The sequence below is a fragment of the Diospyros lotus genome, chromosome 7 (assembly GCF_014633365.1).
Source record: "Diospyros lotus cultivar Yz01 chromosome 7, ASM1463336v1, whole genome shotgun sequence".
Classification (NCBI taxonomy): Eukaryota; Viridiplantae; Streptophyta; class Magnoliopsida; order Ericales; family Ebenaceae; genus Diospyros; species Diospyros lotus.
The window spans coordinates 36,180,420-36,233,633 of NC_068344.1; the positions used below are offsets into that span (position 1 = coordinate 36,180,420).

General features: G+C 35.3%; 6 protein-coding genes across 9 annotated transcripts; 3 read left to right on the top strand and 3 right to left on the bottom strand.

The window, feature by feature from the left end:
- Positions 1-328: 328 nt before the first annotated feature.
- Positions 329-4,156, top strand: LOC127806780 (auxin-responsive protein IAA27). The gene is made up of 5 exons (XM_052344294.1): positions 329-1,134; positions 1,943-2,172; positions 2,743-2,884; positions 3,352-3,413; positions 3,789-4,156. Exons 1-5 carry the CDS (start codon positions 635-637, stop codon positions 3,824-3,826), a joined length of 972 nt encoding a protein of 323 aa, XP_052200254.1. The 5' UTR covers positions 329-634; the 3' UTR covers positions 3,827-4,156.
- A 3,075-nt stretch (positions 4,157-7,231) lies between these two features.
- Positions 7,232-11,457, top strand: LOC127805495 (DNA-directed RNA polymerases II and IV subunit 5A). Its single transcript, XM_052342255.1, has 5 exons — positions 7,232-7,473; positions 8,144-8,363; positions 9,628-9,807; positions 10,363-10,476; positions 11,072-11,457. Exons 2-5 carry the CDS (start codon positions 8,163-8,165, stop codon positions 11,195-11,197), a joined length of 621 nt encoding a protein of 206 aa, XP_052198215.1. The 5' UTR covers positions 7,232-7,473; positions 8,144-8,162; the 3' UTR covers positions 11,198-11,457.
- Positions 11,458-12,390: 933 nt separating this feature from the next.
- Positions 12,391-16,377, top strand: LOC127807016 (uncharacterized). 3 transcript variants are annotated; one of them, XR_008024560.1, is made up of 11 exons: positions 12,391-12,639; positions 12,770-12,826; positions 12,969-13,066; positions 13,275-13,344; positions 13,568-13,616; positions 15,027-15,115; positions 15,208-15,255; positions 15,349-15,477; positions 15,587-15,669; positions 15,879-15,935; positions 16,085-16,140. XR_008024560.1 is itself a non-coding variant. In XM_052344679.1 (9 exons), exons 1-9 carry the CDS (start codon positions 12,580-12,582, stop codon positions 16,193-16,195), a joined length of 639 nt encoding a protein of 212 aa, XP_052200639.1. In that variant the 5' UTR covers positions 12,401-12,579; the 3' UTR covers positions 16,196-16,377. The 3 variants fall into 3 exon arrangements, 2 of the variants coding, with proteins under 2 accessions (XP_052200640.1, XP_052200639.1); XM_052344679.1 differs by lacking the exons at positions 15,349-15,477; positions 15,587-15,669 and having other exon boundaries at positions 12,401-12,639; positions 16,085-16,377; XM_052344680.1 differs by lacking the exons at positions 15,587-15,669; positions 15,879-15,935; positions 16,085-16,140 and having other exon boundaries at positions 15,349-15,478.
- Positions 16,378-17,025: 648 nt separating this feature from the next.
- LOC127806301 (polyprotein of EF-Ts, chloroplastic) lies at positions 17,026-24,589 on the bottom strand. The gene is made up of 4 exons (XM_052343506.1): positions 24,359-24,589; positions 19,915-22,479; positions 18,343-19,054; positions 17,026-17,945 (listed from the first exon to the last, which is right to left on the bottom strand). The coding sequence occupies exons 2-4, from the start codon at positions 22,409-22,411 to the stop codon at positions 17,309-17,311; spliced, it is 3,846 nt and encodes a 1,281-aa protein (XP_052199466.1). The 5' UTR covers positions 22,412-22,479; positions 24,359-24,589; the 3' UTR covers positions 17,026-17,308.
- Positions 24,590-26,053: 1,464 nt separating this feature from the next.
- LOC127805721 (aldehyde oxidase GLOX1-like) lies at positions 26,054-28,017 on the bottom strand. Its single transcript, XM_052342472.1, has 3 exons — positions 27,613-28,017; positions 27,364-27,524; positions 26,054-27,209 (listed from the first exon to the last, which is right to left on the bottom strand). Exons 1-3 carry the CDS (start codon positions 28,015-28,017, stop codon positions 26,054-26,056), a joined length of 1,722 nt encoding a protein of 573 aa, XP_052198432.1.
- Positions 28,018-43,465: 15,448 nt separating this feature from the next.
- Positions 43,466-45,487, bottom strand: LOC127806717 (protein SPEAR3-like). 2 transcript variants are annotated; one of them, XM_052344181.1, is made up of 5 exons: positions 45,056-45,487; positions 44,688-44,798; positions 44,220-44,287; positions 44,058-44,142; positions 43,466-43,812 (listed from the first exon to the last, which is right to left on the bottom strand). In XM_052344181.1, exons 1-5 carry the CDS (start codon positions 45,251-45,253, stop codon positions 43,696-43,698), a joined length of 579 nt encoding a protein of 192 aa, XP_052200141.1. In that variant the 5' UTR covers positions 45,254-45,487; the 3' UTR covers positions 43,466-43,695. The 2 variants fall into 2 exon arrangements, with proteins under 2 accessions (XP_052200141.1, XP_052200142.1); XM_052344182.1 differs by lacking the exon at positions 44,058-44,142.
- Positions 45,488-53,214: the final 7,727 nt, after the last annotated feature.

Below are 53,214 nucleotides of genomic sequence, written 5' to 3' on the forward strand. Positions count from 1 at the left end.
ATTGGATAAAAATTAAATTTTTAAATTGAACAAGAGAACACCCAATTCCATTCTTGCATCATCCAATTCCATTAACGTTACTAAATGCTCTTCCAAACATTTAATTCAGATTTAAGATCACAAATTCTATTTAGCTTTAAACTGGGTTTTTGTTTTTTTGGGTTGAGTTTTATTTTCCATTTGACATATTTGTGGCAATGACAGCTCTCCAAGAATATCATTTGTCTTCTTCCTGGTAACACAGACAATGCTGTTTTCATAGCCATTAATTTTCCTTGAGATTTTCTTTTTTCTCATTCTTCATATTTTCGTAGTTGCTCATCACTTCATCACGTTGGATTTTACCAAACAAAGGCCGTATCTTTCCAAATGCCACAGTTGTTCATTTGCTTGGCTATTTTCTTCAATTTTTTTAACCGTTTAGTAATTCCATTAAAACTAAATTATTCTCACCACGTTCTTCTCTACAGTGGACTGAAAAGATGGGGAAACAGATTGTGAAAGGATGATTTTATAGAACACAAGAAGAGGCTACAGAAAGGCCAGAGCAACTCTCTTCTCTTCTCTTCTCATCTCCTCATTCAGAAACAAACCAGCTTGTTTTCGGTGTATTTCTGTGTTTTGCTTCCATTTAATGTCTATGCCCTTAGAAGAACATGATTACATAGGCTTGTCAGAGGTTTCCTCAATGGAAAACTCTGAGAAACTGACTCTTTCCTTGGGAAATAATGAGAGGAAGAAAGGCCTGAACTTGAAGGCCACAGAACTGAGGCTTGGCTTGCCGGGTTCTTCTTCGCCGGAGAGGGACGCCGGAGATGGGCCGGAGAGCTTGTACCCAACAAAGGGTTTGGTTTCTGGGGCCAAGAGGGGCTTTTCTGATACCATTGGTGGGGGATCCGGCAAGTGGATTTTCTCGGGGAACTGTGGATCCGAGCCAGATTTGGCCAGGAATGGTGGTTTGTTGTCTCCCAGAGGTGTCAATGGCGGAGGAAAAATTGTTTCTGTGCCCGAGAATGGCTCTCAGCAGACTCACATGACTTCCAAAGAGGCTGTGCCACAGTCACCAAAGCCTGTGCTTGAGAAGAAGCCTCAGGTTTCTACTGCGAATGGCCGTGGCAGTTCTCCATCTTCAAAGTAATTTTCTATGACTTTTTTCTCTCTCTCTCTTTCCTGGGAAAGCGGGTGCAACTAAATTAGTTCTAGTCCTTTTATTTTTCTCGGTGGCTTCTCTAAATTTTCCTCCTCAAGCTGTTGGGGTAATTGATTGATTTGCAGTACAGTTGTACTAGTTTACATGGTTTTTCTTTCAATTTTTGCTATATTGTTGCGGATTGTTAGTCTTTGTAGCACTGGTAAAAATCTTGTTGCATAAAAAGTAAGAAAATGATTGTATATAAATACAACCCTTTCCTGACCGTCATATCCTGGGAAGGCCCTTTGGTGTGGATGATTACCCTTTCAATTTGGATTTCCCAATTTGTGTTATTTTTAGACAATGGTTAGTGTTTTGGATGAGTTGTCCTTGAGGTGCTCTTTGAAGAGCTTTGTGTTCTGTTGCTCTCAAGGTTTCTTCAGATAATAAAGGGTTAGCTGGGATGTATCTATACATGATTATTGTACTTTCTCTGTGCTCCTTTGATCTGTAGAAATTGTGAGGTTTCTCTTTATGATTTCAAGGTCACGGGTTTTAGTTATGAGAGAGCCTCTTTGCAGAAGAGCAAGGGAAAGGCCCATCCCCCGCCCTCAAAACCGACGAGCCTCCTTTACTAGAGACACCTTTTATCACCTCCCACCCCTCCCTTATTTTCCCCATATTCTCTTTGCTGTTGTTCTGTTTATCAGGTTTCTTTATTTGGTATAGGATTTTTAACAGTTTGAGAATTTCAGATAGTTCAGCCTTTAAACACAATAATGAATCTCCTCTTGTGTGTTTGTGAGACAGGGCGCAGGTTGTAGGATGGCCTCCAATTCGATCTTTTCGGAGGAATTCAATGGCTAGTAATCATCCGAAGAATGAGGATGATGCCGATGCCAAGTTGGGATCTGGTTGTATCTATGTCAAGGTCAGCATGGATGGTGCTCCATACCTGAGGAAGGTCGATCTAAAAACCTACAAAGGCTACAAAGAAATGTCTTCGGCACTTGAGAAGATGTTCAGCTGTTTTACTATTGGTAACATCTCTGTGAATCTCTCCCCTTGCGACAACATGTTGATGCTTGAAATCCTATGTTTCTCTGCTATGAATTACATTAAATAAAAGAGCAAAGATGAAGTCATTTCATGTCAATTCTTGTAACTTGGCGATTATCTGATCACGAAAGAAGGCAGCAACCCAGAGTCTTCTAATGACGTGAAACTTACTGCAACACAAAAATTGGAACTGCTTTTACAGATTTTAAAGCTACGGTTGTTAAGTGTTAAAAGTTTTGCATTGTGCTTTATACTAAAGTTAGAGTTGCAATGCCAATTTTATCATCCGTCTATCTTGTGAGAAGACTGATTCCTTTCCTGTAGGATCTTTAAGTTTGTTTGTTGTTTATAAGAAGGACTTCTATTATATAGCTCTAATTCCACTTGTTAGGAATTCATCAAACACAAAGATAAATTCTGTAAACACCCTACACAACTTTTATTTCAGCTTAACTTTTTTTCATAATGTTACAAAAGCATATGCTTATTCTGTTCTATCTCCTTATCCCTCTCCTATTTTTCTCCTTTTGGTTTTGTGATGATTGGATCAGGTCAATGTGGATCTCATGGAGTTTCAAGCCGTGATGGACTGAGCGCTAGCAGATTGATGGATCTTCTCCACGGTTCCGAATATGTTCTTACCTACGAAGACAAGGATGGCGACTGGATGCTTGTTGGGGATGTTCCATGGGAGTAAGTGACTGCATCTTTGGAAGTATACTGTTTACATTAACTCCCATTGATCTAAAGTTGAACCGATGCCATAAATGATTCCACAGAGGGCTGAATAGAAAATTTACCTATAGTAGTAATATCCACCACTTTGTCTATACTCCAATCCAGATTCTGCTTAAAATTTAGCACTTGGTTGGAGCAATAATGCAGTTTTTAGCTTTCTAACCTCTTTGGCTTCTAGTTTATGGGCAAGAATCAATATGGCCAGTAATGCCATCAATAACAAGACATTGGCTTCCTCCTGTTTGAGATATCTGTCTGTACTTTCTTAGCAGATTATGTTCCTCGAATAATTTCCTTTTATATGTAAATGGTGTCGCTTTCATAGCTATTCCATTGCCTCGGCTTCTGCGCAATACAGTTTCTATTCTCCACAAAAGAGGGACGCATTTTGTATCCTCATCTATTTTTGTTATTTGTTGCAGGATGTTTGCAGACTCTTGCAAGAGGCTGAGGATCATGAAAAGCTCTGATGCAATTGGTCTAGGTACGAACTTCATTTGCCGATTGCTCCATTGCTGAAACTCCGATAACATGAATTGCATACAGCTTATGCGAATGGACTATTCCAAATATGCATCTAATACGTACCATACAGTGTAGAATTTCTCTAAAGGCCATAACCTTCATTTTCAAAATGGTACAACATCTTTAACCTTGACCTTTGCGACCAAAAGCACGGGGAAGGCTGCTTACAAAAATACAACCTCTCCCGACCCTTGAAAAACAGGGAGTCTCCTGCCCTGAGGACACTCTTGTTGATCGTTCCCCTGAACTTCAGCCTTTCCGCCTTTGACTACTTGGCGGCAATCTGTATCTAATAACATTTCTTCATAAATGTTTCTGCATCTGGCTCTTGCAGCCCCTCGAGCTGTTGAGAAGTGCAGAGTTCGCAATTAGTGCCTAATCTTGCTGCAAAAGGGATCGATTTCGGCTCAGGAAGGAAGAAATTGGAGACTGCTGCAACCTGAAAACTGGAAAGCTTGAGGTTTTAGTGTTGCACATCGTGTTTATTATGTGTTCTATAAGTAGTTGGTATACTGAAACTCTCTAGTAGCAATAGATATATTCCTATTGACAGTGTTTCTAGGTTTTCTGGATGTGTCCTGGTGTCCTTGCCTCTTGCATTCTCTGTATTCTGACTGCTTGCTGCTGAGAGGTTAGAAGATTACATATGTAAATGGTTTGTTGTTGCAATAAATGGTAGTATCTTTTCCGATGATCCTTAAAGCAAGAAGTCTCGTACACTAAAACACCCTTTCTTGAGATGCCCTTCCTTGCGGAGGTATTCGTCGCTCGATCTCACGATTTTCGGTAGAGAAGGTAAATCTGAGTTTGATTCACAATAATTACATAAGAAATAGATTTAAACTTGAGAATTTAACTCGCTCACCGCTCTCTGCTGATTACCAATCCGGCCTAAAACACCCTTTTTTTTTTTTTTATCACATATGTAAATGGTTTGTCGTTACAATATATGGCACACGATACTTTTACCCATACTGACAAAGCAATAAATCTCGTGTACTGGAGACTTCTTTCTTCTTTTACCTTTTGACTTATTGAATACATGACTTCTAGTGTCTGCCATTGGTGTGTCGGGAAATATTAGTTAAGGACATACATTAGGGAAGTGTGGTAACTTCAATAACTAAACATATTAGGGTTTATTTATTTATTTATAGTTTAAATAATAGTATATTTGTTTTTATATACAGGTAAATTATAATAATCACTCTTCGAATTTAACCTAATTGCAAAAACACCTCTTGCGTTTTTAAAAATACCAATAACCTCTATTATTATTAAACAAATAAATAAAATGATCATTTTATCCGATCAACCATTGACTTTGGACCCCTTACACCTGGGTATTCATCTAGATTTGCAAATCAAATGCCTTGCATCTGGGTTCAAATCAAGCCCAAATGAACTCTGTACATATAGGTTCAATTCAAATTGAATTGTAGAGAATTTACTTGAGTTTAATTGAAACCTAGAAAGGGAGAGGAAGGGAGAAAGAGGGAAAAAGTAGAATAAAACGAAGAGTTACCTCTAGTTGGATGAGAGCAAGGTGGTTGGTGGCATTGGTTGCACAAGCAACGTCGAAAGCATGTGCAATTGATTGAGTTGCAAAAGCAACTCAAAAAGAAGAAGAAAAACACACCAAAAGATAGTATAATAGGGACAATAATGATCATGATGATGGCATGACGACCATTCAATGGCATATAAATGGTAGGAAGATATAGAGCGCCCAAAAATAGTAGCGGCAACGACTTCTTAACAATTGAGATAGCGATGTCGGTGTTGAAAAATGAGTAGAGATAGAGAGAAATATTTTTTTAATATAAGTTTTTGGTTATTTAAATATGTAATTGAAGTTAATTAGTACCGTAGAAAAATTACAATATAACATTAAACTTTAAAAGTATTCACAATATTTTCTTAAATATTAAGGATATTTTCTCAACTTTTAAGAGTAGCGCATGTATTATATGTTTATATAATTAGTTGATGATATCAAATTATCAAAATAACTTGATATAATCGTAATAATAAATATTTCTATGGTTGGAGGTTGTAACGAGGGAATGTTTGGTCTTAATCATGGTAAATATCAATTTTTATTTCAAAATGTGGATGTTACCAATTATTTACTTTACTTTAGTATTGTGTTTCACATTTAATAAAAAGTTCCCTTTTTATTATATTTTAGATTATGTATCGAAATTTTAATTTTTTTAATATTAAATCTAAACTTTTAATTTGTATCAAATATGTATTGCTTTCAATTTATTGTTAAAAGAGATCGTTAATTTATTGGTGTTGAATCGTTAATTTCTATTTTTTAATGAAAAATAGACGGTGGTATAAATTTGAAACAAATTAAATATTAAATATTAATATTAAAAATTAAAATTTTAATACATAATTAAAAACATCATAAAAAGTGAATCATTCTTTAATAATTAACCTTTCATATGACAGTTAGATTTTTATTTTATATATTCTGAATCATATATTTATATTATTATATATATATATATTAACGTATACCCATACCTAAAGACATAATATAAATAATATTAATATTAAAATACAATTATAATTTATATGTATTATGTTAAAATTTGTGAAGAATTTATAATAATTTTATTTGTATTAAACGCTTTACAAAACTTAAATAAAAAACAAACATATAAGATTTATAATGTTTATTAATATTACAAATCAAAATATAAGAACAAGTAAAAAAAGAGAAATTGTAAATACTAAACAAAAAATAAAAATAAAAATTATTGTATACGTGTCAATATTTTATAATAAAAAAATATATTAAATTTATATAATAAATCATATCAATAAATACTCTACAATTTGAATAAATTAAATATCAAACAATACATATCAGCTGTTATAGCAACGGCTATCAATCAAGGGGGAGGGGGATCCCGGTTCAAGGTCGGAGAACCTTGAGTGGTTGAGAACCCCTCTGTTCCCGAACCTTGGGTTCCTCGACCATACGTGGTCGGGAATTATTTGGCTTTTATATTATTTTAATTTTTAAAAAAATTATTGTGCTTAAAATAAAAATAAAATTAAAAAATAAATAATTCTTTTTAAATATTTACATATTTAAGTAACTCAATACGATAGACTAATCAATTTCACATTTTTTTCAAGTATTAAAGACAATATTAAATTTCCTACTTTCATATTATTATTTGAATAAAATTTTACACTAAAAATAACATTTGATTATCAATAATTTAAAAAATAGATTTTTATCTTTTTTAGAATTTAATCATCCATATTAAATTCTAAATGTCAAATTCTTATACATTAAAAATTATATTGTTAGTGTTTTTTTATTTAAAAATTTCAAAAATTAATTATTAAAACTTACATAATATTTCAAAAACTTACACGGTTAATATTTAGACTACTTAAAAATTAAGTATTAAATATTTTAAAAATTAAAATTTTAAAAAATTAAAAATATCAAAGATTCAACACCTAATACTTTAATATCATTATTGAATAAAATTTTACACTAAAAATAGTATTTGATCATCAATGATTTAAAAAATAAATTTTTATTTCTTTTAAAATTGAATCATTCATGTCAAATATTAAATATTAATATTAAAAATTAAAATTTAATACATAATTTAAAACATCATAAAAAGTGAATCACTCTTTAATAATTAACTTTTCATATGATAGTTAGATTTTTTTTTTTTGTATATTCTGAATCATATTTATATTTTATATATATGTATATACAAATCCATCCAAAACCCCGCTGAAAAGAACCCGTGCCCGCCCGCCTCATTCCGTCTCCCCTTTTCTTTCGCCTTCTCAATCGCTCTGCAAATCGAAGGCGGCAAAATCATCTAGGGCTTCTGGCTTCTCTGAATCGGTGCCTTTCATTCGCGCGGCTGCTACTGTCTGTGTGATTCTAGCCTTTGATTCCTTTCCCAGAATCATCTAGGGCTCCGTTCTGAGGTCTCAAATCATCACGTCTGTACGCCTCGCCGACGGTCAGTCCCCTCTCTAGGCTTTCCAGTTTAGTCTTTCGTATCCTTTTCTTCCGGTCCTCCGTATCCTTTTCTTCCGGTCCTCCGTATCCTTTTCTTCCGGTCCTCTCCTTTGTGGACTGTTACGAGCCGTCTGAGGCGGCTTTACTCTCTTGCGTGTAACCCTATTGTTTTGGTTTGAGATTTTCTTTTTTGTTGATTTTTAGTTTTAGGTTTGTTTTTTGTGTGTGTGCTATGTGTGCACAATCTGAACTTTTTTAGGTTTCTGAAGTAGAGAGCTTCCTCTCTGCTTTTTTCTATGTGCTCAGATCGTTTACTTGTCACATGGTTAAAAATCATGATCTTTTTTGCAATCTTAAAAAGTGCAATATTATCTGCTGCAACTGGTTATGGTTAGAGAATAAAGCAAAGATAGGCTTTTAGGAATGAAGCCCCTCTTTGTTTACGATTGGATGTGCTATTCCTGAGATGGAACTTTCATGGGGAAGTTTCTCTGTACAGAAAGTCCTCTCTACAAACTATTGTTTACTCGGACCAGTTGGCGAGTTCCTCTATAATTAATCTCTGCTTGCTTGTATACGTGCAATGTACATGTTCGAACTTTTATATATCTTTTGTTGATGTTTTGGCCTTTTTGAAGTGCTGCGTGATTGATTGCCTTTGGGGTTTGCAGAATTTGATAGTGAATAGAGATGTCAGTCTCAGAGGAAGAAATTGCAAGGCTGTACCGAATCCGGGGAACAGTGATGCAGATGCTGAGGGACAGAGGGTACCTTGTTGGAGATTTTGAAATAGAGATGACAAAGCAGCAGTTCATCAACAAGTATGGCGAGCACATGAAAAGGGAAGACCTTGTTTTGAACAAAGCCAAGCGCAATGATAGTTCTGATCAGGTTCACTGTTCGTTTTCTCTTCTTTATGGATCTTTTAATTTTTTAGAGATTTGTTTTAATTTTTTTATTTGTACAATTGTATGCAACCTTAATGGTGCAGAATTTATTTTACCAAATCCATGCAGCAGAAACAATTTTTTCCCAAATTGGGTCCCTTAAATTGTTGTGCATGTGACTATAAAATACTACATATGCCAAAATGTCTTCCCCTTCAAGCTGTTCCCCAGAACAGACTTCCCAGGTATTGTGGGAAATGGTTACTATTTAGGAAATAAATTGAAAGATGTCTGAATTGCATAATAAATGACTATTTGGAGTAAAGTTTCCGTAATGCATGTAGTTGCTTTGGTATTAATCTAGGTGGGAATATGTTAGAGGTTAAGGAACTATAGTTGCACATATTGCTGAGAGTGGTATAAGCACAATATATTTTAGCTGCTTTCTCTCAAGTTACTTCTTATGGAATCAGAATATGATATATGAACTCTAGGATGTAATGTGAGATGGTAGTCCCTTTTGTGGGGCATCTATGTGCATGTATGAGACATGATGTTATTATATGGAAAAAGAGACAGTGCTAGCCATAGAGTGGGAAATAAAGGGACCAAAGGGTGCAAAGCTATCAATATACACTTAAAGGATGGTCTGGTGATTGAAATAGTATCTGTAACAACTTAAATAGTATTCTAATGTTAAACACAAAAAGAACAGAAAGAGTGTCAACATTGCAGCTGCAAATGGCTTCTTGTACTTCACTGAAAAACCAAAAAGAAAAGAAACAAACAATGAAGGAAGGGGAAAAGGAATAAGAAACAAAGAAGGGGGGCGGCGGGGGGGGGGGGGTGTGGGATTGGCTGCGGAGTCCTTTGATCATTCTGGCAAAATTCTGCCTCTTCTTGTTTGACTCACAATGACAGCAATCATAAGCATTAATCCCACTTGTCAGGTCTTGTTTGACTCACAAAAAAATAAAATGATGATGATGATAATAGGGCCAGAGTTACTGGTCAAAATGATTATAGTGAAAAAATGGGGTTTGTTTGCATTGCATATTTGTTTCAATTTGCAAGAAGCCAATTTTGTTTGAGATGGTCATTATTGCATCTCATAACCAAATGAAGTGAGAACTAAACATTTTAATTTCCGTCAATTAATTTATACGTCCTACTTGTCATGGAAATTATGTTTGGATTCATTCCTTTTTTGTTGCTTGCCTGTTGCTGCATTTTTTTATTTGTGTAATCGGTGCTATTCTATGAAGCAGATCTATGTTTTCTTTCCTGAAGAGCAAAAGGTCGGCGTCAAAACGATGAAGACATATACCAATCGCATGAAATCAGAGAATGTTTTCAGAGCGATCTTGGTTGTTCAGCAGAACCTTACCCCCTTTGCCAGAACATGTATTAATGAAATATCAACAAAATTTCATTTGGAGGTTTTTCAGGTGATTGTTGATGCTTTTCATCTTGCTTTGACCAACTTAAATGGTGCAATGATGTATTATTTTCATGATTGTGAGAAGTATTTCCCTCTTAATGCTTTGCTGGCAACAGAATGATCTTCCATATTATTAAGATGTCTCTGCCATGTGCCATACAGCAGGCGTGGGCTAGGAGCTCATGAGAGCAAAGTTGTATAAAAAACCTTCAGTTTCTTTTTTGATTTATCGTTCCAACAAACAGGGATGCTATACTGACTATTTTCCCCTCTATTGTGTATCCACATTTTCGGAACAGTTGTTGGTTGTTTAGAGGATCTGTTAAATGCCTTATTACGAGTTGGAAGTACTATTCCATTTTATAGTGGTGGAAATGCCTTATTAACACTGTTCAATATTTTTCATCTTTATTTTTTAAGATTCCCACTTGATTCTATCCTGTGATCGGGTTTGAGATGCAGAAGTACCCATTTTCATTTGTTTGATGAGATAATTGGAGCTTCATGAATCTATTTATAAATTATAATAATGTTATCATGACTATGTACTTCATTGATACAGGAGGCAGAACTGTTGGTCAACATCAAAGAACATGTCCTTGTTCCTGAGCATCAGCTCCTTACCAATGAAGAGAAGAAGACTTTACTTGAAAGATATACTGTTAAAGAAACACAGGTCGGTTATCATGAATTTTGATAATGTATTTGTTAGAGAAAATTAGTTCATTTTGATCAACAATTAAGTTGTGTTGGCTTCGTAAACTATTTTGCTTGCCGAATGCAAGAAATCTTTCATTGTCAAGTTCTGAGCTCTTGTATTTTGATAGTTACTGTGCTTCCATCTGAAAAGCAGGAAAACTAGGCTTAGTTGACAATAGGTCAACAATAGCATGAAAATAATAACTTGTATCGAATGGTATAAAAATGTCTACCGGTGACTGTAACTCTGGGAAACACTTGGTTTATTTGTTGGTGTATTGTGAAATTAGCTTGGCCTTGGTATGTACTTTGGAAAGTATAAAGTTATGGATTTGCCCTAAATTGTTTGAAGCTCCCCAAACATTAATTCTGAATTCAGTAAAGATTTTCAGGGCCTGCCTATACAGGAAATTCAATGTTAAGATACCATGCTAAGTGCAGTAAACAGTTACTAATTAGATGCATACACAATTCCCTTTACTTGGGCATGCCAATCCTCATCGACACACACCTAGTTGGATCATCTTATGCCACTTGATGCTAAACCACTTTTTATTGGGTGGACTCTGCAGCTACCTCGGATACAGGTGACCGATCCAATTGCCAGATACTATGGGATGAAGCGTGGGCAGGTTGTGAAGATCATTCGTCCCAGCGAAACTGCTGGCCGTTATGTCACATACCGCTATGTTGTTTAATTCCTTCTGCCCAGCGTCCGTTCAAGTTGAGTTCTGAAAGCGTTATGGTGCTTGGGAGATAATGAATCAGATAACTTGTGGGATTGTAGTTAGGGGTTAATCTAAGAGTGTGTTTTTGGCAGATTTTCTCGTGTATTTTATGATGAAAAATGATTCAATTTTAGACTAAAAGAGTATTTATTAGCCAGACTTGTGGCTTGTCTTGTGCTGTCTTTCCATGGATAAGAGAAGCAAATGAAGGATTTTTGAAGCCTTGAGCATGCATTGCTTGCACACTAAGACAATGTTTGTTAGTTAAGATATAAAACAAAAAATATCATATATGAGAAATATTTTGAATGATTGTCTTTTTTTAATGTGTTTATTAAATTTATTTGAAGATATTTGAAAAAGAAGTCTCATGATTTCTTATTTTAAATTTTTTAGATATGTTTATTTTTTTTTTCCCAAAATAAGTATAAGCATATTTTAATTTTTATAGATAAAAAAAAAATAATATTTGTATTTTTTAGTCTATTTTAAAAAAAATAATAAATAATTTGATAAAAATTTTAAAATATTTTTCAATCTTATTTTGATATTTTATATATTAGTATAGAAAATATTTTAATTTTATTTTAATATTCTTTTATTTTACTCATTTTAATAAATACTAATTAATCATAATATTTTTGCATTTGGTTGCATATTTTTTAGTTTTTTTTATTTTCATGCTTTTTAATAAAATTGATTTTATAATTATGAGTTATAAAACTCTGTATTTTTTAATTTATTTAAAATATTAAATTTTAAATGAATAATTGAAATGTGAGTATTTGGAATTACTAAGTTTTAAACGGGCATAAAAAAGATGAAACAAAAGAAGTAAAATAATGATATATGTCTAAATCTACTTCAAATTGACATTACATTATGGCTTTGAAAACTTATTTATTTTTTTATATTCCCTTCTTCGTTGTCATTTTAAAAATTATACTATTATCACTTGAGATTAGATTTACTTTAAATGAGTACTTTTGAAATTTTATAAAAAAAATTAGTGTAATTTTTCAAATATGAGAATATTAATTGCAGTTTATTAAAACTTCAGGGAAGTTTTGAAATTAACATTTAAAAATAATTTTATCAAATGAATTTGATTTGAGTTCATGTTCATGTTCATGTAGTGGAGAAAGAGAAACAAAAAAAGTTGCAATTTTTTCTAAATTTGTGGGTTTCTGAAATTCCATAGTGTCCATATTTGCCGTTAGAAGAAGATCCGCATCTGTTAAAAAAAAGAAGCAGCATCTATTACTTATTTAGGGTTCTACAGAGAAAGAAATTGATCACCTTTTCAATCTGAATATCTCTTTCCTTTCGCCGGACGATTCCCCCACTAGAAGATGAAGCTCAAGCAGTTGGAAAGTCTTCTTGGTACCCTTCAACAGTTCCCCAACCCAAAGGTCTCTCTCTCTCTCTCTCTCTCTCTCTCTCTCTCTCTCTCTATCTATCTATCTATCTATCTATATATATATATATATAGAATAATAAATCAGAATCAGAACTCAGTGATATGCTCTGCTACTGCTACAGATTGAGCTAGAACAGTACCCGACAGGACCCCACATCGCTTCCCGGATGCTGTACACTGTATCACTCTTTAATCCCCCTATGCTTTTCCATTTGATACATGTTCATAGATTCATGAAACTGGCTGTCACTCTTTAAACAAATTTCTTGCTTTGTATTTCATGGAAAAATTCTTAAAAAAACTTGATTTTTAACTGACCAGGCAGAGAATTCCTTTGAGGATGTGAGCAACAAGGTGGTGGCAGATTTTGGTTGTGGGTGTGGCACATTGGGTATTGCAGCTGCTCTCCTGGGTGCTGAGTGAGTTGTTTCCTTGTGTTTTGCTTAATTGGTTTCGTTTTGGAAGTTTGAAAACTGGTTTTGGTTCCTGAAGTAATTGCATATGTTTGCATTTGTGCCAAGCAGGTTATTATTGAGCTTTTTGGTGCAATTTGTTTGTCGTTAGTTTTTATATGTTAGGGTGTATGAATATATTTGGGACTTAAAGAGACATTCTTGGTTTGGACAGGCATGTTATTTGTCTCGATATTGATGCTCAGTCTCTTGAAGTTGCATCGATAAATGCAGAAGATCTCGAGGTATTTTCAGTTTTTGGTTGTTTTAGTTCTTAAGGGAATTTCTTTTGTGGATTGTTTGATGTGTGAATTAGAGTCAACTGTGTGAAGAAGTCTGATCTCTCACTATTTGCTCCTTTTGAAGCTGGGTATTTGATATGATTGTGGACTTGCTGCTTAGATTGTTCTGTGTGTTACTGGAAGTGTTCTATTTTATTGTTTTGCTATTAATTGGTCATACCTGCAGTTAGAAATGGACTTTGTTCAATGTGACGTCAGCAATTTAGGATGGAGAGGTGAGTCTCTCTCTCCACTCTTATATACTCTCTTTATTAGAAGGCCTGCTTATCCCTACTTTTTGCACTAAATTTGGCTGGGTTAGGAACCTAAGATTCACTAAGTGGCTTGCACACAAATAGAACGCATTGGATGGCAGAAGTGCTTTTTCCTCCTCTGCCCCTCTCTTTGCTTCACCCACATGCACAATACTCGTACAATAAAATACAGTGGATGCAAACCTTATTCTTGCCCCGCTGTCTGTTCACACACAGAGCAATGCTCATAAGTCATTTATGCTTCTGTTATAAGCAGTTTGATGTCAGTGGTTAACACCATTCAAGTACTAGAAAGGTACCATTTTGTGTGCCTCTGTGTGTGTTTGCCTAACTTGTATGGTATATGGAACTTCATAACCTAGCACTGAAGAGTACCTGTACTGACCACCCGATTTGTAGTCAAGTGGTAGGTGGTAGTACTAGTGAGCTTGTGGTCTCAAATTCGAGTTTCATGAGTCTCTGGTGCTCCCCACTAGGTCCTAAGTGGCATGTAATCTTACTTACCGAATAAAAGAGTTACCTGTATTGATGTAACCATGAGAAGCATTACTGTGGAATAGATTAGAGGTGTCTGTTAGAAGTTAGTGCCTTGAAAAGAAGTGTTTGGTTACTGAAGAAATGCTCAAGTTGATTAGGCTCCCCAAAAGACAGCAGACGCATTAAAAAAGGAAAAAAAAAAAAAAAGATGGGGGGGAAAAAAATCCCATTATTTTCTTCTTTCTTTCATACAAGTACTGCTTAAAGAGGGTATCTTCTTTTTTTTGAGCATAAAATGGGTATCTTCTATTTTTTGAGCATAAAATGGGTAGATTCAGGGTTGTTTTTGAATGCAATCTTACTCTTGCTTTTGCAAAGAGGCTACTTTCAAAACCTAAACCTGTGACTTTCTAGTCACAAAGAAGCAACTTTACTATTGCTCTCAAAGCTTTCTGTTTGTCACCAAAAAAAAAAAGAAGAAAGAAAAAGAAGAGAATTAGTATAAGGAATGGTTCTTTCTTCGGCTGCCTGACCATGGTTCTAGAAATAAGTTGGTATTTGACCCCATAACCCATGGTTCTTTATTTTTTACATGTTTTATTCCTTGGTTAGAGAAATAAGTTGGTACTCAACCTTAAAACCCTCTTTAAGGTGTTCTTTATTGTTTGCATGATTTATGTCCTAAAGGATCACTTATATAGCCTCTCAGGTGTGATTTGCATTCATGATATGAATAGATAAAACATGTTTCCTTATTACATATATTTACTTGGACATGTTTCTTTCGAAATTCTCCCCCACCTTCCCTAGTTGTACAGGATTTCCTAAGTTTACACTTTAGATTCTAAATGTTTACATCCAGTGAAGTAGAGAAATCTTGATTTCTTTGTGTAGGCCCAGTTGTTGATACTGTTGTTATGAATCCTCCATTTGGAACCAGAAAAAAGGGGGCAGATATGGGTTTTCTCTCTGTGGCATTGAACGTAAATATTGGACTACTTTTAACCCATTAAATGCTCTTTTCTAGTCTTCCTTTTTCTAATATGTTTTTCTTCTAAATTGCTAATTGTGTCAGATTGCATCACAAGCTGTCTATTCCTTGCACAAGACTACGACGAGAGATGTAAGTTGTTTTCTCTGAAATTTTTCCTCCAAGAGTGGAAACTTGTCCAAATAGCTGGATTTTCTTAATTTTCGAAATCAACTTTTGCAACAGGAAAGTGACGCTGCTAAGTTAGCTGTCATCCTTTCTTACCCAAAAATTTACTTAATTGCATATTCTTGAACCACTCAAGTTGACATGTGACTACTTTTGTGGGTACAAAGCTATGATGAACGGGCTTAGGTATGACCGTATGATGTCAATGCTGGAAATTTTGGATCATGTTGGTCACATGCACTATAATACTAGATCCTTATCTGTTGAAGTACTAGTTTTCAAAATTGACTTTCAGGAAAAACAAGTGTAGATTCAACGGTTTGTTCACTGCTGGCTCCAGATCTTCGTTCTTGTACTCCATTTTGAATTCAGTACATGGTGACCTCATTTTCACATAGCATGTTCTTGATCCTATTTCTTCATTATAGCATAATTATTTCCAGAGTTTTAAAAGCTTGCCTCAAGTTAGTCACTCTCAGTTGCAAATACTTCTTGTGGACCTTAAGTGCAATGATAAAATGGTTTCGAAGGCTGTTTTTCATGGCTACGGTGAGTTGATTGTTTTCTTTCATGTACTTCGATTCCAGCACGTGAAAAGGGCAGCGATGCAGTATGGTGCTAGCAGTGCTGAGGTTTTATGCGAGGTACATATGGATGACTTTTTGACACCATTCAGGATATATACTATATTTGGCATCTCGTTTTGATGCTCTTCATTTGATTTTGAATATATGTCAACTTCATTTGATTTCTTAGGTTTTCAATCTGGTTTCTTAATATTTTCTTACTCCAGCTTCGCTTCGATGTGCCCCAACTATACAAATTTCACAAGAAAAAGGAGGTGGATATTGCAGTCGACCTCTGGCGATTCGTTCCACAGATAAATGAAGGAAAGAGTTTCTAGTGCCAACTTATCAAGGGATGAATGTGCCTCAGATGTTCTGCTAAAACAACAATTCTGCAATCCTTGCTATGCATAGAAACGCAGAGCTGTTCATGTAACAGTTGTCTTAGCAAGGAACCCTTTATGACCGTATATTTTGTACAAACCTCAAGAATATCTATGTCAACCAGATATTTGAAGAACGGCTATGTTGGATTTGCTTGTTCATTACTTAAATTCTACCCATTTGAATTATATAGCTCGCATCTCCAATGTGCATTGGTGTCCCAGCACAGGATTTTATGCTGTGTGAGGGTTGTAAGAGAATCGTTTTTGTGTGTAATTTTATCCTCTTTTATAAAAAAAGTTATTTTTATGACTCTTGACAGGACTAATTTATCTTTAAGATCCTATCAGCCTCACCCTCAACTTAAATATGTATAAAAGATAAAAGGGGGTTGTTAGGTAGTCTACAGCTAGCGTAATATTTATTGAATCAAACAAGATGAATTCAAAACAATTGTTATCAATTCCACGCTTGGAAACCACACTGGAACAATAATCACAAGGCACTAGGAAAGAGAGAAAAGAAGAAAGAAAATGCAGCAGCCACTCATTACACCTTATTCCCACTTAAAGACCAAAAGGAGTTACACGAAGTTCACATGTCACACAATATAGATATTTGGCATGTAATTTAGTCTTTGACCAAATAAAAGCTAAAAATTCAATGCAGTGTCCGATATTTATTTATTTATTTATTTTTTTGTAGCATGAAATACCTGAATCTTCAGCACGACTAATCCCATGATGCAAGTATTTGGTACTTATTAGTACCTAGCTTTCTGGAATTGAAGGAATAAAACAGAGATATGATTCTTCTCCATTCATCTCAGAAGGCAAAAGACAAAAAAGTATCTTTAGTTTAGTAACATGGGACATAGTCAGTACTAATCCCATAAGTCCATTACCTTCCATCACAGCCAAAAAGAATAGACTATGTTTTAATCTAAGAATACCTTAACCTCAACAATTTTGTCATTTTCAGAATTTCAAGTGACAATCATACCACAAAGGTTCCTTCTGCCTCGATGCCTATGCATTTGCTCATGTTTCTCTTTTTTCAGCATCATCTCATGCTTCGTCCTCAGTTTTTGCAATTTCAGTTGTCTCCCCTATAGTAAATCGGATGAACCTTCTGACTTTAATGTTCTCTCCCAGAGCAGCAACAGTCTGCTTTACTAAATCCTTCACCAAAAGGCTGTCATTCTTAATGAAGGGCTGTTCCAGAAGAGCAAGCTCTCCAAGCCTCTTTGAGATTCTTCCCTCGACAATTTTCTCCCTTATGTTCTCCGGTTTGGACAAAAGGTCCTCTCTCTGCATCTCCAGTTCCTTCTCCTTGCTCACAATGCTCTCTGGAACATTGTCGATGGACACGTATTGCACCCGTGGGCAAGCCACAACCTGCATTGCAAGATCATCAACCAACTCCTTGAATTTTTCACTTCTGCCCACAAAATCAGTTTCACAGTTGACTTCAATCAATACTCCAATGCGAGAGTCATGAATGTAAGATCCAATCCTGCCTTCAGCAGCAAGCCGGCTGGATTTTTTGTCAGCGGTTGAGAGGCCTTTCTTTCTGAGGTACTCTTGAGCCTTCTCGAGGTCCCCTCCCGTTTCAGAAAGGGCTTTCTTGCAGTCCATCATGCCAGCTCCAGTCTCTTCCCGCAGCTGTTTAACCAATGCAGCTGAAATTGCTGCTTTTGGAGGTCTGCAATAGGGTTTCCCCATGTTAATTACCAGCAACTCTTCATAACAGTAGCAACAGAACTAACAGATAAGTAAATTTCTATACAGATAGTTGATCAAATTCTAAGACGATTAAAGGCTAATAAGCTGAGGATTTAGGTTTCTTTACAATAATTGGCTACTGCTATTATCCATGAGGCTGTGAGGCTCTAACAGAACACCACCATCGGCTTGAATAACTACTAAAATAAATGTCCAAGAGATTTGCGTACTATCAAGTATAAAGCTGTATTTTTGTCAATGGAAAAATCTTTACTATTAAAAGTACATATTTAAAATATCCACCATGTCATTTGCCCAATGGAGGCACAACCGTTATATTAACTGTATAATATATTCAACAGAAAGTCACCACTTACTTATCAACAGCTCCCTGGGGTTCAGCTGCAGCAGGCTGATCTTTTACAGGTGAAGGGGTAGGTTTTGCAGCAGTTTGGGCAGCGACCTCTGCAGCAAAGTCCTGGCTTTTCTTTTCCAAGCCTTCTCCAAGGTTGTAACGCAAGAATCTCTTCACTTTTATATTTTCCCCGATGGTTGCAATAGTCTGCTTCACCCAATCCTTTACCACCAGCTTATCATTTTTAATGTAAGGCTGCTCAAGCAATGCCAACTCCTCGAGTCTCTTTCTAATCCGCCCATCAACAATTTTGGATCTAATCTGCTCCGGTTTGGACAAGAGATCCTCTTTTTGCATTTCAATTTCCCTTTCCTTGTCCACTATTTCCTTGGGAACATCGTCTGTAACAAGATACTGTACTTGAGGGCATGCAGCCACTTGCATAGCTAGATCATCAACCAACTCCTTAAAAATGTCACCTCGAGACACAAAATCTGTCTCACAGTTGACCTCTATAAGGACACCAATCCTACTGTCGTGAATGTATGAACCTATTCTTCCTTCAGCTGTGACTCTGCTGGCTTTCTTGTCTGCACTTGCTAACCCTTTCTTTCTGAGAAACTCCTGAGCTTTAATTAAGTCACCTCCAGTTTCTGAGAGAGCTTTCTTGCAGTCCATCATTCCTGCTCCTGTTTCTTCACGCAGCTGCTTTACAAGAGCTGGTGATATGGTTGCTGCAAAAGAAAAGATCGGATATAATTAAAGAACAAATATAACTCAGCCAGATGATTACTAGAATTAAAAGAAGCTATCAATCAATCAAAATTATCACATAGATGAAACTTCAATTTTTTTGTGTGGCCCATCTTAGAGATGAAATTTTTTTTTCACAAGGTAACTTAAATTTTTTAAAAAATTCGCTCCTTGTTTGTGCAAAACCACGTATTCAACAATATCAGGGACATGCTTCTTTTCAGTTTATGCTGGTAGGAAACAAAATTTAGCCCATTCTAGAGCTGGAAAAATTGCACAAGGTAATTTAAATTTAAATTTAAAATCAAAATTTGGCTCTTTATTTCACAGTTATGCCAACTAGATTAAGCATAGGGCACTTAACGCAGAATTGAATTATCAAACAATGGCAGAGCCACAAACTGTATTGCACTTTGACAGTCACTACTTTTGGCATATGCAACTATGTAAGTAAAGAACAATATTATGTGAAGATTAAACATATTAAGACATGGTCATTAATCCCTTTACTCACCAAGAAAAACAATCATATAGTTTAAACATCAAGATTTCAGCCATGGACAATGCGTCTACCATATTGTTTCAGGATCAAGTTATCATATTATTTCTTTTTCTTCTGTCCACTTTTCCTCCACACCATTGTGTTAAATACTAAGCTAGATGTGAACAAACAAATTTATACGTCTGCATATAAAAGATCTACATTTTTAATCATTAGCAACCTCTTTAGCGATGCTAGAGAGTTCTCAGAGATTTTGACATGTAATCCTAGACATGAAAATGGGGTGCAGATCTCCTTGAAACATATATACAAGAAAGAGCAGCAAAGATAGACAGAAACCTTTGGTTGTGCTTTCCTTTGGCATGGGTGCACCACTTTGTCCATTTGAATTAGTAACCATGCCATTTTTCTCAGGGTCAGACCCCACCTTATCCTCTTCGACAATCACATCAGAAAGAATCTCATACTTTGCCTCAATGTTTGGAATTTGTACTTCATCTTCTAAAATGGACTGATCAGCTTCACTTTCTGCAACTTCTTTGCTAGTCGTACTTTCTGATGTGATTGGATCAGTTATTTGCCCTGATAAATTGAATTTTTCTCTATTTTCCAAATCATTTGTATGAATCTCCTCGGTAGCAGACACCTCCTCTTCAGTAGGCAATAATTCAGACCTAACCTCCACCTTTTCCACTATAATTTCAGTTTCACTATCTGAACTTTGTAATGAATCAGATTTAACTTCTGGGCTACCATTGTCTGAAATTTGAGTAAGTTCTTCACTAACCTGATCTTCTGGTGAGATTTGACCCTCTGCTTCTCCTGGTAAGTCACTCTCTCTCTCATTTTCCACCCTATTAGTTGCAGCAGTTAGCTGATCTGAAGTAGATATGCTTTCTTCAGGAGTCAGTATTTCAGTTCTCACCTCTGTTTCTTCCTCTTTTCCCTGAACCAGCCCATCTATCACTTCTAATGAATCAGAGACTTTGCTTTCTGAATCCTTATTCTCAATAGGAATTTCATGTGAGGTATCTACTGCTGTGCTGGCTTCCACATCAACTTCCTTTGGAGAAATTTGACTATCTTCTACTGTTGCAGGAGGTTCCTCAGTTAGCTGATCTGTAGTAGATACGCTTTCTTCCAGTATTTCAGTTCTCACCTTTGTTTCTTCCTCTTTTCCCTGAACCAGCCCATCTATCACTTCTGATGAATCAGAGACTTTGATTTCTGAGTCCTTATTGTCAATAGGAATTTCATGTGAGGTATCTACTGCTGTGCTTGCTTCCACATCAACTTCCTTTGGAGAAGTTTGACTATCTTCTACAGTTGCAGGAGGTTCCTCAGTTAGCTGATCTGTAGTAGATACGCTTTCTTCCAGTATTTCAGTTCTCACCTTTGTTTCTTCCTCCTTTCCCTGAACCAGCCCATCTATCACTTCTGATGAATCAGAGACTTTGCTTTCTGAGTCCTTACGGTCAATAGGAATTTCATGTGAGGTATCTACTGCTGTGCTGGCTTCCCCATCAACTTCCTTCAGAGAAGTTTGATTATCTTCTACCTTTTCATCAACTCCGGAAAGGTCATTTAGTAGTCCCTCACTGCTGCTTGCTTGTTGGCTCTGCACTTCTTCAAGCTCAGTCTCAGTTTGACTTACCTTTCCTTCTATCTGATCAGTTGTCGGTGCAGTTTCCAAACTGTTGTCAGCTGGTTCTGCCTCTTTCTCTTTCTCATCCAAAAAAGAAGCAATGTCCTTATTTTTACGGAAAGCCAACAGAAATGGGTTAGTTGCTGCATGGACAACCCCCTGGCGGAGTTTTGAGTCCAATTCTCCAGCAGCTTCTTCTTTTTTCATTGTCAAGGTTACCTGTCCTCGTGTGATTTGCAATACACGGACACTAACTTCTTGGCCAATTTGCAGTGATGAGCCCCCCATAATGTTTCCAAATCCTTCATCCAATTCCTCTGAAGCAGGTAGGAATCCTTCCTCTCCTTCAGGAAGGGTTATAAAGGAACCAGATCTAGTTAAATTTTTTACTGTGCCCTCAAGGTCCTGTCCCTTGACAAACTTTGAGACTTTCTTTACGTTATCTCTCTTTTGGTTGGACCTTGGCCCCTTTCTGGAGGGTCTTGCTTTATCGCTACTGCCAGGAGCATCATTCCTTTGCTGCAGCTTGCTAATGTCGTCACTTTCACGCATAGTTAGAGAGATACGTCCAGTCTCCATGTTCGCTTCTACTAATCTCACCTTTACCTCTTGTCCAACAGAGACAACATTTCCAACATCCTTAACAAAGCTGTCACTCAACCTGGAAACATGTACAAGGCCATCAGTAAAAGCACCAAAATCAACGAAAGCTCCAAATGGTTGGATTGACCTCACTTTTCCAGTAAACATTGCACCAGGAACCAGTTCCTCAGGCTTCACTGGTGGCATCTCACTCTTCCTAGCAGGTCTCGAACGTTTGCTTTGAGTTGGTCTATCAGAGGCATTTGATCCACCAGATGATTCTTCACTTGTTTCAACTACTTCTGACGAAATTTCAGAGCCATTATCATCTGTAGCAGGAGAGTCTACTTCTTCTACAGTTAAATCAGTTCCGGTGGCTGATACTCTATGGATTCTTGATTTATGATATAAAGCAAATCCACTTCTACACTGGGGAAATAATCTAACTGATGTTGAAACAGGTAAGATATATTTTTGCAGGGGCAATTTTTTATCAGTAGAGTTCCTAAAAAATTTGCATCTTTTTAGGCATTCATTCTTCCTCATGACAAAGGGACTTCCAGGAATAAGTGAAACATTGCATACAGAACTTGGAATCACAGGTGTCATGTTTATAATAAGTGCAGCAGTTGAAAATAGATTCAGCAGCTAGACATTAGCTTCATTACTTTTTTCACCTGCAGGATAAACATAATCATGAGGGAAGACAAAAACATATCCTGAGGTGGAAAAAAAAAAATTACAGTAACAGGAAATCTGATAAGATATGGATAAATAGTGTTCTAAAATCACACAATCCATTTGCACTACAGGAAGCAGCTAAGAAGAAACAAAAATAAAGTGATCTAAGATTAGCATTGAATTGCTTATGTGTGACCCAATTCAACTTGTTGCAATCAGGAGTCGCTTACTTCTGGATGAGTATTGCTAGTATCACTACAAGGGGAGTAGAGTGGCATTGATGTATCAGGGCTTGTAATTTCTTTGTGAAACATAGTGTGCTGCCCAAACAAATGCAGTATGAGGGCCATACTAAGGCAGTGCCTTCCACCAGACTTCTCTAGGAAATATGTAGTGATTCAACAGTCATAGAACCATGCCCACTCCATGATTAAGTTGCTCCATTAGGTATTGTGGAACGGAGGGAAAGTAAATGGTGAGTCCATGCAGAGATGACATCCAAGAATGTCAATCATGAATCCTGGCCTGAAACTTGGGTATTGGGTCTACCATGTCAGTTATGAAGGGATTGGCACTAGTAGTGGAGCAATGGAGTCAATGTCACCAGATACTGGAGATCATGTAAATTTTAGGTAAGGTGTATACCACATGGACCATGTATGCTCTTCAACTTCTTACTGATCCCCCCTCTATCTATGGACCAGTCAAGCTAAGGAGAATTCATGCCAAATAAACCCTTAACTGCATCCTCCGTTCCAGAAGCCCTAGAGGCCAGAGTGAAGTCAACACTTAAAAGTGGTTCCCAAAAGGTGAACAATTCCAGCAGTTGAAGCATGGAGATGGTGTGACTGCTCAAAACTTTGTTTAAAAGTAAGGCATTGTGTATTATACAATTGGCATGTGCCAACTTGTCACCAGAGGGAGAGTTATGGACATGAGTTGTGATAAGGTTACGTGCTCAATACCCATAGAGACAGCTCATGGAGCTACTCGCATCTGCTCATATGCTTGCACAGAGTTGTATCAGATGGTGATTAGAGAAATGCAGTCATCAGACCATGTTACATACATAGGTATACAAACTAGAAATTTGTCTGTATTGCTAGTTAATTGTAATAACAAGGTGTTGATAATCTATTCCTCCTGCATAAGTCCATAGTACATATGCTCGATCTTTTCACACATTTTAATCAAACTCCACAGACATGAGCATAACTACCGTTGACGTTGAACCATACAGATGCCTAAAATCTACATAAACTAGAGATAATGATTTTGAAGGCCGATGTAAAATATATCTTCAAAACTATAAATTTTGACAAGCCATTTTGGAAAAAAAGACTACATGCCCGTAGTCAATGGGAATTTAAGAAGAAACCATTTCTACAATAGCTTAATCCAAGATTTACCTGCTACAGTTCTTGTAAGGTAATAACAGAAAAAAAGCACAGTTTCAGAAGTTCTGTGCCGCCCCTTTGTTTTTAATCTGAAATTTTCTCATCTCGAATATTTTTCATTCTCAATTGGGTACTAAAAAAATAAATAAATAAAATGAAGTGAAGAACCATTTTCTGAAAGTGAACTTATCATCAATTCAGATGAGAAAAGAAAACCTAAATGGCCCAATACCTACTTAAAAATGTGCATTGCGAAGTAAAGCAAACATTACAGAACCTAAAAGGAACCAAAACAATGCAGGAAAAACAACAACAGAGTCCTAAACCAGAAATTCTCGGGGCAAAGAGACAGAGTAACCTCAAAGTTATCAGAAAGAATTCAGAGCAACTCGGAAATTCGAAGGAACCCACAAAGGGAAGCTGCAACTAAAGCAAAAACTCAATGAGTCTGCACAGTATTATGCAATAAAAATCAAACCTTTTCCAGGAAAACTTATTAATTGAGTTCTGGGGGTGTGACCCAGAAACGGTTGCTGTGCGCGCTCGTTTCTCTGAAGCTCTGCTATTTTGTCAATGAAAGGGTTTTGTTCTGTGACTGAACGATGAAAGAAAAAGAGGGAAATGAAAGGTGGGGCTCTAAATCCTTATCTCATCATCTATTTATCGTCACCCTGTTTGTTCTTTTGGCTGAGGGAGGGAGAGGCACATACAGTGAATGAGAGAGAGAGAGAGAGAGAGAGAGAGAGATCACTGTACTGTTAAGCCACTGGGAAGAAGTAATAAATTTTAGTCTTTTTGGATAACTTATAAATTTTATTGTTAATATATATGAAGAATAATTTTATAGTTAACTCCAGTAGGTCAGTTGGGTTGGATGATGGGGACAAAACTATAATTTCACATATTTTTATTTTTTATCCATATTAAAGTAAACAAGAATAAAAATAATGTAATATATATACATATTAAATACAAGTTTAATATAGAAGGAATAAAGAATTTTTAATTGTTGATAATTAATTTTTAATAAAAACAAATTTGAAATCACAGCCAGTGAAGGAGACCAAATGGACAAGTATGAGAGAGGGGATAGATTAATATTTAATAATGGTCAAACTCATATTTTATCTCTTTAATTTTATATAAAAAGTTTATCATTCTTTAAATTTTAAATTTTAAATTTGACATATTAAATTTTTATAATTTATATTTATTAACTATCTAATTATTTAGTTAATATTAAATTTATAATAAACATGTTATTAAACATGTAAAAACAAATTAAGAAAACATTAGATCTACTTGTTATTGGATTACAAACTAACTAATAGGTGGGTTATAGGTTATAGTTTGAAACAAAGAAGACGGAGAAGGATTGATTGATCGTGGGTCGTCGATTAGAGCAAAGAAAAAGAAGAAAGGGGGTCAATTGCATTTTGTAAGTTGCTGGTCAAAGTAAAGAGAACGAAGAAGGGTGGGTTGGTTATGGATCGCTAGTTAGAGCAAGGAAGAAGGGAAAACGTTGGTCAATCAAGGGTCGTCAATTGAAGAAAGGGAGAAGTAGGTCGATCGTTACTCGCGGATTATCAGTCAAAACAAAGAGGAAGGGTTAGAATCTGTCAAGACGACTATGGCAAACAAAAAGACTCGTTTTTTTCAGTTCGAGTTGATAAGAGACAGGAAACAGGAGAAAAAATGATGGCAGAAGGCGAAGGGGTAGAAAGAATGATTAGTTTGATTGGTTCTTATTTTTTTCTTTTTTTTTAATTCATTTTGTGTGTAACTCACATATTATTTTAAATTATGTTAGATAATCAATATGTGTAAATTATAAAAATTAAATATTCAATAGATCATATTTGAAGTTAAGGGGTGACAGACTTTTTATGTAAAGTTTAAAAAAAATATGAAATTGGTCATTTAATAATTAATATTTAATAAAAATAACATAATATATGATATTACATTCATAGATTACATTCATGAAGCCAAACTCAACTTACAAAAGAAGTAAATTATTAACAATATCTGTATTATGATTATTCAGACTATATAGTAAATATATATATATATATATATAGAGTAAGAATGTTGTTACAATGAATATTTAATTTCATGATAAAAATACATACATCAATGGATGATGGGCCGGGCCGGGCCGAGAAGCTTAAGCTCACAAAATCTGAACCCACATTCCACGGCTGGGCACGCCCCGATTGACTACGAAGAGAAGATAGTACCCCGGCGGAGCGATCCTCCCATTGCTGGGTGCCATTAGAGTGACCTTCCCTCTCGAATATCTAATCGGATCAATCACCACCAACCTCTGGTTCATCGAGTACCCATGCGTCGTGAACGGTGGCGCCAGCATCGTCACCTTGATATCATCCTCCTCAGCTTCGTTGTCGTCGAGCTTGATTTTCACCTTGAAAATCTGTCCATAGACCAACTTGCTGTCGGACGAGTCTTCAATGATTTCGGGCCTGTATTTGTCCAATTCCGGATCCAAGTACGGCGGAGCGAACCTCTCAAGCCGAAGCTCGGTTGGGAACTCAACATCCTTGTAGAGGTATCGAGGGTTGGTGTTGCTGCCGGCCACCAAGATGTTTCCGTCCGGCATCACCGCTGTGCTGGAGTGGTACATCCGGGGAATTCGGGCCTCCGCGAGCTCTGTAAATCTCTCTCCGAGATTTTTCTTGGGGCTGTAGAGTAGCGGCTTGCGGGTCGGGTTCCTGGCCAGGGTCCAACCGGAGACTCCGTCGGTGGCGCCGTTAATAATCAAGACCTCGGCGTTGGGGAGAAGAAGCATATCGGCCATGGTTCTTCTGATCGGCATCATGTCCATCTCCCACTCAGCGCCCGGCTGAGTAGCCAGTATGCGGCCGCAGTTCTGAATCGCCGGCATGAAATTTCCTTTCTCGGCTTGTTGGGTGCCATCGTGAACGCCGCCACCGCAAACCAGAACCTCGGCGTCCGTGACAAAGGGTTTGCTGGCGGAGATTTTCAACGGGAGGAGCGCTGCCGACCCGGAGCCAGGGTAGTTCCGGGAGCCTCCAGGCAAGACGGGGAGCTCCCGAACGATCTGGCCAGACCTGGGGCTGAGAATGATGGATCGGTTGTTGGCCAAAAGGAATACCGTTCCGTCAGGAAGAAGAAACGCGAATGGGTAAAGATTGTTCTCGAATGGGTCTGTGGTTTCTTTGATGAAGGGAAGGTCCACCAACTGTTTTTCGAATTGCAGTGAGCTCTGCACAATTTCATAGTTAAACTCCCGGCGACCGCCGAAGATCACGAAACTTCCATCTTCCAGTTTTTCCTGGGTTGAATACCTGTTACAGTAATTAATTAATTCATAATAACCATCATCCCGGGATTAACAAGAAGAGATTAATCGGTTGTTCTAGCCATTAATTATCACTTTATCAAACTAAATTTGGTAATAGTTTTAATTAGGGGGTGTTTGTTGTTAATTAGATGGTTTACCATCTTGGCCTAGCAAGGCCTTGGGCGTTTTCTTTCCAACGGCAATTCTCGCATAGTTTGAGGATTCTAACTGCGTTGCTACCATCCGCAAAGCCACCAAGGCTTAGCAAGAATCCTTCTGGGGTCAGGCCTCCGGCTGAGCACCACGCATCGGTCATAAACTGAAAGCAAATTGATGATCAGCCATGATACCACTTGTTAGCTAGGGTTAGGTAGATCACGAGCATCACATACAAAAATCGAACCCACCTTGAGGGGTTTGATCTCTTTCGTTTCAATGTCGTATTCCACGGCATGACCCCAGCAGTCGACCTGGTTCGGCTTGCCGGGGATCGGGCGGCAGTCTCCCTCCGGCAACGTAATGTTGGATGGGCCCAGGCTGACTGCATCGTACCAAACAAACTTGTTGTTTGGAAGCAACTGCAAGTGCATGCTAGAGACGCCGGAATTCGGATTATCCGCCTTCCAAGCACCGCGGAAGCCGGTTTCATAATCGGACTTGTCGCCGTCGTTGAGGCCGAAATTGACGGAAAACACCGCTTTCCCATTGGGGATCAGACCTCCTTTGCCCCCTCCGGGGAGCAAGGAAGGAAATGCAGCAGAGTCATAAACGAAGAAGAGAGCAAGGCAAAGAGCCTTGAGCAAAGGAGCCATTAATTAAAGCCAAATCTTATTCAAGAAGCTCCTTGCCCTTATTGGCAAGCTATACGGATCATTTTCTTCAGCTGCAGCCTGCACTGCAGCTTCCCCTTTTATACATAAGTTGGCCAAACACATATAGCCTCAAATTGAACAATTGGATCTCAAACGTCGCTAAAACATCGGCTAATGACTAGTTAATTAGATGGGTTTTCATAATATGCCCATTTATATATAATACCAATGAAACGAGGGGAATTTGGAATGCCACTGTATAATTAATAAATATATAACTTCCTAAAACAAATTTTATACATGAATATATTTTTACACTAATTATGCACCCTAGCTATAAAATGATTAATAGATCAACAATGGTATTTTTAAGTGTTCTGCATGGCCATGCATGTATTTTGGAGCTTTGGTGGTTTAGAGTAGCCAAATGTAGATATTCTTCTTCTCTTGAAGGAACACAAATTAAGAACATCTTTGATGAGTACTTTCAAATTAAAATGATTTACTTCTGGATTTGAAATTTTCATCTAAAGTGATAAAATTCTTCTTACTCCTTTCATATCACTAGAAGAAAAATTATTTTTAGAGATCAAATTTAATTTTGTCTTTTGTCTCTTATAGAGATAGATTTTAAAGATTGAAATAGATTCTATCTTTAATAAAGATGAATTTTAATACGAATAATCAAAATTTCTTTTAGAGAAAATTAGTGATGAAATTTTTTTATCTTCGAATGTTTTTCAAATTAGAGATAGAATCAAAGATGAAATTTTTTGTTTAGTCAAAGACAAATTTTTCCATCTCTGAATTTTTTTGAAATTAGAGATGAAATGTTTTTTACTTCCAAATTTTGCCCGCTCTCAAGAACAAAAAACATTCTGTCTCTGACAGGTTTTTCAGTTAGAGATGATCAGAGAGAGAAATATTTTTTTCTCTAAATTTTGATGGTTCTTTCGCCCCTAAGTTAGAGAAGAAATTTTCCATCTCTATTTGTACAAAACGGAAGAAAGAGACGCTATATATATCAAATTAAAGTCGCAGAAAGCACAAGTATTCGTTCCCACTTCGAGGCAAAATCTGGTGGGTGGAGCCTGCGTCTACGGCGACCTGGAGAAGAGCGGCTATGGCAAGGCCACGGCAGGGCTGAGCAGCTTGCTCTTCGAGCGAGGCCAGATCTGCGGCGCCTGCTTCGAGGTCAGATGCGTGGAGGACCTCCGGTGGTGTATTCCTGGCACGTCTATACACTCCTCGCCAGTCGTCGCAGAGAGTCCCTGCTCTGCCCGCCGGCCTCCTGCAACTCCTTGCCTGCCACCTGCAACTCCTTGCTGGCCGGTGACTGTCGTTGCAGCTTTTCTCGCCGGCGACTATCGCTGCAACTCCTTGCTCGCCGGTCACCGCGAACTACTTCGCCGGAGAAGAAGAAGATGAGAGTGAACGACGGCCGACGACATTTTTCTTGCCTTCTCTGTTTTCTGTTTTTTCTTTTTCTCGATTTCTGTCAAAGCTTCTCCCTCTTCTCTTATATATATATATATATATATAAATAATATAATATACCCTTTTTCGTCCAAGCTTATACATTATATATTTATTGACTTCTTTTTTTTCATCTCTATTTTGAAGTAGAGAAGAATTTTTATATATATAGAAGTAGGATTGTTGAAAAAATAAATTAATCCAAAATTTGCATTAATAATTTTTATTTAGTACTTATTTCATTAATAGTTTGTATTTAGTAATTTGCTTTAATAATTTAAAATTTTCAATTATTTTGAAATAATAAGTACTAATTATTGTAAAATTAATAATAAATTTTAAATACATAAATTTTTCAATAGATTATTATGTGAATATTAAATATTTAATTAATTCGTCAATCAATAAAAAATAAATACGATTTATGAGAAATATGAATAGACACTTAAAGTATTAATTAAGTTACAAAAAATTGTCCATTAAATAAAATCTTATCTTTATATAATATAGTAATATATAATATATTATATTAAAGTAAAATAAATAAATAAATAAATTTGTAATCTCAAATGAAAAAGTTCAGATTTTTCGTAGAAGATTTGAAGAAATTTTCTCCTCTTACCTTGTGGCTATTCGATGGATGTACAATAATATTTCGAGAGTCTCGGATTACTTGGATGTTTTGTTTGAGAACGTTTGAGAGCTTTCAGATACTTTGGATATGCAATGTAAGTACTTGGATACTCAAAAAATAAGTTTGTGGGATATTTATTGTAATACCCATGTTGCAAAGTGTCAAGTAAGTTCAAAGAACTGAAAATTAGTTTGAGAATTTAGTTAAGTAATTGCCGAATCGATGGAAGGGAGTACCCTAAAATGTAAATATTTAAGGAAAAAGGTATGTCATTGACAAGTGTCTTGAGACATAATTTATGACACTTAAAGAAATCGGAACAGAGATAATTTCTCGGTACGACTAATTTTAGCTTGAAAAATTGAATGATCGTAAGAGATGTAATACTTGAGATTTTTAGATTCAGATACTTGAAGAAATATGATATTTTAGGGGATTGTGGATGTTTAGAGACAGAAGTTTGATTTCTGAGCCAGGGGCAAAATCGTAATTTTTGAGGTTCGGGTAAAAGTGTAATTTACCTAAAAAATAGGGGTATTAGCGTAATTAATCCATTCTTCAAGAACTAAAATGCAATTAAAAATTAGCCCGGGAACCATATTGAAAAGGGTCTAAGTGCAATTACCCAAAAATTTGGGTCAAAGTGTAATTCTTGAAACTTTTTTACTAGAGGCATTTGGGAGATTGAGGAAAAGCCTCATAAATGACTTTAGAGATAAGGCTAAAGTCTCATGATGACGTTAGAGATAAGATAAAGGCTCATGATGACTTTAAGGATAAGATTTGATTGGATAAGATATAAGATTTGAAAAATATTTGATTGGATAAGATTTTGTTGGATATGATTTGATTTAGATAAAGATCTGATTTGAATAAGATTTGATTCGGATAACAATGATTGCATAAAATCTTAGAAGATTTGGAAATGATTATATAAAATCTTAGAAGATTTGGAATGATTGCAGAATATCTTAGAAGATTTAGTAATGATTATATAAAATCTTAGAAGATTTAGAATAATTGCAGAATATCTTAGAAGATTTGGTAATGATTATATAATATCTTGGAAGGTTTACAATGATTGCAGAAGATTTTAGAAGATTTGGAATGATTGGAAAATATTTTAAAAGATTTGAAATGATTGCAGAATATGTGTTTCTTAGTAGCTAAGTTTCCAAAACCTATAAATAGGGGTTCATGGCCAAAGGTTTCTCATTCGAAATTGTGATAAGTTCGTGCTAGATAATAATGTTTCGGGTTTAGTGGATAGAGGGCTTTTTAAGCTTACGTGAAGCATCACGCGCGCAGAGCACTTGGGTAACGCGTGAGGGCGTGTAAGGAGGTGGTTTGGTCAAAAGACTTGAGAAGTTACACCAAAATTGAGGTTGGACACAAGATTCGAGGTATTTTGAGTTTCGTTCGAGGTGGGTGTTCGCCCCCAAAACTTGTTTACTGTGAGTTGTTCACTACAAAAACTTGGTGTTTGTTCTATCTAAACGTGTTGTGATTTCATGCAAAATAGTTTTGATTCATGTAAACGATAACCGGTGACGGTTGGTTTTATGAGGGAGGTTCGTTCCTAAACGTTTTGAACTTGTGCATTGCATTTTATAAAATGTTGTTTATATGATGCATTGAATTGTGAAATGTGGCATTGTATTGAGTTTTGTGTGTACGTATGGAATGTCAACCTCTCGGATGTTGTCTGGATAGTGTACCCATAATTCTCCAAGGGCGTGAGGGAATAATAGGAGTATCTGATGCTGGTGTGCATGTCAAGATAGCTGCATTGGTTTTCGTGCCAAACCATTTGGTTAGGAAAGTTGCATTAGGACGACTAGGTGGTTCATACTGTGTTGTTCATGTGGGATGTCAGCCTAAAATGTTGTCTAAATAGTGTAGCCGTAATTCTCCAAGGGCGTGACTATATAATAGGGGTATCTGATGCTGGTGTGCATGTAAGGATAGCCGCCTTAGCTTCCATGCCAGGCCGTTTGGCCTAGGAAGTTGCACTAGGATGACTAGGTGGTCCATATGAAATTTTGGAGTTGGGATTATATGGTGGTTCCCGGATGCTTAAAGTGGAAGCGCGATCTGGAGAGATGCGTTGGCTTGCCCCTCTTAAGCTAGAATCGCGTCGTGTCGTCGAGTCAGTATGGTGGCATAACTTTTAGAGAAATTGCTCTTTTCCCGTGGTAGGGTTAAGCGCGTAGGATTCTCTTGGGCTAGGGCTTACCGGGTGTATTGGTTTATTTCATGTCTTGCATTCATTCATGAAAAATGTGATTTTGAACTCTTACTTAGATGACTCAGCATCTAATTTGGACTATATCCTTGAAATATTCAAACGTTCCAGGTGAAGGCAGCGGTGCGAAGGGAAAAGGAATTGCCGAGGAGTGACGGCAATTAGAGGATGTTTTATTTTATGTCATTTTCAGTTATGTTGTTAATTTTGATGACGTCATGTAATGTTGATTTGACTTTATATTATGAATAAAGTGGGTTCGATTATGGATTATCGAGGTTTCGATCTATTTTCCGCATTTGAGATGATGTATCTGTCTTAGTTTATTGATGGTTCACAGTTGATATATTGAGAAAGTGTAACGGGATCTTAGGGAAATGATTTTTGTGATGAGTTTTTATTTGGAAAAGAAATTTATATCCCTGAAATCTTACGTTACGTATCGTTTCTGGGAGAGCGGGGTGTTACATCTATAAGTATTTTAGCCATTAAAGAAAGGATTAATATGAAGTCTGAAATTTAAAAAATGTTTATGTTTTTTCAAACAATAAGAAAACATGTCTCATCTTTAATTCAAAATAAATTTATTTTTTACATAAAAAATCAAGATTTGAAAATTCAAATATACGCTTTTGAGACATAAATGATTAAAACAAGAAAACAAGTCTAAAAGCAAAAAATCAAGATTTGAAAATTCAAATATATGCTTTTAAGACATAAATGATTAAAACAAGAAAACAAGTCTAAAAGTAATCTCTTTTAACTCAAAATAAATTTACTTTTTGTATGAGTAAAAGAAAACATGTCTAAAAATAATTCTCCTTTAATTCAAAATTTAAAAATTTAAATATAAGCTTTTGAGTCATAAATGATTAAAACAAGAAAACATGTCTAAAATCAAATCTCTTTTAATTCAAAATAAATTTACTTTTTGCATGAGTAAGAGAAAATATTTATATCATAAAAATATTTTTAAAAATATTTTTGTTAATCATCAAAACTTAATTAATATGAACAAATTGGCTCAATAGTAACAATTATTCCCAAGATGTTGGGGATATGCGTTGACCTTGACCCTCTTAAGCTAGAACCACGTCATGTTGATATGTCGGTATGGTGGCATGGATTTTAGAGAAATTGCTCTCTCCTCATGGTAGGGTTGAGCGCTGTGTAGGGTTCTCTTGGGCTAGATCTTACCTGTTGTGTTGGTTTATTTCACATCTTGCATTCATTCATGAAAACGTGTTTTTGAACTCTCACTTAGATGATTTATCATTTAATATGGACTTTGTCCCTGAAATATTCATACGTTTCAAGTAAAGGTAGTGGTGTAAAGGGAAAATGAATTGTTGAGGAGTGATATCAATTAGTGGATAGTTTATAATATGTCATTTTCAGTTATGTTGTTTATTTTGATGACGTCATATAAACGTTGGTTTGACTTTATGTTATGAATAAAGTGGTTTCGGTTATAATCTATTGAGGTTTCGATCTAGCTTCCACATTTGAGGTGATTTACCTGTCTTAGTTTATTAACGATTCTAAGTTGATTATTGAGAAGGTGTAACGGGATCTTCGGAGAACGGTTTTTGTGTTGAGTTTCTGTTGGAAAAAAAAAATATATCCCCGAAATCTTACATTATCTAACACCTTGGGAAGGCGGGGTGTTACAAGTACCACGGGCAAGCATAGGGTACTCTATGAAGCCAAAAACACGCCTTTTTTACCCTATAAGTATGCATTTATTTCACTCACAAGGACTCTTTCTCCCCTACAAGGAAACTCCAAATAAGCTTGGTAACCAAGACTTGATTCCAAACATAAAGAGGCTTAAGACCCAGGCCCACTTACTTTTTCGGGCAACGAATCTCACGCCAAGCTACTTTCGCTTTATAAGGGTTCGGCTCATTGCCAATTCATAGGAAATTATGAATAAGCTACTCAATCTCTTGAACCACCATTTTTGGGAGGATAAACACACACCCAATACACATAGATGGTAGAGAGAACAGACCGAGCCAACTATAGACACCCCCAAAGAAGAGTAACCTACTACGCCAGTCACAAATCTTATTCCTCACTTTATCAATGATGGGCTAATAAACCTCGCATGACAGCTTGGTGGATAGTAGAGGCACCCCCAAATATCTCATAGGCATATCACCTCTCCAAAATCCCAAATTATTAAGAATATCCCCCCTTAAGAATTCATCCTTTCAAGAGACAAAGTAATCACTCTTCAAAGAATTGGCCTTGAGGCCAGACAAAGAAGAGAATCTCTCCAAGTATGATTTTAAAATGCTTACCGAAGCAGGGTCACCATGGGAGAACAAGAATAGATTATCCGCGAACATACGCATCACCAGCTGAGTCTATTTTCATTTTTAGTGGAACTAAAAATCCAAGGACCTCGAGTGATGGATCACAATACCATAAGGGATCTGCATCACGAGAACAAAGAGATAAAGGGATGGGATCCCTTTACCTAAAACCCCAACCCTTAAGAAAGAAGCCATTTAACTGACCATTTATCTTAACTAAATAATTGGGGGGGTCGTAATACACTCGTAGATCCAGTTACAGAATTGCAGAGGGAAATTCATCAAGTGAAGCACTATCAGGAGGAAATCCCACTCCAGTGAATCATAAGTCTTCGTTAGATCCACCTACAACGCATATTGGAGTGCCTTTATGGGGATGGTAATGAAAAACTAATTTTTGGACTAGCAAGACAGTGTCCCCAATCAAACGGTCTGACACAAAAGTTTCCTAAGAAACAACCACCAAGCCAGACATCGGCTTGACCCTATTAGCCAATATGTTAGTAATGACTTTATACAAGACATTACAATAAGAAATAGGCCTAAACTAGAACAGTACCTCAGGATGGGGAACCTTAGGAATGAGACTGATTATGGTCGCATTCATTTGCGGGTGACCAGATCAAGAAGCTATGCACTGCCTCCATTACATTTGGACCTATAAACTCCCATGCCTTTCTAAAGAACTTAATAATGAATCCATCCGGCCAGAGGCCTTATCATCTCTCATACTAAAGAGGGCGTTCTTAACTTTCTCAATTGAAACTTTACTAATGATCATATCCCACTGATCCCTTTCCAAACATTTATCAATAAAAGGGGTAACTTTCTCTAAACGCAGAGAAGCTAAAAGAGTATTTTAACCTACAAGATTTTGGAAATAGGACACCATAATGCTCATCACCTCATCCTTAGAATCTACTACTGAGCCATCCCCCTTTTAGAGGCTGATGATATGATTATTATTCCGCCGAGCCAACATGGATCGGAAGAAAAAGCGAGAACACCAATTCTCCTTCGCATACCATCGAATCCGAGTGCGAATGTAAAAATATTCAAATTCTTGAGTAAAAACCGTTGAATAATCCCTATTCAAGTCAAGCTCTCGCTAACGAAGAACAGGGTTATGAGGTTTATCATGCATCTCTTGTGGAATACTACACAATCTCACAATCTATCTCGAAGAGACGCAATGAGTGCTGAGGCATGACCGCTAGACTTATTGAGGATCTTTATAGCATCCTTAACAGCTTCGAGCTTCTAAGCTACTAAAAACATAGGAACCCTAGGAACTCACCTACTCTAGCTAGCAACCACCTTATTCAAGAATAGAGGATGATTAACTAGATGGTTCGGGAACTTGAAAGAACTCCCCTTATTCTAAATATTTATAGATAATAACACCATTGTAGGGCTATGATTAGAGATCTCTGGATGAAAGAAATGAGCCTTGCTCTCCGGATAAGTATCAAGCTATCCAACTTACGAAAAATACATTCCTCTCCAAACCATTTATTGTTCCATGTCAACTTTAGCCTACTAAAAGCCAAATCCTAAAGCGAAACAAAAGAGAGAAATCCATTAAACCTGTGCATACCCAAAGATATAGAGGCGTTTCCACCTTTCATCTCAGAGCTATTGCGATAAGGTAAAATCACCCAAGAGGAGCCAAGGGTCATTAGCTACCTACACCCCCACTTCTTTCAGAGAATTCCATAAACGAGCTTGGTCTACTTCCTCATTCCTTGCATAAATGCAAGACATGAAAAAGGGAGTGACAATATTAGGACTCATTACTCTAACATGAATGAACTGGTCCGACTTGCTCAAAACTACCAAACTAAGGGCAGACAGATCATGACCTACCCAAATACGACCCTCATCAGACATATCGTAGTTAAAATTCCACTTCCGAAAGGGCATAATAGCTCTCGAGACACCTTCAACCTGCCCTTCTCGAACTCGAGACTCTAAAATAGCCACTAGAGACAACTTACTTTGAGAAATAAATGACCAAACCTCCCATTGCTTTGGGGTTTGATTCAGCCTTCTCACATTCCATGCTACAATTTGCATCATAAATGTTCATGGGGGGTTGGGTCTGGACTCATGGACCCGTTCTGATTCTTCTCATGCTCTCGCTTCTTTCTCATTTCCCTCTTGGCTTGAGTTCTCGTCCTCGGCTTATTCGCTTCTAAACTCATAGTCGTTACCCTATCAAACTCCGAGTCTTTAGTATTTTCTCATTCTTAAATGCTAGTATCTCCCTAATTGTCCCTATCATTGGCCTATTCCTCTGACTCCATGGGAGAAGGAACGTCCTTGCCCTCTTTCACTAGAGCACAAAATTTATTCCTATTTATTATCTAGGCGTCGATATCCTTGGGGTCACAAGGAACCGTAATAGAATGAGACTCCAAACTATCTGCTGACTTCATAGGGGCATGATCAAGCTCACTGAAAGTAGTAGAAGGGCCTACTTCCTTATTCCTATCATTCATCTTATCCTTCCTCTTTTTGCCTTGCACCTTGACAAAGCCGTCATTCTGACCCATTGACTTCGAGTCTCTGCATCCTTAGAATCATGTTTAGGTTGCCTTGAGCATTACGAATCTGGGTAACCAAAAAATTGACAATGAGAACAGACCAATGGCATCCACTGATACTTAACCGGAAGCCTAAAAATACAAGGTTCTCTAAACACTTCATCTATACCCTAATAAATACCAATAAACTTGGAAATTTTAGATGGCACACTCACCTCAACACACATCTTGGCATAACCCAACCTAGTCCTATCCTTTGTCATAGGATCCGCATGTAAAGGTCTTCCTATCTCACTTGCCATCATCGAAATCCCCTTCAACGATCACCCATTTAATAGAACGTTATAAATCTTAACCCAAAGAATGATCGAGGAATGAGACTTTATAGCTAAATTCATGCTCGCTTCCCAACATTTATAATAAATTGTCATTTCGCAAAATGATAAGGATCTACATAAAAAACTTTTAACATGTTATCCTGAGAATCGAAACGAAAAAAGAAAAAGCCACAGTCATTCGAAAGAACTTCTAAAAGATCATGACGTTGCCACATACACCTAACAATATTTTTGACCATTGAAAAAAAAAGTCCATTTTCAATAAAATAACCTACAAGTGTAATACCCCAAGAGTCCAGAGAAGAGTAGTATATATCGAGGATAAGTAAGGAATAAAACAACACTAGCTGGATACATTTTGGGCTGATTGTAGGCAAAGAACTAGCGTGCTTGAGCTGGGGAAGCTTAAGGATGGGTGACTCCCTGAAAAATTCGCGTAGGCCCATCAGGGTAAGTTGTTTCGGTCATTTCTATCATTCGATGCGGGATGTTACAACAAGAGTATTCGTCCAATAATCAATGCATTCATTAATGACATCACTCGAAAGAATCACTCAAAAGTTTAACTATTGAAAATTTAGAAAACGTACCTATAAGGGAAAAATACTCTAATCTCATGGGAATTTGTTGCGTACGATCTTCAATCACGCTAGCCCATAACTTGATGGGTCTCGCATAAGTCCTCAGCTGATGATTGTTACTGGGCCTTGAGGATTATTGTTGTTGTGCCTCATCTAATTATCATAAACTTGCTGCCTCCCATGATAAAAATCAATATTATTTGTTTTGTCAGGATCACCCCTACCCCTAGGATTCCTTAAGCTACGTAAATCCACCTGCTCCATATAAGCAGGCTGGGTTCCATAATTATCATACCCATTTCTTTTTTGGGTAGCTTCCCTTAAACCATTGCGTGGGCCATTGAAATTTGGATTGGCAGACCCATAAGCAGAGCCCATCCTAGAGCTAGGAACCACATCTTTTTGGCCCGAGATAAATGAGCCTTAGTCATTTTGAAGTGGTCCCAACTTTCTACGTGGGCCATATTAAGGCCTCTTTCCTTGCCCAAGAAAAGTAACCACTCGATCCAAAAGCTCTCTCTCGACCCGATCCAACTCCTTTCATCTCCAACGATCCTCCACCATCAGCAAAACCTGATTGCTAGTGATGGTTTTCTTCATGCCCTGCAAATGGAATGCCTTACCTCTGATCACCCCTTTGATTTGCCGAAATCTCACGATTCAATTGCCCAATCTAAGCTTTTGTTACGAGCATCCCACCCTTAAATTGATCTAGAGATCCCTTTGTCACTGACACCACATCATGGCCCACTGGTGGTGCTTTGCTCTGAATCGTCCCACTCACCTAATGATGCACCACAAGGGGAGGGAACTCACTCACATCCCTAACATTGATATCTACTCTCGATGGCCTTCTCCCATGAGCATACCATCCTCATCAATCATTCTCGAACCCCAAGGAACCCTATTCTGACCCAACTGCTTTCTAGCGAAAGGGAGATGATGCTCCACTTCCTGCTCCAACGTTTGATGCTAGTGAATATCCTCCATACGCTGATTGCTCCTTCTGAAAATGCCTTCATCTTCGGCCATACCATCATGAGGATTGATTGCTTTGTCCAACAAATCATCTTCATCCAAAAGAGGTCGAAAACTTTGCTTGGATCCACTATTCATCCTCTTACCATAATCCGATTCATGTGCTCTCATTTTATCCTTTGAATGACCCATCCTCTTCTCTATCCCAGATCTACTCATTGGCATTATCTTTCATCACCGAGGCAATACCCCTATTCGACTGCCCAAAAATTATGATCTACCGGCCATTACCATCATCACACGAAACACCCTCATTGATCTAGCCATTGACATCCTCTGAATGACCACCATCAAGGAAGCTTGTCTCTAATCCACCCAAATCTACCACTAAACGGCCTTCTAACTTGTGTCCCTTCGAATATACAATGCTCGAATTTATCAATCGTGACCATTGGGCACTCTTCGAAATGCCCCCCATGTTTTGGCCAGTCCTATCTTTCTTTTCTGAAACATCCATCTTTTATTGAAAAGCATGTGCTCTAATGGTGGTTCAATAAATTTGTTCATCTTATTTTCATGGGCTTCAAGAGAACACAACAATTCATCATCCATAGTGAATATAGATAAGTCTTTAGATTTTTCTATTGTAGCAACTACATGCTCAAACTTTTGAGGCAAGCTTATGAGAATTTTCTTAACAATTTTCTCATCTTCAGTGGTATCACCATAGTTCCAAATATGGCCTGCAATTTCTATAGTTCTTTGTAAGAAAATTGCACACCTTTTTAGTTTCTTTCATCATTAGGTTATCAAAATCTCTCCACATGTTCTGAAGCTTGACAACATGGAAAAACTAATTTGCTCACACCTTGTTGAATGTGGCGAAAGGTTGTGGCATTTTTCTTCATTGATTCCTTGTGTTGCTTCAAAGCTTGTCCTATCAAAGATGATGATTCTGTTGGTTCTTCATATCCTCCTCCAGCTGCTTCTCAAACATCTTTAGATCTCTCAGAAGCTATTGAGTGATAGGCAGTTAAACTCAAAAAGGTTACATGTTGAAATTTGATGAGAATGGTCGTATGATATTGTTGACAAGAAACAAAACCAATTGGCTGCAACGATTAAGATGGCTCCTAAAAATGTGCATCCATTGACCATGGAATAAAAGGATGATTTTCTCTCAAAACTGAAACTATAGATGCCTCGTTATCGCACTACAAACATGTCCATTTGAATTATCAAAGTGTGAAGGAGTTGGGTAAAAAAGGCATGGTGGTTGGGCTACCGTTTATAAAATCAAGCAATGAAGTTTGTGAATGATATGTTTATGGATTGTCTTTTCCAAAGTCAAGTTGGAAGGTAAAGGCTCCACTAGAGCTTGTACATGCAGACCTTTAATTAGGGACCAACAAGAACTCCATCACTCAATGGCAGAAGGCAGAAGGTATTCTTCTCTTGTTGATGACTATTCAAGAGTGATGGGGGTTTATGTTCTTAATCATAAATCTGAATCATTCTCATAGTTTCTAGAGTTTATGGCTTATGTTGAAAAAGAAGGTCGCCAATAAATCAAAAGCCTAAGGACAAAATGAGGGGGCCGGTGAGTTCATTCACAAGCCATTAATTCTTGAATTATTGCAAAGAAAAAGGCTTAAAAGGACAGCTTTCAGTTCAAAGAAGCTCGCAACAAAACAAGGTGGCAGACAGAAAGAACTGAATGATTGCTAAAACGACAAGAAGTATGTTGAAGACAAAAGGAATTCCAAATGATTTTTGGGCAGTGGCTGTTAATTCAGCCGTTTGTCTTCTTAACAAGTCTCCAACAAAGGCTTCCAAACTTAACGCCATATAAAGCTTGGTTGAAGAGAAAATCGAAGATTGATCACTTGAAAGCTTTTAGCTGTTGTTTGGCTTTATCATTTGTTCATTCTCAATAAAGAGAGAAGCTCGATGGAAATGAGAAAAATGCATTTTCCTTGGTTACAACGATGTATCCGAAGGCTTTAGACTTTACAAACCTAATACCAGGGAATTAATCATCTCAAGAGATATTATTGTTAGTGAAATCAAAGCTTGGGAATGGAGAAAAGGAGGAGCAGAAGTACATACCAAATTTGAAGTCGATGAAATTACAAGACAAGACAAAGAAGAGCATGAAATGCCTCTTGGAATTTTGAGTACATAACTTAAACTTACAGTTGAGTCAACTGCAAATTCGCCTCTAGGAAGAATCAAATTTCTACATGGTGTGTACGAGTCAAGCCATGTTGCTTACCAGTCTCAAAACCTATGAAACAACAAAAGAAGAAGGCTATGGATGCAGAGAAAAAGATGATTGAGAGAAATGATACTTGACAACTGGTCGATAAACCAAAAGGAAAGGAGATTATTAGGCTGAAATGGGTTTTCAAAACCAAATTCAGTAAAGATGGTTCGATTAAGAAGCATAAGGCTAGACTTGTTGCAAAAGGATATGCACAACAACTCGGTGTTAATCTCAATGAGACATTTGCACCAACTGCACATATGGAGACTATTAGAACCCACTTAGTTGTTGTAGATCAGCTAAAATTATTTACTTGCTTACCAACCAGATGTGAAATCAACTTTTTCAAATGGAGAACTTGAAGAAGAGGTTTACGTGCTGACAACCACAAAGGCACCGTCTCCAAATGGCATTACATGGCTTGAAGCAAGCCCTACATGCTTAGAATAGCAAAATAGACAAGTAGTTTCAGATTCATGGTTTCAAAAAAAGTCAAGTGAGCCTTCACTTTATGTCAAAACCCAAGGTACAAATGATTTTCTGATGTTATGTCTTTATGTTGCTGTTCTTATTTACATGGGATCAAGTCCATTAATTGATGATATAGAGAGCCATGATGAACCAATTTGAGATGACAGATCTTAGCTTTATGAAATATTTTCTTGGCATACAGGTTAAGTAGGATTGTGGGAGAATTTTCCTTTATCAAGGAAAATATGTTGTAGATTTACTGAAGAAGTTTCACATGTTAGAATGTAAACCAATGCATATTCCCATATAGTTGTTAATTAGTGAGAAGTTCTCAAAGAATGATGGTGCTGAGAAGATAGATGGAACTTAATTTATATAGAAAGCTGGTTTGATCACTATCTATCTTACTATTATAAGGTTGGATATTGTTTGTGTTGTGTCATTTCAAGGTTTATATAAATGAGCCATCTAAACTCCACCTGGAAACACCAAAGAGAATTCTCAGGTATGTCAAAGGAACCAAGACTTTTGGTATTTTATACCAGAGGGATGGTGACAACACTTTAATTGGTTACACCCATAGTGATTAGGCAGCTTCATGATCTGATGATAGAAGAAACACATTAGCTTATAATATTTTTTGTAGGGAAGAAAATTATCTCCTGGTTGTCAAAGAAACAAACGATAGTAGTTTATCCTTAATCGAGGTTGAATGCTTGTCGGCCTCAATTTGGCTAAAAAGACTTTCAAAAGATATGCAACAAATTCAAGCGTCTCCTAGAACAAACTTTTGCAACAATATGACAACAATTGCCATAACCAAGAACCCAACGTTTCAGAGTCGCACAAAAGACATTGAGATTTGTCATCATTTTATTAGAAAGCAAGTTGAAAAGGAAAAACTTGAATTAAAATTTTGCAAGATAGATAGAAGAACAAGTGGCTGAAGTTTTCACCGAACCAATTTTGACAGACAATTTTCTCTATTTTCAGGACAAGTTTAAAGTTTTAGATTTTCAAAATTAAGGGGGGAGTGTTAGACATTAATTCAAGAAATATAGAAATTAATTAACAGGCTGGATGCATGTGAAACATTAATATTCTTGATGCTATGCATATATATACGTACATGTCTTGCTAGGTTCTAGGTTCATGATGTTTTATTTAATGCTATGCATATATTATGTCATAAATAGAGAAGGTGGTGAAGACAAAATATAGAGAGCTTATTTTGTAAAGACGAAAGGGATTTCTCCACAAGAGTAATAGATCTTCTTCTTCTTCCCTTAAGCCCCGGATTACCTTTCCAATGTTTTTTAACAAAGTGACTCTATTAAGGGAAGATGCACTGAGACCAGTTCAGTTCAGATAATTAAGATGCTTCGAGTATAGTTACCACACAGACAAGTCAAACTACAATACTACCTAACTAAAGTTGAAAGACTGATAGGCGACATTGTGAAAATTACCCGGAGAGACATTCCAAAAAATTTAAAATGGCCAACACCTCAACTAGGGTCACTACAAAAGCTAGATCTCCATCTTACACTGATGGAGAGCTAGCAAAAGAATTGTTCTGTAAGAAATTCAAGGAGCAGTTATATATATTCTCACCACTTCTGTACAATATCCAAGATTTCTCAAGAAATTTTCATTATTTTGTGCAGAATTCTATGATTTTGATATATATATAGTCCAATATGAAATTCCAGACTCTCACTGAATTTTGCGAGCCAAGTGGTTTTGCTGAATTGCTAGAAGTACAAAGAGAAAAAAGAAAGTGACTTGATCGATCCATACTTCGAATTGCACAACCTTCAGGCTAGAGTGAAAGCCTAAGCTCCAAATCTAGTTCTTGACTGTCACTTGTTTCCGAGTTCTGACTGCTAGAACCCATCGAATCGCGTCTGTCTTTCTTCCTTTTCTTTTGCAGTGAATCCTATACTTGCAATAAATAGAGGGGAAGAACATGTTAATTATCAAACAAAGTGTCAAGTATTGCCTTGCATAAGCTCTATGGTTGTCGTCGTACAGAACTATTTACAGAGAAAATTATACAAATAATACAAGAGATCGCAAATGCAATCAAGGTTGAACCCAAGAAACCCTGAAAATTTGATCTGATTCTAATCTTAACATGCGATGAGAACAATCGGCATAAAGTCTGCAGGAATTAGAATTTACCTCAGCTCGTGGGTTCAGGAAGTGTCTAGTCACGTTTGGTTGTGTAAATTGTTGGGTCTCTAGCAAACTATTGCTAGGGTTCCATCTGCTTTATAATTAACAAATTTACACATGATTAAGAAATTAATAATATGCCTAAGAAATAATTAATGACTTAAGTACCTTGCATTGCTGGTAGGTTGGGAATCACCATATCTATTATTTGCCCTTTCTGCTTCACCCAATCCCATCTGTGATAAAGCCAATTTTGATGGACTTAATTAACACAAATCTTTATATATATAGAGCCAACATATGATAACAAATCTGTGCGGTCAATAAAGCCAATTTTCCCCTAGAAAATAAAGAGAGAAAATCAGGAGCAAGCAAGAAAATGATCACGGGGAAGATTACAGGTATACTGAATCTTTCCAAGGAGAGAGTAAATCCATGTTTAATTAACATCAAGGTCTAAGTTTGGAAAATTGCTAAGAAATGGGAAGGGTTTGATTCAAGACCTGTTTGGGAAAGTAATTTTTTTTTTTCTCTGAAGTGAACCTGACCATCGACAAAATTAAAGTACTTAAAGTGAAGAGAAAACAAAGTGTCTTATTTCTAGGATTTTGTCCAAGAAGTAACGAGTCAACGTACCATGATATTGGAGTGGGCATGGAAAGGATAGGAAGGTGAGGAAGATGTATGAGAATAGGAAGAAGGTGAAGGCACTGATGATGGGTAGGCTGCTTGCAAGCTCATATCCTCCTGCATGTATATTAAGACCAAATTAATCTCGATGAAATTAAATATTCTGTCAAACATACCCATAAACTTTGGCATAGTAGGACTAGGGGGACACAGAGATGTTAGGGTAGCTTGCTGTCACTGGTTAGGAACGAATTGCATGTAATCACACAGAAATCAAGAGATAAGTGAACAATGAATTTTAGAATGATTCGGTTTTAATGTCTACATCTATAATCTCAGGATATATAATCCACGAGAGAGAGAGAGAGAGAGACCTGGAAACCATGAAGGGAAGGAAGATAGGTACAGCCCATTTGGGTTTGCAGTCTGATCTTCTCTAATTGAGCAACACCAAGTCCTCTCTGTGGCTGCTTATTAGCCTTGTCTGAACCACTACTCTTCTTCCCTTTCCTTGAAGACCCTGCAGATCTTTCGTTTCCCAAATTTGGTTCCCCAGAATAACTGCTTCCCATCTCTTCTTCTTCTTCTTTTGAAGACCCTGCAGATCTTTCGTTTCCCAAATTTCGTTTCTCTAATTGAATTTCTTCTTCTTCTTCTTCAGTTGATCAGACACGGAGAGAGATGAAAAGAGGATTTGCTTTGCAAACTTTTTCACTGAATCTCTCTTCTGCAAAAACTCAATTTCTTGCAATGGCTGCTGTGGTATAGAGAGATCTTAACGCCTTTTTAAGCCGCTTGCACCCCAGTAATTGCTGCATCGCTGGATCAGATTGCATATAGATTTTGTTTATAATATGTAACACATATAATGTATATAATTAAATTATAGATTTTATATGTACGATGTGTCACATCTTACATATAAAAAGATAAATCTCTCATATCTATAATTTATTAAAGTACTTTTCTTTCTAATCTCTCTCGTCTCATCATTTTAGGAATTTACAACAATTATATCCCATTATTTATTTTTGTATATTTACCTAATATGATATTATATCCCATTATTTCTTTCTAATTTCTGGATATATTCTTGTTATTGTATTTACCTAACATGATAACCAAGTAGCATGTACCATCACACCCAATCATTTTATTCAATGTTTTAGTTCCTTATTTACACTATAAATTTGGGATTATCATTCTTGCAGTCCCTGTAACTTGTGCTCTCGATTTCAGTAGATGAGATAAATCGTAAGTAGAGATTTTGTCTCACAGTATAACATAAGAAATCAAACTCATAATCTATTGATACGAATCTTAACTTATCAGAATTCAACTATTTAACCTATATCTTAAAATACTGTATAAAATTTAACCTCAGTGAATTATACTTTTCACATGCGCCTTTTACTTCACCATTATCAAGAAAAGAGTCAATAGACAATATATTAGAATAACATAAATAAAATATTCACCAAATAAATTATTCTGAAATGTAAACTAAATAAAGAATCATATATATATATATATATTTATATATGATGTTGGACCAAATCACATTTAAGTTATAGATTCCAGAAATCTTGTAGCAACTTCATAGGGATTGTCTAATGGGAAAGAAATGGAATTCTTGGTCTCAGAGCCAAATCATATATATTAGACTTGGAAACTTTACTTTTTTTTTTCTTACAATAAACCCCATATAAAGTAACAATATTTTGCTCATTGATTTCAAGGTAAATTAATTAATTCGATGGTCAAAATGTATATTGCAATCTGATAATAAATGTAGTGGCCACATATATATATATATATATATATATAACTGTGAGTTGCCATGACCAAATCTAATTGAGCTGTTTGGCGCATGATTTGTGGGACATATTTCATGAGTTGTTTGTGTGGTGGAAAGTGAAGAATCCTCTTCCTTATTGCACATGTGAACTTGCACTATTACGAAGAAACAAATCATATTAATTCCACCAAAGTACGTCGTTTGTTAATTCTTTATCATTATAATTACTTGTAGGTTTTGGGTTTCATTCATTTGTAGGGTTTTTTTTTTTTTTTGACAGTCTAGAACAACAAAAGACAATGAAAATGATGTTTATATAGAATTCTTTCGCATCAAAATGATAAAGTGATGCTTTTATAATTATTTTATTTCCACAACTATGATTATTGAAGGAGTCACATCATTTTTGTATAATATTAATTAATAAGTTGGAGAGACATCAAATCTTGAGTTGCTGGGTGGCATCGCCAAATATATAAACTATATATATATATATATATATTGACAAACTTGTGTAAGTTACACTCATGCGACTCTGACTGCAAAAAATAATATCTTGTATTGTAGATTGTTGACAAACTATAACTTATAATTAAAAGATTATTATTATTATTTTTTAAATTCTTTAAAATAACACATAATTCACCACACATATTCGAGAGTTTAAGATATTATAAAGTCGTGAATTTGAATTTATCTTCGTGCGGGATAATTTGTATAATTACATATATTTATCTAAGCAACTAGGCCCTTGAAATTTGACTCACGAAAAACCTATTTATTCACCTAGGGATATAGAGTAGATAGACCGTGAGTTTTGAAAAAGATGACATAAGTTATATAATCACATGTATTTATCTAAGTAACTAGGCCCTTGAAATTTGACTCACGAAAAACCTATTTATTCACCTAGGGATGTAGAGTAGATAGACCGTGAGTTTTGAAAAAGATGACATAAGTTCAGGCCGAAAATTGTTTGCGATCGAAAGAGCTCTCGAATTTCCTATGTTACCAAGAAAAAAAAAATGTATTCTTGCGTCCCTAATTGTAAAGCACATTACCAAGTGTCGTATGTTGTTCAAACTTTGACTATATTAAATGATATCATTAATGGAAAATTCATACTGAACCCCTTTACACACGTAATTTAGCTTTTATTAGAGATTTGTGTTGAGAAAAAATAATTCATCATATTAATAAAAAATAATAAAAAAATATAATTTAAAAATAAAAGATAGACCCCTATTTATGGCAACAGTATATAATTCCATTTTAAGTAAAGGAAAATCAAATTTTAGGTTAATAATTAAGAAGTGGAAATTTAATGTGAAATTTTCTATAAATATCTTAATTCATTAAGATGGGCAATAATAAATAAAAAAAGTATATAAAATAACACTATGATATCACTTTGTATTAATGTAAGCTTCATTTTTCAAAACTTTATTGCTTTGGTTGAGTGACACACTTGACTTCATTAAGTCCATTATATAGGCTCGATAAGAAGACCACCATTAATGCATGAATATTTTAATAAAAAATAAAAATAAGTCGAAATTGAGAAACCTTACTTAGACACTTAAATTAAATATTTAATGTGACACTCATATATTAATATATTAAATTATATGTTATATTACTATAGTTATATAATATGTCAATACAAAATATTAATAAATATCACTTCAAATATATCAAAATTAAACGTTAAAACACCATTTATAAATTCAGTAATATTGAATGTTGTAGTAGTCATATGTGTGTTGTAGGATGCATGGTGGGGGTTCTGCTGAATTATATGTGCCTTTAATTTTCCTACCATTTTTTATTTTTTAAATTTAAGAGGTAAGTTCTAATTTTTAACGGACCCATTAGATTAAATTTAACGGGTCAAATTCACATCGACATCATAGATAAAAATTAATATTTTAACAACTTAATCACATCGTTAATTGTTTCATTTTTAAATTAAAAAAAAAAGTTTTATAACAAATCGTCAACTAATTTTTAAATGATACAGCTCATGAGTCTCTAAACCTTAAATTCTAAACTCTACCTTAGTCATAAGATTCGATTTTAAAATTTCCCAAGACTATGGGACATATACTTAACGTCTCTTAGAGCATTAAATGCAGTGTCTTGCATGAGCTCTGGTTTTCAAAGTATTTGGTGCTTACAACAACCAACCATTGAAATTCGGCATCCCAAGAGATTGACTAAAAACTCTTTCTAGACATTGAGTAATGTCATTTATGTATTAATATATTATATATTTATATTAATATAACGTAAAATATAATTATTAATATATTAAAAATAAATTTAGAGTCGAGGATAACTATTGAATGCACTTAAAGACAAGACAAGTGATCATCGACTCCAACCATCATTATTTTGTGATTAGAAAATACAGATCCGATTTATTAAAGTAGTAATATATTATAGTTTTTGTTTTGAGATTGAAAAAAGCAAAGAAGAAAAGGCAAAACTAATGATATGGAAAGGAAAGGAGGTAACAGGGAAGAAGAAAACCAGGGATTATATATGGTGATTAGGTATGGATTTGATGTGGCATTGCAGTTGGAGTTAAGAAGGGATCCCTTAAATAATAAATTGACGAAGAACATAGACAGAAGCAAGTGGAGAGAGATGAAGAGAATATCTACTGTAGATTGTGGGCACATGCAAACTATAGGGAACATTACTCCACACGATTTGCAAAGCAATCCCTTGGAAAACGTTCACTATACATATATATTTATATATATATATATTCTAAATGTTTGTACAAATCTGTGTATTTATTTATTTATTTAATGTGAATGTGTGGTGTGAAGAACAAAAACAAAACCCCCACTGCTTTCAAAATCGATCCAACTAGACACCAAATCAACCTCAATCCAATAGAATACAAGATTCCCCTCATAATCACTTTTGCAAATTCGATAGAATCTTGTATTTGGTTACAAAAATTAATATATATACATATATAAATTATAGATCATTGTAAAGATTCATATTTATGATAATACTATATTATGATGTACAGAAATATTTTGAGGGTGTCGTTTCGATATTTTTAAATTTTTTTATTTTTAAAATGTCAAAAAACATTCCCAACCTATTTCCATAATTTTGAAAATATTTTAAAATCGTTTCGTAATATTAAAAAAAAATCAAAAACACATTTTCACTCAAATTTTTTTAATTTTTTTCAGAATTTGTTTAAGTGCATTATGTAATTTTTTTAGATTGAATAATTATTTTTTATAATTTTTTATTTTAAAAACTATTTACAAAAAGACTCTTATATTTTTTATTTAAGTATTTTTTCTTACTTTTAAAAAAAATATTATTTTATCACTTTTGTTTCGTATTATATTCATTTTTCATTTCTATTTATGTGCAACCTGGATACTATATATTATCTTTTTATTTTGAGGTTGCAAAATGTAGCCTTTCTTAGATTTATTTTAATAGAAAATAACATTTTAAGAAAATTATGTACAAATTAAGCAATTGAGTAATTCTGATACTAGTAATTATGATTAATTGATTTATAAATAGATAAAACTAAAATCGTTTCAATTTTAATTACTTTAAATTGTTTATCCGGCTGTAAATACATGCTTAGTCATATAATCACAATAATCTAACATATTATCTCACATCGATGTGACCTACAATAATTCATAAACATGCCTATTATAAGTGACATCTGTAATAGGATTAAGTCATTTATACATATATATCTATCACTATCTCTTTTCAGTCATATTAAATTTTGTTTAAAAGACTCTCATCTCCATTAAATATAAATTTAAAGACTTATTAATTAACAATTTTTTAATCATAGATTACGTAGGTCTTGTTCTTCCTTTAAACCACTTAAGAACAATAAATTATATTATTAGTATAGGACTTTTACCAAACCCTCTCTTAATTATGATGAGGTGCTTAGATGTCGGGGCTTTGTGGTTTGGGTGGGGGCAATGTGTGTGGGACTGCAATGGTGTGTCTCAACTTTAAGAGTTAATTAAGAAAAGAATTATTGAGAAAAAGATTGATCCCATAATCACATTTGCTAATTAATTAATGGGATGTAATCTTTAGATTCATTAACCTTGACCAAAGAGTGGTCCTATTATGTATATCTTATTTGATTAAATTAATAGCTTAGTGTGACAGGTGTACCCCTAGTGATTGTTCTAGGATATGGTGAGCTACTTGAAGAAACTCACCATAAATCCAATACCTCGTTTGCATATCAAATTATATAGAATCTTGTATTTGGTTACTAAAATTAATATATATATATATATATATTATAGATCATTGTAATAATTCATATTATAATAATTTTTATATTATAATTAAAATTCACCTAAGAAAGAATTGTATTGATTAGCTAGTTGGTGAAATAGTAACTTTTTAAGATAATAATCAGTTACACTGAGACTGAGATACTACCAAACTCTTACGGGAGAGAGTAATGGGAAATTTTTCACAATGAACAAAAGATTGATTTGTTTTAATAGAAAATAATATTTTAAGAGAATCATGTACAAAATAAATAAACTGATGGTTAAGTCTGATAATAATAATTATAATTAATTAATTGACAGTAGTAATTGACTAAAGCATGTATTTACAACCAAGTAAACAATCTAAAGTAATTAAAATTGGAAGGATTTCCAGTCTTGTAATGATATATATGATAATGGGTTTTTTTTTTATAATAATAAGTCAATATGGTGAATTTGTATTATATATATATTTATATATGAAAAATATATTATTCTAATTATATTTTTATAAAATGTCACGAACAAATTGACAAGCTATCTCAAGACTAACTTTACAGGATTCTCTGGTTCTTAAGTCATGGAAGACTTAAAAAGAGAATAATGTCCACTAATGGTCATAAGATAATAAAAATAAAATGTTTCAATAGGGAGAAGAAAAATGTTAATTGGTTATTGGCTGTGACTTATATTCTACCATTGATATATAGAGTCTTTGACAAGATTCTTTAGCTCCATGACTTTTGGCACAATGCTGGGATCTCTTGGGCTGAGACAGTGATATTTTAGTAGGTAAATTAACGTCTTAGATAATGAAAGAATTGTCATATCTTCTGTAAAATAAATTATTACGAGTCATACTTAGCATTTAGGTATCTACTTCAAAGAAAACTACCATTCCATATGATAAATGTTGGCTAACTTAGCTTAGCGTGGGAAGTCCTTCAAGTCACCTTGTGTGGATAATTGATGCCAAAAATGGTGATTGTTGGGTACATGATGAAAATCATTCTTCTATTTTTCGAATAATCTCGTTGGTAACTTTATTTATTTCTTTAACCATTAATTGTAATTATTATATCTCTTATTTATTTCTTTAATCATCGCAATTATCATATCTCTTAGGGTAGGACTTAATTAGCACGATGATATAACTTTTAATTAAGGTATTGATGTAGTTGTATTATTACTCGAGATTTTATATTTAAGGTTTATGATCTTCAATTACATTCTTTAGTTTCTTATGGTCTTCACTATTATTAGTTAAGTTTAAAGGATAGATAATTAATTTAAACAGCACTACCATTATAACCCATCAGAAACACTATTAATGTCGTGAATAAGTTCTCCAGTGCAATTAAATTAGATAACCCTAATGAGTTGGAAAACTAAGTTTGATGTTCATTGCACATAAAAATTTCTTGGTACGTATCAACTTAGCCCTAAAACAAGGGGGGGAAAAGTCTGTAAATTCTATCACTTTGAACTTAATGAGTAATTAGTAAACTAAGTGGTTTTATATACTTAATACAGTGTCACCTTAACATAATTTTTGTAATAATTTGTATTAGTTTGCATGTCTAGAGAGGGTTTTTTTTTTTTTTTTTTGGGGGGGGGGGGGGGGGTCTTTGAAACCACATGAGCTATGTCTATAATTAATGATTATTTTGATATTCAGAAGTCGAAGCTTAAAATAATGTGCATGATTGAGTCTTAATAATTAAAATAATGTGCAGATCTATCTTGGATTTCATTTCTCCCATCATGCATTAATTTGCTTCACAACTATACACTCATGCATATATATATATATATATACATATATAAGTGGGCTATATTCATAGGTAATGTTAATTATTTTTTAAGGTGATAATGTATTTTATTTTAAAATAATTTTATTTTTTTATAAATAAGAATTCATTGAAAAAACCTCAAAACACCTACATTTTTAGATAGAGCATACTTCAAGCATCACAAATAAAACTAACTCAAAATTAAGCAACAAAATGCATACTACCAATCACAATAAGACTCCTCATACCAATCTTGAAATCAAGAGTACGTCACACATTTTCTCCCCCCCCCCCCCCCCCAAGCATTATTAATTAGGTTTTTGATGTGAATGTCAATATGTTATGATAAAAACATCTAATTATGTTTTTTTAAAAATGCTTAGAGAGCATATTAATCACACTTTTTTTTTTCACTCCCTAAGCATGATTTGATTTTTAACGCAAATGTCAATATTTTATATGATGAAGACACTCGATTATACTCCCTAAATAATTGTTTAGAATGTATAAGTATACTCATATTTCAAGATATCATTTTACGTGAAAGTTGATATATTTTATAATACCAATTTCTAGTTATTAAGTAGATCAAAATAGAGGAGTAGAAATATTATGGTTCAATGTCTGGCAAATTTTAT

What these genes read in the sequence shown, in the direction of transcription:
- LOC127806780 (XM_052344294.1), top strand. Translation starts at nt 635, where the DNA reads ATGTCTATGCCCTTAGAAGAACATGATTACATAGGCTTGTCAGAGGTT. An exon ending in GGCAGTTCTCCATCTTCAAA is followed by an intron (nt 1,135 to 1,942) that starts GTAATTTTCTAT and finishes TTTGTGAGACAG; the next exon opens with GGCGCAGGTTGTAGGATGGC. An exon ending in GTTGGGGATGTTCCATGGGA is followed by an intron (nt 2,885 to 3,351) that starts GTAAGTGACTGC and finishes TATTTGTTGCAG; the next exon opens with GATGTTTGCAGACTCTTGCA.
- LOC127805495 (XM_052342255.1), top strand. Translation starts at nt 8,163, where the DNA reads ATGTCAGTCTCAGAGGAAGAAATTGCAAGGCTGTACCGAATCCGGGGA. An exon ending in GCAATGATAGTTCTGATCAG is followed by an intron (nt 8,364 to 9,627) that starts GTTCACTGTTCG and finishes TCTATGAAGCAG; the next exon opens with ATCTATGTTTTCTTTCCTGA. An exon ending in TTCATTTGGAGGTTTTTCAG is followed by an intron (nt 9,808 to 10,362) that starts GTGATTGTTGAT and finishes TCATTGATACAG; the next exon opens with GAGGCAGAACTGTTGGTCAA.
- LOC127807016 (XM_052344679.1), top strand. Translation starts at nt 12,580, where the DNA reads ATGAAGCTCAAGCAGTTGGAAAGTCTTCTTGGTACCCTTCAACAGTTC. An exon ending in TTCTCTCTGTGGCATTGAAC is followed by an intron (nt 15,116 to 15,207) that starts GTAAATATTGGA and finishes TAATTGTGTCAG; the next exon opens with ATTGCATCACAAGCTGTCTA. An exon ending in ACAAGACTACGACGAGAGAT is followed by an intron (nt 15,256 to 15,878) that starts GTAAGTTGTTTT and finishes CTTCGATTCCAG; the next exon opens with CACGTGAAAAGGGCAGCGAT.
- LOC127806301 (XM_052343506.1), bottom strand. Translation starts at nt 22,411, where the DNA reads ATGACACCTGTGATTCCAAGTTCTGTATGCAATGTTTCACTTATTCCT. An exon ending in AAAGGAAAGCACAACCAAAG is followed by an intron (nt 19,055 to 19,914) that starts GTTTCTGTCTAT and finishes TTTCTTTTGCAG; the next exon opens with CAACCATATCACCAGCTCTT. An exon ending in CCCCAGGGAGCTGTTGATAA is followed by an intron (nt 17,946 to 18,342) that starts GTAAGTGGTGAC and finishes ACCCTATTGCAG; the next exon opens with ACCTCCAAAAGCAGCAATTT.
- LOC127805721 (XM_052342472.1), bottom strand. Translation starts at nt 28,017, where the DNA reads ATGGCTCCTTTGCTCAAGGCTCTTTGCCTTGCTCTCTTCTTCGTTTAT. An exon ending in AAGAGATCAAACCCCTCAAG is followed by an intron (nt 27,525 to 27,612) that starts GTGGGTTCGATT and finishes ATTTGCTTTCAG; the next exon opens with TTTATGACCGATGCGTGGTG. An exon ending in GGCCTTGCTAGGCCAAGATG is followed by an intron (nt 27,210 to 27,363) that starts GTAAACCATCTA and finishes TTACTGTAACAG; the next exon opens with GTATTCAACCCAGGAAAAAC.
- LOC127806717 (XM_052344181.1), bottom strand. Translation starts at nt 45,253, where the DNA reads ATGGGAAGCAGTTATTCTGGGGAACCAAATTTGGGAAACGAAAGATCT. An exon ending in ATGCCCACTCCAATATCATG is followed by an intron (nt 44,288 to 44,687) that starts GTACGTTGACTC and finishes GCTTTATCACAG; the next exon opens with ATGGGATTGGGTGAAGCAGA. An exon ending in CAACCTACCAGCAATGCAAG is followed by an intron (nt 44,143 to 44,219) that starts GTACTTAAGTCA and finishes ATTATAAAGCAG; the next exon opens with ATGGAACCCTAGCAATAGTT.